The sequence below is a fragment of the Phymastichus coffea genome, unplaced genomic scaffold, assembly GCF_024137745.1.
Source record: "Phymastichus coffea isolate CEN01 unplaced genomic scaffold, Cenicafe_Pcof_1.1 PCOF00012, whole genome shotgun sequence".
Classification (NCBI taxonomy): domain Eukaryota; kingdom Metazoa; phylum Arthropoda; class Insecta; order Hymenoptera; family Eulophidae; genus Phymastichus; species Phymastichus coffea.
The window spans coordinates 3,797,963-3,870,051 of NW_026706823.1; the positions used below are offsets into that span (position 1 = coordinate 3,797,963).

Genomic DNA, 72,089 nt, shown 5'->3' on the forward strand with positions numbered 1-72,089 from the left:
CAATAACGTGACTGTGAATGATAAAGCATACAGCAAGGCATCTGGCTTAATGGAACTTTCCTTTCGTAAAGAACTCGTTTTAAAATTAATCAGCTGATTGGATATAAAAAATTGTATTAAATTTCTTGAAAATACCATTGGTCATCAGAAGAGACGTGAAGCAAATAGAGAACATAAATAAACACGTAATCAAATAAAAAAAATACATTAGTACAAATTTATCTTCGAGTGGTACTGCTACGAAGCGAAAATTGACTATTGAAAGAAGAAGATTATCGAAGCTTGTCACATATAGTAAGAAAGTCTTGTAGCTACCGACCAAATAGCTATAAAAGGAATATATTTTGATCATGTATTAGAATGATGGATATTAATATAATTAATTCAATCATTAAAGAATTACGTGAAGCTTGTCACATATAGTAAGAAAGTCTTAAATATCTATAAGTATTGAAATGAATGTTGATATGTTTGGATCAGTGTGCATGTGTATATTGTCAAAAAGCTTGTTGCAAGCTTTATCATCTAATATTAGTATTTTGATAGAGGTTGGAACATTCTCAAGTATCCAAAGTATAACGGTCCAACTCAATTCACAGCCAGTATTCACCGTCACCAGTAGCTATTAATTTGTTTATGTATAGAACGTGTGACATTACTCCCGCTAGTAAATATTAGCAAATTTTCAGCAAGCAAGTTTCAAGGTAACGGTTTAAATATGAATTTGCGAAAATTTTAAATTCGTGTGAATATGTAAGGGTGCGACTATAAATTTCAGCTAGTAAATGCAACAAAATGGCGAACAAAATTTACATCTATCAAAGTATAAGTACAAAATCAGAATTTGAATCGTTGATAACCGAATTTTCCCTAAAAGTTATCAACGAACTAGTTTAACAATATTTGCGATCGATCGCTTGTTAAGATAAGCCATATTTTTAAACAAAATGAGCAATAAATACTCTGATAATCAATAACTACACTAAGTAAAATTAATACGATGTCAACAATATATTTATTCATCAACTAAAGTTTGATTTAATTAATGATTGTTAACAGACTATAACGGATAAAAAATCTGATTTATTGTACTTTTAACTATGCAAATCGATTAGTAAATAAAATTCAAGCAACTTTTATTTATAAATTGATATATTTTAACAATTATTTCAAACAAAAAATAAAGAAAATTCAATGACTATATTCGCGTTCTAGAATGTTCGCATGCGATTTTTGATTTTCGTTGGTGATGTGTTTGCGCACCCCTATTTGTGTATAAACACGGCCGCAATTGCAGGAAGAAGGGACTCTCTCCTTTGCTTATACGCGATGCGGATAGTGAGATCTTGACCGAATAAATGACCAGACCGTTTCTTTTCTCTCATCTAAGCAACGCGAAGACATTTTATAGAGATTTATACTTTTCTATGAAATAGCTCCTATTTCTACTAGCCTTTCTACTCATATCAGTTGAATAAGATTCATGTCTAGCGCATCTGCTTGCAAATTCCCGAGACGCTGCACAGGTTGTACATTTGACAACGTTACCGGAATTCGAAGACGTTTGCGGAAGTCATATCGAGAGATTATTTCGGTTGAAAACAGAATATTTCTTTCGTTGAACACCAATCAATCCGGATGGAGAGTCGTCACAAACTGACGTCGAATCGTTACCGAGGGGAAGGACCCTCGTAGTGTCAACGTCGACTTGTGGACATACGTCCTACTATAGATAAGGATTATTTAGATTTTCAAAATACGAGCAATCATTATTTATCACTTTGTTTATCGGTATAAGCTGTAGTGAGTGTTTGAGAAATATCAACACGATACTGTCGAGACTCTTTACCGCTCGGTATTGTTTCCCTGCCAACGTACATCCTGCGACAATGGTCAATTATTTCTATTATTAATAACACAGTCCGACAAGATTTTTGCACAAGCAAACCATACATGGTTCCCCGAAGAATTTTTGACGCTGAAACCGAATCCGGCCTCAGAATTTCTCCAATACGTCAGGATTTTCAGATATCATAACCTAAAAGTGCGAAAATAGCGATTTTTGCCTATATTTGAGGTTATGTAGCACTACGACATTCTCTATACACAAAAAACTATAAACGACATCTTAAAGTAGCAGCATAGTCCTTTCAAATGCCGTTGAGTTTGCTCAAATAGCTTATTTTTTCTTTGAGATATTGTATTTTAAAGTTTTTCGATTTCATAAATACTGTACCTCTCAGAACATACTCGCACAGCTTTGAAAGTTTCGACGTCGAATTTTATGTCAAACGACTTCAATTAACTACTGTTCTGCAAGAAAATTAAGATATATACCATAGACAGGCTAACCTACCTTTAACCGAAATTATATCATTCCCAAAAATCCTTACAACCCTTAAAAATCACCGCTGCCAACCGTCAAACAGGCTAACCTACCTACGATAAATCTAGGTAGAGCGAGTTTAATCAACTGCTTTTCTATGAGGAACCTAAGATCTCAACCACAGATAGACTTATCTGTTTTCTCCTTGACGTACACTATCTCCAGATACCCTTATAACCCTCATAAACCGCCCTACCAACCCCCAAGCAGGCTAACCTACCTAACGCTGGTTAGAACGAGTTTAATCAATTGTTTTTCTATGAGGAATGTAAAATCTCAACCAGATAGGCTTACCTGTTGTCTCCTTGATGTACTCTATCCTCAGAAAACCCTACAACCCTCAGAAACCCCCTCTACCAACCCACAAGCAAACTAACCCACCTAACCCTTGGTAGAGCGAGTTTAATCAACTGCTTTTCTGTAAACAAATGAAATTCTCATTGACATTGTCTCTGATATACGAGGGTGGTCCGATAAGTACTTAGCCTCACCGCTCGATGGCGCCATTCTCGCAAAAGAAATATTCTATCACGTAGTACAACCTTCTCGATGGTTACTGTCAAGATTTCAGCCAGATCGGAGTTGTAGTTTATTTTTGAGAGCGTGTGAAAGCAAGTGAGTCCGTTGATTTTTGAAAAATAGAAAAAAAGCAGTATCGGTCGGTGATTTGATTCTTGTTTTTGGAAGGGAAATCGAGCAACGAAATCAAAAAGCGCTTGGATGCTGTGTACGGTAACTTTTATCCTTCGATGGCGACCGTCAAAAATTGGTTTAACGAGTTTCAACGTGGTCGCACGTCGATTTTTGAAGAGCCACGTCCAGGTGCTCCGAAAACGGCTACCACGGAGGATAACGTGACAAAAATTCACGATCTCGTATTGGCAGATCGACGATTGAAGGTGCGCGAGATAGCTAAGATCGTAGGCATCTCGAAAGACCGCGTGGGTCATATCCTGCATGAAATTTTGGGCATGAGAAAGCTGTCGGCGCGATGGGTGCCGCGTTTGCTCACTCCGGACAACAAGCGCAACCGTGAGACAACTTCAGAGCAATGTCTGACGCTGTTTAAGCGCAATCCGAAGGAGTTTCTGCGTCGTTTCGTGACAGTCGACGAAACATGGATCCACTGGTATACACCAGAGACCAAGGAACAGTCGAAACAGTGGACTTTACCCGGCGAAAGTGCTTCGAAGAAGGCGAAGACTGCCCCATCAGCCGGAAAGGTGATGACCACCGTTTTCTAGGATTCACAAGGTGTGATCTACATCGACTACCTGGAGAGGGGCAAAATGGTCACAGGGCTGTACTATGCCGAATTATTGGGCCGATTTGACGTCTAATTGCAGAAAAAACGGCCCCATTTGGCGAAGAAAAAAGTGCTCTTCCACCGTGACAACGCACCAGCTCACACCTCCGCCGTCGACATGGCCAAATTGGTCGAATTAGGCTACGAACTGCAGCCCCATCCACCGTATACTCCAGATTTAGCCCCGTGCGACTTCTTTTTGTTTCCAAACTTGAAAAAGTAGCTCTCCGGGCAGAAATTTGAGTCGAATGAGGAGGTAATCGCTGCCACGGAAGCCTACTTTTCAGACCTCGAGGAAACGTATTTTTCAGATGGGTTAAAGAAGTTGGAGCATCGCTGGGCCAAGTGTATCGAACTAAAAGGAGACTATGTTGAAAAATAAAACGCCACTTTTCCAAAATTTTCGTTTTTCTTTTGTAGGCTAAGTACTTATCGGACCACCCTCGTACCCCTCCTCAGGTAGGGGTGGTTTATAAGGGCTGTAAGGTTCGTGGGGATGACGTAATTTAGGTTGAAGTTGGGTTAGCCTGTCCATGGTATATATCTTAATTTTGTTGTAGAACAGTAATTGATTGAAGACGCTTGACACAAAATTCGACGTCGAAACGTTCAAAGCTATATGTTCTGAAAGGTACAATATTCATGAAATGAAAAACTTTGAAATTTAATATCTCAAAGAAAAAATAAGCAAACTGAGCAAACTCAACGGCATTTAAAAGGACTAGACTGCTTCTTTAATATGTCGTTTGTAGTTTTTTACGTGTAGATAATGTCGTGGTGCTACATAACCTCAAATATAGGTAAAAATCGCTATTTTCACACTTTTAGATTAAGATATCTCAAAATCCTGACGTGCTGGAGCAATTCTGAGGCCGGATTTGGTTTCAGCGCCAAAAATTCTTTTGGAAAACATGTATGGTTTGCTTGTGCATAAAATTAAGGTATTTTTGTAGGACTGTGTAATAGAAATAACTGGTCCATCTGGTAGCTTACACTTTAATATCAATTTAATTATCAATGATATAATTTTTTGCTCCCTGACTTTATTTTATATTTTTTTATTGCGATAATCTAAAAGCACAGGGTCTGAACTACTATAATTGCTTTGTGCGTATTTATTAACATAACATTGTAATAACGTTAAAAAAGCATTCGATTGCCGTATTCAAATCATCCTCTACAGCTCATCGTAGTACTTTGACTGGAGTTTTGAAAAGCGCGACCGTCCGCTATGAAAAAAAACCATGAACTTATCCTTTGCGTGAAACCTGAGATTACCCAACCAAGTGCTGTGTTATGTGCAACTAGCAAAGACTAAGAAAATGTTTCAAGGCCCGAGCAAAGTAATTGGCCATAAATGTCAACGTCTATCCGTACATCGACAAGGTCCGAAAGAAGCAAGTCGGGGTCTGCTGAAAGTAAGCTTGCGAATTGTTGAAGATCCAGCTTAACCAAAAACGCCGATGTTAAGCTTGGAGTTCAAATTTTGTCGCGATTACTTTGCGAATCAAGTTCCCAGCTGAGCGATTTCTCCGTTACAGCCTTCGACGTAAATAAAATAAGTTTCCACATGTTCCCTTTTAACTCCTAAAATTTGAATGAATGATTCCGAAATGAAAGTTGCTTCCAAACCTTGATCTAAAAGTAAACAGGTACGAGTCTATTTGCCGTACAAATCTATAGCAATCACTTGGATAGTGACAAGAAGCACAAAGCATTTGTTCGTCGGACGACGAATTTATATTAACAGAGTATTTGATGACATGTGCTTTTACTTGCAATAAAGCCGGATGCCTTATCAATCCTTCTATATAGGTTTCATTTCGTTATGGATTTCATGGATTATGAACATGTAATGAGGAATATTGAGGTTCGTTACAATAACGTCAACATGTGTACACTCATGTTGTGCAGATGTAAGTAATTGAAGTAAAGTGAGTTACAGCTGTCTATGGAAGCTCGTTTTTCATTCATGTTTTCCATTTTGAAATCCGGGTATTATCTAATAAGATGTTGTTTGGAGCTATGTGGACACGACCGCAGAGCTTTAATTGATTGTCCAGGTCACGTATGATGAATTCATTGGTTTCGGTAAAAATTTTGCACTTTTGGCGCCATTTGGAAATGTTTAATTGGTGAAACTAACTTTGACATCCCATGTCCTTTACATTCAAACAACGCTTCTATAGTCTAGACCAAGTCGAAGTTAATTCCAAGCCAGTAACTCTTTGAAAACTCCATTTAAGAAAAAAATTACACAGGCCAACAATTTTAAGAATAGATTTTCATGCGTTGATTCCGAATCTGAGATCAGAATTGCTCTATCACCCTTGGTTTTCCATATATCTTAACCTAAAACCGTCAAAAACATGCTTTCTTGCTACATTTGACCACTTGTAATATGACGAAGAATTTTTTCTGCGCAATTCTAACAGTTCCTAAAAAAGCAACTCTTGGGCTACAAAAAGCACTATTCAAAATTAATTTAATAATTTTTTCAACGGAGATATGGTCGTTGGAAAAATATTGGATCTGAACATTCTATTATAGGCTTATAATAACACGAAACTAAATATTCACTTCTCATGCCTATAAATGCACGCGCATAATAGCATCAGAAGTATGAGGGTCCTCGTATAGCACAGTGTTCAGTCTGCTGAAAACCCATAACCTCAAACTCGATATTTCCTAAGCCAGTAGGAATTCACATATCATTTCTTGAGTAATTCTCAAACGAGGACGTTTGACGGAATCACATCAAACCGACGCTTAGTTGGGCACTGCTTGTCGAGTTTCGAGAGCACGGTAATATTGAGTTTCGTGTTGTTATAAGCCTATAGTAGAATGTTTAAATCCAACATTTTTCAAACGACCACATCTCTGTTGAAAAAATTATAAAATTAATTTTGAATAGTGCTTTTTGTAACCCAAAAGTTGTTTATTTAGAAAGTGTGGACAGAATAGGGCAGAAAAAATCCTTTGTCATGTTACAGGTGGTAAAATATAGCCAAAAAAGCGTGTTTTTGACGCTTTTAGGTTAAGATATCTAAAAGAACCAAGGGTGATAGAGCAATTCTGAGCCCAGATTTGGAATCAGTATATGAAAATCTAATAAGTATACTATGTCTGGTTTCAGGTTCTTGACTTTTATAAAATTTTGTTAACCTGTGTTATCTTCGATAATAATGTTTTTGGTTTAAAACAACATTTTTCAGCACAAAAGTGAAGTTTTTTGATAATTTGAAGTGTACCACCACAAAGAGCATACTTAAAACTATGAGAATACATCAAAGTGCGATTTTTTTCGCTTTGAGCACTGAAAGAGAAGTATACAAAATATATCTAGCTGGATGTTAATAAATTAATGCGTTTATCAGAATATTTATAAAATATTGTTAAACCCGTGACATTTGAGCTAACTATTTTTGTATGTTGTAATTGAGAATTCGCTCTGCTATCATTTAAAATTATAAGAAAATCGGCGAATAGCTTCCTCTCAAATGTTATTTGTCATTAGTTTTCACAAAACAGACACTGCAAGTGATACACAACTGAAAAAAATTATACAAAACAGATAAAAATTTCCAAATTTTCCAGCGATTTATAAAGGGCTATATTTTCGTGAAAAATGATCATATTAAGATGAAAAAAAGCATTTCGAAGTTCATAGTTTCTAATTTTAGGATTTTTCAGTTAAAATTTTTTTTCAGTCTGATATTAATTTGAAAAAAGTACAAAAACTGGTTTGTTAGGTTATTTTAGAAATTCTGCCTCGATTTGGTAACCGTTTCAAAAAGTACCAATATTTGTAGGTTGTTTTAACTTAATATATATCTAACATCCTTGCCAATCTTCAAAGTGATCGGTCAAGCCGTTTCTTTGGACTGAATTGTCGAATTTTTAAAAAGAAGGAACACGTTTTTATTTGTTAATGTGAATAAATGATGATAATGGCTAAAAAAACTTTTTTTTGTCGACAATTGGACATCGAAAAATTATCAAAGTTTAAAAAAAAGAAAGAAAAGAAAAATTTTGTTTTGTCATTCAACAAGTACCGGCATTTGTATCACCCAAAGTATAGCACGTGGAATAGCATGGTCGAATTTATGTTTTTTGTGCATACGTACGTCTGTCTGTCCATACATTTATCTGTTTATATGTCTTTGATGCATTGAATCTAAATTCGGCGTCAGAATTCGTTCACAATCTCTAGTTCTCTAGATATCCTAACCTAAAAGTGCAAAAAAACTGTTTATTTGCTAACATTGAGGTTACATCACACCTTGAATAAATTTTTTTCCAAAATTTGAAATACCACTTTAAAGTATAATTCTTACCCTTTAAAATCCTTTTCTCAGACCTGAAAAATCTTTTTGTTTCACCGAAATATCGTTGTTTCAAGTTTTGTATTTTAGTGATTTCGAGAAAATTGAGTTGTGAGGGTCAAGGCTTTCTGCCGTGCAGGTTACAAGATCTGTGGGTTACGGAAATTGTGCTGTAAGGGTCGGGAGTTATTGATTCGCAGATCATAGAGTACGTGAATGAAGAGAATTGGGTTGTAAAGATTATTATTGTTGTGCAAATTACAGGGCTTGTGGGTGAAAGTAATCGGGTTATAAGGGTTCAGTGTTAATGCTAATGGATAATATATGGATCACTTGCATCCAAGTTCAGTTTTTTCAGCCTCAAAAAGGGTTGAATAAGAATTCCTGGAATTTGAAGTTACTTTCGAAATTGGTAAAATACAAAACTTCAAATAACGATATCACGGTAGAAACAAAAATTTTCGAGGTCTGGGAAAAGAATTTCAAAGGGTAAAAGTTACAATTTAAGGTGGTATTTCTGGTTTGCAGAAAAAAAATTTATTCAAGGTGTGATATAACCTCAAAGTTAGCTAAAAATAGTGTTTTTGCAATTTTAGGTTAGGATATCACGAGAACCAGAGATAATGGACAGATTCTGACACCGGATTTGGAATCACCGCATCAAATTCCTTCGGATACATCTCGTCACGTGTCTGGGTTTTTTTGGCTGTCGGCCTCTGTATTACTTAAGGAGTTGAAAACAATATATAATAAAATAATTGTAAGAATACATCAATGAAGTCAATTTTATATATTTATTTATTTTTTATAATCGAATTTGAAAGTGTGGTGAAATCAACATATATTTTGAAATTTTCAATCTTTCATTTCACCTTCTTCATCTTCTTCTTCAACACCACGTATATACATAACATTATTACATCTTATCAAAATTTCTCCAAGACTTCCAGTACAATCGCCGTCAATGTACTCTTCTGCATTTGCTAATTGAATATTCATATAACCGTCAACAGACACTAAGTATCCTTTATAAGTATGTCCCCATTTCAGTTTTACCATAACTGGTTTTCCTGTCAGACCATTTAAAAATGGTTTAGGGTTTATTGGCATAGTGGCCGCCATTATACTATCTCGATCTGAAATGAAAATTCATAACATATCAATAGCATAGCTTGTGTATAGATAATAAACAGATATTTTTTAACAATTATAATAAATATGTAACACTTTCGAATTCATAGAGTATTTGATAACCATTCTTCATTTATTTCATGTACCATGTAATAATAAAATTTATATGGTTATTATCTGAGATAAGAATTATCAAGTTTTGAACTTAGAAAAATCCATCGTATTGAGAATGATATGGTAATTCACATATTATAGAAATCTTTTTAGAATAAAATTTAGAATTATTTTTGAAGTACTAGTCAGCGTTTGATTACTGAGGTGTGCAGACGTCCCAACATTATGCACTACCTAAAAATCTAAAGTATTAGCGAATAAATGAAGTAACAGATAAATTAAAAATTTAATTTAATAAACTCCAAAAAAGAAAGCAACGGCTGAAATGGCTACTTAGTCAGGAGATGACAAGAACACTCCTAATAAAAACAACGAAAACTGAAAAATCGTAAGCGGCAAAAGATAAACAATCAGCTCAGAAAACAAAACTTAAAACAAAAATCAACAAGCCTAATTATCGGACTACCCTAAAAGTAACACAAGTAATAAGTATAAAATACTTCAAGAAAATAAAGAAAATAAAGGAAGTCATAGTGAAAAAGAAAACAGTGAATCAAATAAGTTGAAAAGAAAATCCTTTTCGACCTTTGTTTACAATCCAGAGAATATTAAATTGTTAGAAAATCTACTGAATATTCGATCAAAAAATTCCAACGGGAATTTCACTTTGAAAGTGATAAAACTACACATAATTAAAATTTAGCCAAAAGTATTTGTCAATTATTACTGCATTCAAAGAAAGAAAACACAATTTTATACTTACTAGCGTAAAGAAGAAAAAGATTTCAAAGTTATATTAAGAAGCATTTTTTGCTAGTTGCTATCAATGAATTAAGAACAGCCATAAAAGAACATGGACATAAAGTAATAAGATTCATAATATAAGGCATCACATCTCAAAAATACCATTGCCGCTTTTCACAGATGAAATTGAACATGGTTATAAAATCCAGGAAATGTATAAAGTAAACCGACTATTAAACACAGTAATCAAATTCGAGCCACCGAACGTTAAAAGAGAAATTTGAATTTGAATTTAGATAAATTTAAATACTGTTTTGATTTAATCTTTTTTCTCTTAGTCCAGGAAATAGTTTTTGCTGTAATCGCTGACGAATTGGACATCCTTTATAATTTGCGGTGTGATTTTCTTTGGAATTTGCACATGTTACGTCTTTCTTTTTTATTAATTATTCTTTAGTTTGGTGTAGTTCAGCACATTTCATATACACAGCACTTTTGAAACAATAGTTTTTTGTACGCCCGTATTCTTGGCAGTTTTTACATTGAGAAATCTCTCTTTTAACGTTAGGTGTCTTAAATTTGATTATCATGTTTAATAGTCCGTTTACTTTATAAATAATCATGTTCAACTTCAACTGTTAAAAGGGGCAATGATAGTTTTCTGATGTGATGCCTTATATTATGAATACTTATTTCCTTATATGCATGTTCTTCTGTGGCTGTTTTTAATTCACCTATATCGACTGACGGGTGAATACTTCTTAATATAATTTTGAAATCTTTTTCTTCTTTGCACTGGTAAGTGTAAAATTGCGTGCTTTTTCTTTCAATGCAGTAATCCAATAACCACCATACTATGGCTGCTAAAACATTATTTAGTTTTTTCTTTATAATATTAAATACAATATTTGTTTAGTTTTAAATACTATGATTTGATTCGGAGCTTAAAATAAATATTATTTTATTCATTTAACATTATTTTGATAGACTCATCTTAACGGCCGTAAAACGAAAATAGAAATTTTCTCAGGAAAATTTACGCAACTCCAGGCACTCTACAAGTGACGTAATTACATGATTGCAGTCTTGTAATTACCATAATCTTGGTGCGAATAATCACGTTGACGAATTTATCATTTAACAATCTGGTTTTTGGACGCTGCTTTTCGCATGGATTAAAGCATATGTGATGCTATATTATTTACATGGTCTATGAAATAATTATAATTGGATTATTGATTTTGTCAATTAATCGTGCATCCTCATATATTATTGACGATCAATCGATAGGACTCGATCTATAAAATGAATACGAGTCTATCGGCTTGGGGAGCTCATGTCGCGCATCAAGGTTGAGCACCACTTCCATATAGCCGCGGCGCGCGCTGGCTAGCCCCCCTAGCCGCTCCATGCTTGCCCTGGCTTTTAAAGCCGCGCGCTGATTGGTTGATCTTTTAAGTTAATTATCTAATTACCTAATTTTCAAAAAAAAACTAATAATGGCGCCTTGAATAACTTTTCAAGACAAATCCAACAGTATCCATACTTACATGTTTTTGAATCACCCTGTATATATATACACATATGTACATATATATGCATTGTGACGGTAAACGTCAAATTAGCGCTAATTGCCTAACCTAGTAGCTGCCTGCGGGGGCAGCACTTACAGGGAGACGAAATATGTAACGACGGAATACGGCACGCGAGTAGACGGAACGCGCGCGATCGAAAACGAACCAGTGAAGAATCAGCTCCCGATACGGAAGCCACGGAAATCGAGACCGACAAGCTAATTACCTGTGCGCACGAGAAAGATCGAGAGGCTGTCGTTACAGAGCTACACGGAGCGCAGACCTGAGCCAGAAAAAGCAGGATCGTCACCTGCGGAATCCAGAGTGTGTGTGTGTGTGTGAGGTTTCGCCATCGAGGGCGAAACCGTGTGCGCGCGAACTCGCGATCCGCGGCATAGAACAGACAGACTTTCCCGTAGTGAGAGTGCGAATTGTTCCCTTTGTCTTCATACGTCTGCAAAATAAAGCTTAATCTCGCGACCGCGATTGCATGCGTGATAACTAATTTTCCGTATTCGAAGCGAAGCGTGCATGTAATAACTCTGCTAACAAAGAGCGGCGAGCGATCCGACACTTTATGTTGTCGTCGTACGAGCGCCATGGTAAACATAAACACGCGGGCCAATGCTAGTGTAACATTAAGAGAGGACAATAAAGAGTTTTCGTCCGTGATATTAACCAGTACCTTCGACATGCTTATTCCGTATTGATTCCACTCCTGTAGATTTGTTGGTTGACTGACACCCGTTCCCTCTTGCTCTCCGACTTTCTTATTTGACATAGGTGATTACGAGCGTATTTACGCGATCGTCCGAATAAAAATAATTAAACGGTAGCAACCCCGTTACAGCATATATACACTGCCGCTCACATAAATTTGGCCACCCCATCAAAAATCTGTCAAACGTTGAAGTTTTGTACCTCTATAAGGAATCATCCGATCTAAAAAATTCAGAGTACGTTTTGAAGCTTGTACCAAGCCCTTCAATATGTAATGAAAATATTTCAAAAAATAATGTTGAATTAATTTTTTATAAACAAATGAAAAAAAAAATTATCAATTTTTTTCATCCATTTTCAAATTGGCATAACTTTGTTAAAAATAATCGGATTAAAAAAAAACAAAATGGAGGTTAAAGCTATAGTACTCCTCTTTAAAAAGCGCTATGCAGAATGCAAAAAACTATGAGTCAAACTAAAAAAATCATAACAGCAAAAATTATGTGTTTTTACTCAACGAATACAAATTCAACGGAAAATATTCAAATTTAAAAAAAAAATTTTTTTTTTTACCATGAAAAAAAGATTTATATTTACAATTATTTATTAAACTTTTAGTGAAATATTATATAATGAGTGATAGAACTTGTATACATAGTATTGATTAAAATAAATAATGGATATTTTTTACAATCGGTATACAATATACTTTATAATGGTATCGTACCTATGATAATAGTAGTTCGTATACAATGAATGCACGCATATATATACCTTGATATAAAAGTAAAGACTATAAGTTTTACGGGATTTCTGCGCCGCAATACACTGCTATGTATATGCGAAACAGTGTCTTGTGTTTACAAAAATTTTTCGTGACCATGGTTCAAGGAGAGTTACAAGTTTAATCGATGATTTACTTAGTTGTCTACGTATCTAGATCGATCGATAACCATGGCCAAGCACTTGACAGGGCAAGTTCGTTTGCAAATAATTATTTTGTATAAAACTGAATACAGTAGACGAAAAATAGCAAATGAACTGCAAATTGCTAAAGGCAGTGTAGATTACAACATAAAGAAGTTTTTGACTGAACAAAACATCGTTACAAAACCAAAGAACAAGAAAAGAAAAACTACAGCAAAAGAAGATGACTACAGAGCGCTTTTGAGTATTCGAAACAGACGTCTCACAGCTCCAGAAATCACGGCTCAAGTTAATGAACATCTTGACACACCAATAAGTGTATCTACTGTTAAAAGAAGACTTGTTGAAAAAGGTTTACACGGCCGAATTGCAAAGAAAAAACAATTATTAAAAAAAGTAAACAAAAAGAAGAGATTGGAATGGGCTAAAAAATATCGGCTTTGGAATTTAAGTGACTGGAAACGTGTGTTATGGAGTGACGAATCTAAATTTGAAGTTTTTGGTTCTAAACGTCGGACGTATGTTCGAAGGCAAAACAACGAAAAATATTTGGAAAGTTGTCTAATTCCATCGGTGAAGCACAGCGGTGGGTTAGTTATGGTATGGGGATGCTTCGGAAATTCAAAAGTCAGTGATTTAAAAAAAGTAGATGGAATTTTGGTAAAGGAGAAGTACAAAAAAATTTTACAATATAATGTGGTTCCGTCTGGTACACGACTCATCGGTCCATCCTTTATTTTTCAACAAGATAATGATCCGAAGCATACAGCGAAAATATGTAAAAATTACTTAGCAAATCTTGAGAAAAAAAATACATTACAAGTTATGGAATGGCCACCACAGTCACCGGATCTGGGAATCAAGCATGATATTACAAAAATATTGCGGTAAAAAGAAAGAAAAAAAGGTAGCTGATATATCCGCTTCTGTGACTGAAAGGGTTAATTGTTTAGACTTTTTACATTTAGAATATATACCTTTTTTTAACTTCTAATAATCAAAAATTGCAACGTTTGCAGGTATCGCTTAAATATTATTTTTGAACTGTCAATTTTTTACGTCTTGTAGTTCTCCAAGAATTCCATAAAAATCAACAATATGTAATATTACAATTAGATCTTGTAATATTACTATTAGATCTTTAGCTCACCCTGCTAAGAAGAATTATCTTTCCCTTTCTTCTGATATCATATGGTTTTCAATGAACACTCGTGTGTTCCCGCCAGGTATTTTTTATTTGTCATGACTTTATTCTTGTCTTCAAAATTTAAATTCGTGAATAAATTTGCCATTGTTTTCCAAGCGTATTTTAATTTTACGTCGACTTTCAAGTTTGTTTATAAAAAATTATCAACCCTTTCCTTGAAATCAATTTTCTGTCAGGCATCTCTTCTCTACCTACATTTTGTCATGATATTGTCTTTTTAATCTCTCATGTTCATTTACTAATCTTCTTATGTCGTTTACCTCTCTCGCCGAAAAACAGCTGACTCTGGTTGATTTGCTCCACGCTGAGGCTGCGCTCGTCAAACTCCAGTTCGACCTTGTAGCACCATCTCTGACTCTTTTACCTAAACTACTGTCTTCATCTGACTGTTCCGTCATTGTCACTTTTCTTAATTTTTCTTTCTTTTCTATTTCTTTTACTCCACTTCTCTATACCTTAATAAATGCAATAAAGGCTTCTAGTTTTTTAAATGTTTTATTCTCTTGACAAACTCTCAAAATTAGTAGAGCCATGCAATCATGCGTCTGTATTCATATGTCATCTACCAAAGTTCGGAATTGTGTTAAGGTAAATCGTGTTGTGTTGAGGTCTACGAAAGTATCGGGCCTACGTTTATATTTTCGTGTTAGCGTTATTCTTTATCATCTGGTGGGTGGCATCCTTCAAAGTAATTCTCACTTGATTGAATAACACAGTTCCATCGATGTTTCCACTTTTCAAAACAGTCCTGGAACTCACTTTTAGGGATAGCCTTAAGTACACTCGTCGCATTGTTTTCAACCGTTGTTTTGTCATCGAATTGGTGTCTTTTGAGTGGTTTTTTAGTTTTGAAAACAGCCAAAAGTCACAAGGGGCTATGTCGGGACTGTATGGAGGTTGGCGATATTGTGTTTGCTCAAAAACTGCTGCACAAGATTGGATGAATGCGCTGGCGCATTATCGTGATGGAGAAGCCAGTCACCACTTTCCCAAAAGTGCGGCCGTTTTCTTCTTACTGCATCACGCAAACATTTCAAAATTTGAACGTAGTATTCTTTATCGATTGTCTGACCTGTTGGTGCATATTCGTGATGTACAACACCTTCACAATCGAAAAAAACAATCAACCTTGACTTAACATTGCTCCGACTTTGACCTACTTTTTTTGGTCTTGGCGATTCAGAATGCTTCCACTGTGAAGATGTTTGTTATGTTTCAGGATCATTACCATAAACTCATGATTCATCACCTGTAATAACTTTTCTAAGCACATTATCATCATTATTGACCATTTCCAGATTGTCCAGAGCGATTCCTAAGCGAATGTTCTTCTGCTCTGCTGTGAGTAATTTTGAGATGAATTTCGCACACACGCGTTTCATTCCTAAATTTTCGGTTAAAATTTCTGAAATGATAGTTTTTGGTATCCCAAGGTCTTCTTCTAGTTCTCGCATAGTCATACGACGATCTTGTTCGATTGCAAGTCGCACCCGCTCAATATTATCTGCGGTTTTTGTCGTTGAAGGTCGGCCGGAACGAGAATCATTATTGACAGAAGTGCGACCATCCTTGAACCGTTTATACCATTCTTTTATTCGTGTTTTGATACACTCGTTTCCTAAGGCCTTTTGCCTCATTTTAATAGTTTCCGAACTCATTTTTCCGAGTTGAAAGCAAAATTTGATGCAAATTCGTTGATCTTGTTTTTCAGTCATTTTTGACAATATCAAAATTCGACGAACGCGGAAAAGGCACTGTAAGCAAAGACACGCTGCGCATGAATTATACGTCCGGCAGATGTTATTAAGTAACCAAGAAATTCGTGAGGCTTTACTGTTGACATTTCTTTCCGGTAGAGATCGCTCGAACACTATGGCGCGAAGATATAAACGTAGGCCCGATACTTTCCGAACAGATCTCGTATGTACCTGAAAGGCTGGAACGGCCGAAAACGGTTTTTTTCCCTGCTAATGGCAAGGGCGGATGATATAACTTGTTTTATTATCTCTAGATATGTGGAGCCGACGAACCTTCAAAACTGAGCCGTTAATCATGGGAACAAAATTCAGAAAATGTAAAAAACCATTAAAAATTAAAGGTAACGAGTCGGACCTGAAGCAGATTGAATGCGCAAGCCATAATCTAGGTACGGCGGTGCCATTGGCTGCACCACCAGAAGAAGCAAAAGCTTCCACCAGCCAATGAAACAGTCTAATGGAGATGAGAAAAGGTAGTACAGGATGGATGAACTACAACGTCTTAAGGAAACAATAAAAAAACTCATAAAGATACTAAAAGACAAACAGTAGAGAACGGTGAATAATACCATGCATGAACTTGCGCAAAATATAAAAAATACATTCAAAAGTCTTAAAAAGGTGTAATGGAGAATCACGGCTCGGCCGTTGCTCTCCGTCGAGCTCTCGCCAATGCCCGTGGGCCTTGCCAAGCTGAGAGTGTGCGCTGGTTGAGCACACGCTGGTGTCTGCGCTGGGTCTTGCGCTGATTTTCTTTTAATTGTATTTAATTACATCCAATACTGTCTCCTATCTATTATCTAGTCATTTAATTATATTTAATTTATATTAATTTATATCCAATACTGTGCTGTGACTTTAGACTTTAATTAGGGAAATATAATTTCTTATTTTTATTTTATTTATATTTTTACATTAATTATTACATATATATTGTGATTATTATTTCCATGATGCCGTTACGTCTTGGGCATTAACTACCCGTTAAACCTATCATTTAAGATATACCAATGTAAAATCTAGTGGGCAAGGCTTATTTATGTTTCACAATTATATTTTAGCAATGGGGTAGAAATACGAACAAAGAGGAAACAGAGAGATAAATAAATGAGTGTTAAATACTGAGATCTTATCGTTGAGATGTCTCGTAGATTAGGTTAAGGAATACAGAAATAGGCTAGTTTAGAGTTTTTGTAACTAAGTAATGTTTAATGAAGATTTAACAAAATTTTTAGGCACGTTTACAGCTGTGTTTACCAAATACGTATATAAATACACCAAATTTACGTATGGGTGTAATACCGAAATCTGAGATGCTGTCTTTGTCTTGAACTCTTACGAACCGCCCGCTACGGCGCTTGCTATATACGAGGTGTGTTCAAAAAGTAACGAGAATTTTTAAATTTCGCGGGTTTGGAGAGTCCGCTTGTATAAAATTTTTTTTTATTATGTTGGTACACATGCCCCTGAAGTACGATAAAATTTTCAGCAATATTCATTGCTTACTTTTTAAGTGGCAGCCGCTAACGTTAGACGTGTTTTTCGAGCTCGGCGATTTTCGTTTGTGAAAAAAAATGGATCAAAGAATTTGTATTAAATTTTGCGTAAAAAATGAAATAAAGTGTAGTAAAGTTTGTCAAATGTTAACAAAGGCATATAGTGAGTCTGCTATGAGTAAAGCAAGGATTTATGAGTGGTATAAGCGTTTCCAAGATGGCCACGAAAACGTTGAAGATGACGAACGACCCGGACGCCCAAGCACATCAACAACCGATGAAAACGTGAAAAAAGTGAAAGAAATGGTTATGAACGATCGCCGAATCACAATCAGAGAAGTCGCTGATGATGTTGGCATATCAGTTGGCTCATGCCATCAAATTTTTTCGAATGTTTTGGGTATGAAACGTGTGGCAGCAAAATTCGTTCCAAAATTGTTGAATTTCGAACAAAAACAGCGGCGAATGGAAGTTGCTCAGGAGTCGCTAAATGAAGTCAATAACGATGCAGAACTACTGAAACATGTTATGACAGGTGACGAAACATGGGTTTACGGATATGATGTCGAAACTAAGGCTCAATCGTCCCAGTGGAGGCATTCTGGATCGCCAAGACCGAAAAAGGCTCGACAAGTGCGGTCGAATGTGAAGGTTATGCTCACTGTGTTCTTCGATTTTAATGGCATAGTGCATTATGAATTCTTGCCACAAGGTCAAACAATCAATAAGCAGTACTACCTACAAGTTCAACGTCGTTTGCGTGAAGCAATCCGAAAAAAACGCCCGGATTTGTGGCAAAACAATTCATGGCTTTTGCACCACGATAATGCGCCTGCTCACACTTCATTGCTTGTTCGTGAATTTTTGGCCAAAAACGAAACTGTAACGATGCCTCAGCCTCCATATTCGCCAGATATGGCTCCATGTGACTTTTTTCTATTTCCAAAAATAAAGAGAACATTAAAAGGCCGTCGTTTTACAAGCATAGATGACATTAAAAGCGAATCGCTGAAAGAGCTAAAAGCTATTACAAAGATCGAGTTTCAAAAGTGTTTCGAGGATTGGAAAAAGCGTTGGTATAAGTGTATTGTATCCGAAGGGGACTACTTTGAAGGCGACAACATTAATGTAGATGAATAAATAAATATTTTTTTCATAAAACGAAAATTCTCGTTATTTTTTGAACACACCTCGTATATTCTTATAGCTCCCAAGTTTCAGTAATTTTTTCATATTTGCAGTTTTAAGTAGGCCTTGCTTGCTACAATTGCATGCAAAATTATCCGGCCAATCATAGATTTTATAATAAACTGTGGTTGAAATAGTATAAATTGATAACTTTCATATACCATTATAAAGTACATTTATTGTGCTACATTACTACATAGTTAGATAATTAAATATAACAATCAATAACACAGGCCAACAAGGTTTCAGAACCAGAGACCAGACATAGTACACCCGAAGGATTTTGGTGCGCTGAATCCAAATCCGAGCTCAGAATTGCGCCAGCACCTCAGGATTTTGAGATATCCTAACCTAAATGTGCGAAAATCATGTTTTTTTGGCTATATTCGGTACCTTATAACATTGTGAATAAATTTTTTCATGCAAAATTGACAACGGCATCTGAAAGAGCAACTTTTGGCCGACAAAATGTATTACCGATTTTTTTTATGTCTTTTTCCATCAGAGATACCGTCAATTGAAATGTGCCATTTATTAATTGATTTATACTAGAGTATGAAAAATCTTGATTTTTTTTGCAATCTTTAGTAGTAGGAAAAACTTACACTGGCATATAAAGGTCTACCATTGTACTAATTTACGGCGAATCTAGCTGAATTTATTAGATGCACTCTAAAATGGCAGCTATAAATTTAGGGCAGGCTAAGGCAGATGGTTATGACCTAAATGCACTGAAAATCCTATAACTCTAGAACCAGCGACAGATTAACTTAAGTGCGCTATAACCTGCAAGCTCAAAACCATGACAGGATTGCCTAAGTGCGCTATAACATACACTCAACTTAAAACCACGACAAGTTAACCTAAGCGCTCTATGACCTGCGAGAGGTTAAGCTAAGTGCGTTATAATACGCGGCTGGTTGACTCAAGTGCGCTATAACCTGCAAGCTCAAAATCACGGCAAGTTAACCTAAATTCGCTATAACCTGCTACAGGTTAATTTAAGCGCGCTATAATCCACAACAGGTATATTGAGTACGATATAACTTGCAAACCAGAATCCACGACAGTATAACCTATATGCACAGTAACCTTCGAGCTCTAGCCCACTACAGGTGAACTTACGTTCGCTATGATCTGCGAGCGCTAAACTCATAACAGGTTAAAATAATGCAGTGAACAGTGAGGGTCAAGCACAGGACAAATTAATTTAAGTGGACTGTAATCCATAGCATTTCAATCTAAGCTCCAATGTAGTTAGAGAGGTTACACTAAGAAGCTGACAGTCTTTAGAATGTATATTCTTAAACCTATAACCGCCAATTCTGTGATGTTATACTTTCTTTTTGTGAAAACGTTAGCTCTTCATTTCAAACGATCGTTGAAGATATTTACGTTTGTGACTAGTAGGGTTATTATCATCCCTTTTCAATGACCAGCAGTTGTCGGCCATTATTTTTTCATCCCACCTTCCTTGGTAGTGTTGTTCCTTTTGTTTAAAGTCTTGGTGAAATCGTTCACCCATCTCCTCACTATATGCTCCAAGATTTTCTGCGAAATAGTCCAAATTAGAATTTTTCGGAAATTCTGTAACATGTTGGACACAATAGTTTCAAACTGCGGATCTCGATTATTGCCTAAAAATTTTTCTGTAACATATTTGAAGCTCAACCAAGCATTCTTTTCAACGAGAGTTATGGTTTCGATAAATGTATCATCTTTCATGAGTTTTCGTATATCAGGCCCAACGAAAATGCCTTCCTTAATTTTCGCATCACTCAATTTCGGAAATGTGGCTTTCAAATGATTGAAACATTTACCTTCTTTATTCAAGGCTTTCACAAACTGTTTCATTAAACCTAATTTGATGTGAAGTGGTGGCAGTAATACTCTTTCTCTATCAACAAGACCTACGTAGGCGACATTATGAGTACCTAATTTCCATTCTGATCTTGTGGGACATTTTTTTGTTACCCAATGCTTATCTCTTGCAAGGCTATCCCAAAGGCAGAGGAAACACGGAAATTTGGTATTTCCCGACTGCAAGACAACTATAAGATTTATCATCTTAAGGGGGGAGCCTGCTTTAGAGGCTTCAAAAAATCGATTTTTTTTGCATAAATGTCTTTCTAAACTATCCAAGAATGTGTCCCTAAAATTTTAGAAGCATCCTCGAAATATTTTCGGAGATATAAAAGAAATAGTGAGTAAGCGTCGAGCAGGTATACGAGCGGCCGGGTCGCTCGGAGCGCGCGCGCTCCGCCCCTTGATCTATTGTACGTATTATAATACAAAGGAATCACGATCTTTCGAGACACTATAGATCCTTCGTAGGTCTTGGTGGAGCTATGGAAGGGATAAAAGTGTATATTATAAGTAGTATACATGAGCTGGCAGAGTCGGCTTGAGCCAAGCTGTATTAGCATTCGAGTTTAGTTTTGTTTAGGTACGTGAACATCTTGAAATCATGCAGAGCTATCTGAAAGGTAGTAAATATTCAACTGAACGCACTGGTAAGCCACGGAAGCGCAAATTCCATGGCAATCAGTTCGTAAATATTTCGACATCTGACTATGAAGAAGCTAATACGAGCCGTAGTGAAAATAAATTGGCTTCAGCAACTACGGACGATGTCATAATTCATCCGTCACATTGCTATCGAATAATTGAGTTTGTCTCTGTATTTTTAGCAATTTCCGAAATAGTTATTTGCAATTCGTGTAAGCAGCGAATAACTTTTGCCGAAAGCGGCCATCGAGGTCTCGGATTCAAAATCATTTTAGCGTGCAAATGCGGTAAACGAGAAATTCAATCTGGACCATTGATCAACACATCAACACTGGCTACGAAATCAATAGAAGAATTGTGCTCGTCATGAAGCTTTTGGGTGTCGCACGAGAAGGCATTAACATTTTTTGTGGTCTTATGGACATATCACTAGACTTAGCTAAATCGACGTATGATCAAATCGTGCAGCACCTGTATTCAGCGTCGAAAAAAATGTTCGACAGCGCCTGCAAAAAAGCCGTCGCAGAGGAAAAAGAACTTAACGTTAAAAATGCAAAACCAGCTGACCATTTGAAAGTTTCGGGCGATAGATTTTGGAAAAAAAGTGGCTTTACTTCATTATACGGTGTAACTACACTTATCGAGTACTACAGTGGCAAAGTGATCGATCTCATCGTTAAAAGTGGATATTGTCATACTTGTGCTCTCAAGAAGAATACATTGGGCGACAAAGAGTTTGAAGAATGGTATCAAAACCATAAGGAAAATTGTTCTTCGAATCACGCCGGCTCGTCCGGAAAAATGGAAGTTGATTCGATAATGACAATGTTCTTGAGATTCATCAAGAAATTCGGAGTAAAGTACAGTAATTACATTGGTGACGGCGACTCCAAAACATTTCTTGGCATTCTGAACAGTAATCCATACGGCCCGGAGCTCACAGTGACAAAAAACGAGTGCGTGGGACATGTCCAAAAGCGCATGGGTACTCGTCTCCGAAACAAAAAAAACAAGAAAAGCTCGGTGGAAAGAAGCGGCTCACCGAGACTTTAATAAAAAAATTAACCATTTACTACGGTCTAGCCATTCGAAGAAACTTGAATTCTGTGGAAGACATGAAAAACGCTATAATGGCGACACTCGATCACTATTGCTCGACGGATGAATTACCTCGCCACGACCATTGCCCAGAAGGCGCCGACAGTTGGTGTGAGTGGCGCAAAGCCGAGGCAGCAAATAAACTGGCTGATTTTCAACATTCGCCACGTGTCATCGACGAAGAGGTTGAGAAGCACATTCGTCCTGTGTACGAGGAGTTATCTAACGACGATCTGCTAACGAGATGCTTGGGTGGACACACACAAAATGCGAACGAGTCGTTCAATTCCACTGTGTGGCGCATGATACCTAAACACCTTCATTCAGGCATTAAAATTGTCAAGATTGCTACCTACATCGCTGGAGGAATGTTCAATGAAGGCTACAGTGCTGTATTACAAACAATGCAGATATTAGACTTGAAAATTGGACAGCAATGCATGAATTTCTCTCGGCAAGCCGACCAGAAGCGCATCGCCCGAGAAAACAGACGGAATCTACTCGCGAGCAAAGAGGCCAGAACAGCTCGTAGACTCGAAAATCTCGGCGAAAATCAGTTTTACGAAGAGTCTGAAGAACAAATGTATGGACCAGGAATCGCCGATTAGCAAAGTTACGTGGTAAGTTCAATAAAATTACGTTTTTTTATATACGAAAACTTTGACGCGCGATTTCTCGGTTTTGCATTTTTACGATTTTTCCTAATTGGCGGGAAAGATAGGGAAAAAACTAAACGTCCTATCGAAACGAGATAAAGTGGGTTTTATTTGGAATTGAATTTTATTCAAGCTTAACCTAAAAAAACTTAAGAAAGTTAAGATTAACTAACTTTTTAAACAATCTAAAGTGAATTTTTTTTTCAATAAAAATAAATTTTTTGTTCATTTAGCGATAAATTGTTCAATTTTCACTTTTTTTTTTAATTTTCTTGGTTTACCTAGAAACTACACTATTGGAGAATGGAAATTTTATCTGATTTTTTGTTTCAGATGAAAATTGCGATCTGCATTTTTCCCGCCGCACGACAACTACAGAGTGAAGGCGCCTCGGCCGAATGCTTCTACGAGCCACAATATGATCTGTATTTTAATAAAAAATTTAAGAAGACTCTTGAAACAAGTTATAATAAACCCTGAATGTTTCATTCCAATCGGATATTTCATTCCTCCTCCAAAAAATTCTCGAAAAAATCGTTTTGTTGACGCCTCTAAAGCAGGCTCCCCCCTTAAAGTCACCACAAACAAGCCAATTGTGAGTCTTGTAATTTATTTTTTCCAGTAGAAATTGAAAACTATTGTATGATTCTTTTAGTGCAGTTGAGTGACCTACAGGAAGTACCGCATACTTATTTCCGTTGTATAGTAACACAGCTTTGAGACTTTGTGTGAAAGAATCAATGAAGAGACGCCAATTTTCTGGCTTGTACAAATCTTGGATATACAAGTTAACCAATTCGACGTTATTACAGTACACCATCACATCCTCCATTGTAAAGTACTTTATAAACGCCTCTTCTCGGTTTCTGTAAATTGACACTTTTGTTCCAGGTAATAATAGCTTCCTTTCTTGGAGTCTTGAAGCATAGAGTTCAGCTTTATCCTTTGGAAGATTGAGATCTCGAATAAAATCATCTAACGAACTTTGGTCAAAAAGCTTAGGTCTCTCGTCATCAGAACTATCTTCAAAAGAGACATCTTCAGTTGTATCAATATCTATCGGTTCAACTTTTGCCGAACCAACTTCTTTTCCGGGTTTACTTACTTTTGCTACTTTGGCTGGTATTACACTCGCTACCGCAAGGTAGATGATTTTATTTCAATTTTGTTTATTGAAACCCGTTATATTACATAAGCAGAAGTAACAATCAGTTTCATGGTCCTTGGGCTCACGCCAGATGGTCGGTTCAATAACAGTCATATTGCTGCTATTATCATCCCACTTCAACATAGCAAGTCTGCAAGAATTACAAATTGAAGATGGTAGCCATGTCTTATCTAAATTGTCGATCGGAACCTTATAACATTTCATATATAGAGTTTTGATTGAATCATTAATCGATCGTCGATAAGAAGTTATTTCAAACTTCCCACAAACATAATAAAATGTATCAATTTTTCTTGCACAAGGGTTTCTGGAACTCATTTTTCTTATAATAAATAACAAAGAGGATAAAAAATGTTCTTATGATAAATATTCTTATAATAAATAAAGTAGAAGAAAATAAGATAATAGCATTTACAGGAAATTTAACCGTTAGTCCGCCCCTCAAACGTGATCTCTAACACGGAAAGATTAGCATGTCACGAAATCAGTTATCTCAGCTTTCACCTATCTTAGCTTCAGCATACAATCATACATTTCAAGTTACGTAATATTCTACATCACCTATTTACAGAATTTCAAAAACAAATGAAAGATTTCACGGTTTTTGATTCCGCTTATCGTATCGGATATCAGATTTACAAAATGTGTTTCATTTAAGCCACTTGTTTAAACAAATTTCTGAAAATTGAATATTTTTGCAAGTTGCACCTCATTTCCATGGTTTTAGGGGTCACTGATTACGAGTTTAATGTCAGATTTATGAATTTAGATTTATTTAAACAATTTATTTAAATAAATGTTGCAAGACTCAATGTTTTTGCAAGTTACACGTACTTTTGCTGATTTTTGAGGTCTCTGGTTATGAATCTGATATCAGATTTGCAAAATGTATTTTATTTAAAAAATTTCTTTAAACAAATTCCTGTATAATAGAATATTTTTGCAAGCTGCACCACATTTCCATGGTTTTGGGGGTTACTAGTCACAAGTTTGATGTCAGATTTGTACATTTAAATTTATTTAAACAAATTATTTAAATTTTTAATTCTAATATTTGTCTGTCCGTCACAGGCCGACAAACTTCAGAATCAAAAACTATACATAACGCACCCGAAGAATTTCTATGCGCTAAATCCAAATCCCAGCTTAGAATTGCGCCAGCACGTCAGTATTCCGAGATATTTATAGAAGGCTATAATCTGCGTGGCCATAACCCTAAATCCGTTAACCCAAAAACCCCCGACCTCTTAACCTTTAACTGCCCCCTTAACCTAAAATCCGTTAACCCTGTAGCCCTGAAACCTGTGATGTTATAACCCTCGATGCCGTTACGCAAATCCCTTAATGCCTGAGCCCAGTAATTTGCGCCACAAGGAATCTAGGGCTATTGTATCGCAGGTTACAGGATTCCGAGTGAAGAAATTCGGGGTTAAGTTGGCCGGTTTTATTGCCGCGCTTGTTATAACCTTCATGGGTTAAAATATTTGGGGTTAAGGGGACGGGGATTATTGCATCGAAGGTCACAGGGCTCGGAGGTTAAGGGATTTAGGGTTAAGTGGGCAAGGTTTATTGCCCAGCAGGTTACAATGCTCCAAGATCAGGGATTTGAGTTATAATAGTCGAAATTCATTGCGTTGCCGTATAAACCAATTGATAAGTAGTACATTTCAATTGACGATAAAAGAAGACATAAACTAAAGATTGTTAGTGCTTTTGTACGATAAGAATTACTTTTTAAATGCCGTTGTCAATTTTGCACGAAAAAAATTATTCGCAATGTTATAATGTACCGTATATAGCCAAAAAAACTTGATTTTCGCACTTTCAGGTTAGGATATCTCGAAATTCTGACGTACTAGCGCAATTCTGAGCTCGGATTTGGATTCAGCGCACCAAAATCCTTCGGGTGTACTATGTCTGGTCACTCGTTCTGGTGTGCCGCAGTATAAACAAATTCATAGGTGTTAAATTTCAAACGACGATATCTACATTACCAAAAGACATAAAAACAAAAATCGGTAGTGCATTTTGTAGGCCAAGAGTTGCTCTTTCAGATGCCGTTGTCAGTTATGCATGAAAAAATTTATTCACAATGTTATAAGGTACCAAATATAGCCAGAAAAAACATGATTTTCGCACATTTAGGTTAGGATATCTCAAAATCCTGACGTGCTGGCGCAATTCTGAGCTCGGGTTTGGATTCAGCACACCAAAATCCTTCGGGTGTACTATGTCTGGTCTCTAGTTCTGAACCTTTGTCAAATTTTGTTGGCCTGTGTAATTCTTTATAACAAAAAAAATTTTTTTGATACTCCATAATAATCCGGCCAAAATTTATAATAGTATTTACTAATCGGGAATAATGTGTTTCGCTCCGTGTGATATATAAACATTGAGTGCGCTATTTATTCTGTATTATCCGATCAGTTATTATTCGCCAAGATGCCGAAACGGACGTCATTGGACAAACGTGAATTGGTTTTAAAACTACACAATAAAGATAGAGATATAGGAAAATCAACAGTTGATGATATACTCAAAAACTTAAGACTACTGGTGCTGTAGAAGATAGGAAAACGGCTGAGCGTATTGATAAAGTGATAAAAAGAAAGGCTATCTCAGATGTGAAGAAAAATGCTGCTATTATTGCACGTGAATTACGTGAAGAAAATGTAGCTGACATTAGTCAAAGTACCATGTCTCAAAGACGAAACAAAGTAGGATATTTTGGACGTGTTGGTGTTAAGAAACCATTGATCAGTAAGAAAAATAAGAAGGCCAGACTAGAATTTGCTACAGAACATCGGAGCTGGACTGTTGAGGACTGGAAAAAAGTGCTGTTTTCGGATGAAACTAAAATCAAAATATTTGGAAACGATGGGAGAAAATATGATTGACGACGTAAAGGTACCAGAAATGATTCACGATATCAAACACAAACTGTGATACACGGTAATGGAAACATCATGCTATGGGGAGCTTTCTCTTAGAAAGGCGTTGGTCTAATTTTCAAAATTGACGACATTATGGACTCTACCAAGTATAGGGACATTATATTAGATGTAATGCTGCCTTATGCACGTCAAAATATGCCAAGAGCATGGATCTTTCAGCAGAATAATGATCCAAAACATCGATCACAGCTCCTTCAACAACCTTTTTGCCGACATGTACAGAATTTGAGATTCTTTAACCTGTTAACCAAGCGGGACGTATAAATACGTCAAAAGTAAACAATATCGGGTACGGGTAGGACTTATTAATACGTCCTCGATATTTATATTGCACCCTGGAACGGGCGGAACGTATATTTTACTACTACTATGGTAATACGTCATTCATACACGTCTTAGTGGAAAAGGACGCGCCCGTTATATGTTGCGTAATTAGAAAGGGATTTCCCCGGTTAACAGGTTAAGAGCTCGAGTTTGAAACTTTATAATGAAAGTTAAAAGCCGTCGTAAGACGTAACACTTTAGGGCCCAAGATATTGCGATTAATATATATTTATCGCAATCTCCGGTTGTGAGAAAAGCGGATATGTAAAAGGTCTTTGTTGTTCCTAGTGTTCAAGCTCTTAAATATTACAATTCAGCGAGTGTTTAGTTTGTTTTATTTGGATTTTGTTTCGCTTTGTAGACATATTTTCAGTACATAAGACGCGTGTAAGGCCAGTTTTATGCAGTTTGCTTCTATCCTCTGTAAGTGTATAAAAAAACGATATTAGCGTGAGTATTATGTATATAGTTATGTATATATTATGTATATATGTGTATGAATTTAATTTATAGTTTGAGAATTAGCAGCACTTTCGTGCTGTGTAAAAAGTTAAAAGAAATGGCTTGCCTGCTCCTGCTGGACTTAAAATGGGGATGCGAAGTTATCAGCGAATATGCGTAAGTACGTAGTTTAGAGGGTTTGGTGTTGTTGGATTATTGGGTATTTAATTTTTTTGCCTTTTCTTGCTATTTTCAGGATTGGGTTACTGTGCGGATCTTGAGGCGGTGTGATTACCTGTGTCAAGAATCGGTTTATATGGGAGAGTATGGGCCTGCCAAGGATACTTGGGATCTTAGGAGGCTGTTCTTTTACGAGAAAATTGCCCCGAAAAGGCGTAGAGACCAACCATAGATTGTGTGTAAGATGTATTCTCTAATAATGGTGTCAATTGCTAGTTTTTCTATGTGCAAGATGCGAGAGGGGACAGCTAATTTTTCTGGGTTCTTTCTCGGTAAAAAAAGCCGGCGCTGACTTTCACAGGCCGAAGTTCGCTCTGGTTCGGGAGGTTGATACAAATAATTGAACACTTTAATTCACTTATATTACATATGGCGATCCCATTTATTGACGCCTTTTCACAAATATCACTGCAAGATCTACTTCACCGCAAGGAGCGCGCTCGCTCAGACTTTCTGTGACCAGAGTTCGCGGGATAACGCGAGCGAGATCGCTCAGCGTGAGTGATAAATTTCTCACAATACGCTAATGTTTGTAATCGAGCGAGAGCTGGCGCGAGAGAGATAAACTGGCTTTAGACCCACCGGATGCCGACGGTCCGTCGGTAGAGAGACGACGCCGGCGAAAGTATAGACCCGCCGGAAACGGTGCCCTGGCGACGATGGCGGTTGCTGCAGGAGGGGCCGCAGCACGGCCTTTGACTCGTGGACAGCAAATGGTCGCTGCTTGTCCTGGCTCAGCTTTGAACACCTTGTTCTCCTGGCACAGTGTCAGTCGCACCCCTGGCAGTAGTTCCTCTCCTGCCGAAATCTTGTCTCCACTAGTCTCTCCTTGGCGGCCCTAATTACTCAAGAGCTCGCGCCTAACTGCCCCTCCTCTCTCTTAATTTTCTAAGCCTCGCGCCGCCGCGCTCCCACTTCTCTCACCGTCAAAAATCAGTCAAAATCGCTCTCTCTCTCTCTCTCGCTCTTCTCGCTCTCACTCGCACACACGGCGACACCTCGCCGATCGTCACGCTCCTCTCTCCAGATCCTGCAACGACACAAGTATGTAGTCGCTATATAGCGTACACTTGGTCGCTGCGCTCGCGCGAGGAGAGTGCCACACACAGGGCTAGCGAACATCGCTATAACCCTGTCACAAAGATTATAAGTATCGTGATGACTGCTGATGAAATTGATCCACATGTGATGAGTTTATCGATGAGCAGATTCCATGTGCTTTCCGCTAATTTTTTTAAGGAGTTTTCTGCGATGATGTTTCCCAATGTTTGTTCTCCGGCCATTTCTCATGTTATGACATTTAGGAGTGATGTTTTTCTCATTGGGAACATTACCTGGTTTTGTAGTTGGTATAATTCCTTTTGAGAGTATATGCCATTTGTTGCGAGAGATTCAATTGATTTGAATAACCATCCATTTTTGTAATTCGTTTGAATATGTGTGGAGATGTTATTTTAGATGGTGTCGATGTGAATTTTTCATTCGTTCCCGATCTTGTAATATGTTAGTATTATTGAGTTGCAGTTTACTTGGGTGCCCTATTTTTTCAGAATGTGCGTTCTGGGTGTCAGAAACCAGGTTTCATTTGCCGAGAGGCCAGGAAATTCGCTGTAGCACTCTTTGAGGTGTAATATCTTGACTATTGTTGGTATGTATGTTATTATGTGTACTACTTCCCCTGCAGCTGTGGCCATGTATCCTGTTTTCTTCATTATGTTACGTGCAAATTTATATGGGGAATGGGTTGCAATGGATAGGGAATTTTGGATTGTTTTCTTTTCGATTTCGCATTTACTTGTTATAAGGTCTAGGTATAAACTATTACGTTGTTTCCTGATATGTTTTTGTACGTATATGAATTTCGAATTGATATATGTAAAGATCTAAGTTTACGCTATCTCGATTGCTGACGATGTCGTTTTCGAACTTGTAAGTACTTAAGTAATTATTTTTTTGTGGCAATAAATAGTTTTAGGTGTACTGTTCTAATAAATTCTCTGTCGCATTTTATTAGTTTAGTTTATTTATTTACAACTTATATGTTACATTTGGTTTACATTTCTTATATTACTATTTGTATCTCGTATCCAGTTTGTATAGTTGATTATGTATGTGTTTTGTGTCTGTGTGTGTGTGTGTGTGAGTGCGCGCGTGCGTGTGTGTGTATGTGTTGTGTAAATATGTGCCTTTGTAGGTGTGTCTGCAACTCTTGTGTCCATGTCTTCTGCGCCTGCCTGTTCCTCTTTTCTTCTCATTTTTCTTCTGATTAATCTTCTCTTCCTCTTTCTCTCTCCAAGATCTGCCTTTTCCGCTCTTCTGTTTTCTTTTCAGCTTTTCCGTTATTACTTTCTTTTGCCTTTTCACCTTTGCCTTTCCTTTGCTTTTGCTCTCCTTCTTGCTAATCATTTCATCTATCTTTCTCCTTATTAAGGCTTTGACACCTTTTTCTTGTTTCCTATTGCTCCCTCTGCCTTTCCTTTCCTCAACCTCACTTATTTTTCCTTAGTATCTTATGATTTGCCTTCTAGTTTACCTTTTTCTTTCTCTTCTTCGATTCTTCTTCTTTTCCATTTTGCTCCATCCTCCAAAACCTGCTTCCTCTCGCTTGTGTAGTTGCTTTTACTTGTGTCTTATGTGTGTGTGCATGTGTATGTTTATGTTTGCGCGTATGTTTGTGTTTTGTGTGTATGCGTGTGTATGTATGTGTGTGCAGATGTGTCTGCGAGTCTTGCTTCTCTGTCTTCTGTTTCCGTCTCTCCTTAGGGTCTTGTAGCTTCGTCTTCTTCCTTTTCTTCTTCTTTCTTCTATTCATTTCTTCTTGTTTTCCATTTTATCTCCATCATCCACGCTATCTTTTCTTTACTTCCTATTATTATTTTTTCCAATTCTTCCCCTTCCTTTCTGCTTTTTTTCACATTTTTCTACCATGTGCTTCCAATTTTCTTCCTCATTCATACACATTCTGCATCTCTTATTTTCTTCTTTTTCCCAATACCTGCTTCCGCTCGTTTCATTACCTAAACTAAACCTTTCCCTTATTTGTAGGCCTTTTATTCTTCCCTCTCCTTGAATTTCCTTTAACCTATACCTTTTCATTTCTTCTTTCAGCTCTTGCCACTCGTTTATGTATCTTGATTTTTCTAGCTTTTCTTCTAATTCTTTGTCATCTTTTTTCTTCAGCTCATCTCTTATGTCTTCCCAAAAATCTTCCCTCATTTCATCTCCCTCTTCTCTCTCTCTGTATATTTTACTTTTTTCCAGCCTTTCATCTCTCTCCTCCTTCTTACCCTTTTTATCTTTTTCATTTCTTTCCCTTTTCTTTAATTCTCTCCATGTTTCTTTTTTTATTGAGCCATCTCTTTCTTCTCTTATTTTGTTTTCATACTTCATTGCTCTTTCTAATGCTGTTTCTTTCATTTCTTGTCTTCCTGTTTCCCATCGTATTAGGTAACTTGGCGTGTTTCTATCTAATCCTAATACCCACTTTATGTATTTTAGTTGTAGTCTCTCTATTTCCTCATATCTCTTCCATCCCCAGATTTCTGCTCCATACATAATCACGCTTTTCGCCAGAGCATCGAACAGGTTCATCCTTAGCTCCCAGTTTTTTCTAAATAGCTTTTCTCCTAGCCCCCATAACTTTACGAGTCCCATATTTATTTTCCCTTCTATCTTCTTTATCTGCTTTTTATTTCCGTTATTTCTGCTTATCACATATCCTAAGTAGTTGTACTCTTTCACCATCTCTATCTTCTCATCTTCCCATTCGAATTCTTCTTCCTTCCCCCTTCCTCCTCCTCTTCTGTATTTCATCATCTTTGATTTTCCTACATTTAACTCTAATCCCCTTTCTTCCAGGTATCTTTTTAATTTTTTCAGCATTGCTTTCATTCCACTTTCACTCTTTGCCATCATCACTATATCATCTGCGTATCCTAATGTCCATATTTTCTTCCTTCCTATCACTACCCCTCCTTCCTGCACCTGCTTGATCTTCACTTCCAGGTCGGCGAAGGCAAGATTAAATAGCGTGGTGCTCAAAGGGCACCCTTGCCTTACGCCTTTGTAAGTCTCAAAGTCCCCAATTATTTCTCCTCCAACTTTTACCTTACTCCCTGTTTTCTTCTATTCTTTTCCTAATTTTTCTATTTATCCCTTTCTCTTTCATTGTTTCCCATATTTTCTTCCTCTTTATTTTATTAAAAGCGGCCTTCATGTCTGCAAAGAATACGAACAGTTTTCCTCCTTTTTCCCTTATATCCTTCCCTATTATTTTTTTAATATAAATATCGCGTCTATTGTTCCTCTTTTCTTCCTAAATCCCATCTGCGTATCACTTAGCGTTTCTTTAGCTTCTAATTCTCTTTCCAGCTTTTTTCTCAGTATTTCCGCATATATTTTATATCCCGTATCCATCAGCGTTATTCCTCTATAGTTTCCTACTTCTTCTTTCCTCCCTTTCTTATATATTGGTACTATTATTCCCTTCCTCCATTCTTCCGGATATCCTTCTCCGTTCCATATTCCTTTTCAGCATTTTGTCATATCTTTTATCAAGCCTTCCGTGCCTTCCACCCATGCTTCATTTGCTATACCATCTTCTCCTGTCGCCTTTTTCTTTTTCATTTTTCTTATTACCTCTTTTACTTCTCTTTCTTTAATTTCTTCACCTTCCTCTCCTTCGCTGTTTTAGGTTTCTTCCCCTTTACTTTCTTCCTGTTCTTTCTCTCCTAATTGTTCCTCGAAGTGCTTTATCCATTCTTCTTTTCCTATATTTTCATCTAATCCAATTCTTTTTTTCCTATTGCCATTCACTTTATCCCAGAATTTTCTTCTCGTCTTATCTGTTCTTATTTCTTCTGCAACTCTTTTCCCTTCATCTTCTTTTGTTTTTCTTATTTCCTCTGTGTATTCTCTCTTTGCTTCTAAGTATTTGCCTCTGTCTCCGTCCCCTTTTCTTACCTTATTTATCTCTGCCATAACCCTATCCCTTTTTGCCTTACATTCTTTTCTCCACCAGCTTTTTTTTGATCCTTTTTTTTTCCTTATCTTCTTTTTTACAACTGCGTTTTTCACTCTATTTTTTATATCTTTCCATTTATCTGTTCCCTCTATTGCGTCTATCCATCTCTGATACTCCCTTATACCTTCTTCACTCCAGTCGTCTATCATTCTTTCTTCCTCTTCTTTTCTTTCTTCCGCTATTTTGTCTCCCAATTCCACCTCTATGGGTAGGTGGTCCGACTTTACCCTCTCCTTTATTTAAACCTTTTTTATCGCCTCATCACCTTCCTCGTTACCTACTACATAGTCTATCGTTGACATTCCTCTCGCTCCTATATATGTTATTTTTCCCTCTTCATCTCCTTCTTTTCTCCGATTCGTTATCACTAAGCCCATTTCTCCTAGCCATTTTATCATTTCTTCTCCCTCTGCGTTTAACACTTTATCCTTGGCCTTAATTTCTTCTAGGTTTTCTTCTGTCTCCCATTCCCTTCCTTCATTTCCTGTTCTTGCGTTGAAGTCTCCTCCTATAATTATTGTTTTTCCTCTGTTCTCCTCTAACTCTTCACTTAGGTATTCATAGTTTACCATCTTCTCATGTTGCATATACACCGATGCTATCATGTATTCCCTCACTCCGATCTTTATTTCTCCTACTATTACCTCACTTGTCCTTTCTTTCTTCCATTCAACCTTATTCATCCCTTTCCTCTCTCTTACCGCCATTATTCCTCCCCCTATTTCTCCCCCTCCCCTTCTTCCTTCCCTTCTTGAGTCCCTCCACTCAATGCTGTACCCTTTCAGTTGTTTCTCCACACCAGTTCTAGCCCCTTGCCTCTTCACCCAGATTTCCGTTAGCCCTATTATGTCGAATTCCCTAACATATTCCCAGTCGTCTTCCTCCATGCTCCTCACCCCCGCCACGTTCCAGAATAGTATTTTTACTGCCTTTCTCCCCTCTCTCTCCCTTCTTTCCTCTGTCGCTCTTTTATCCCTATTGTTTTCGAAACCCTTTCACCCCCTATCCTACCATTTTTCCCTCTGTCTCGCTCCACCACCATTCTTCTTCCTCTGATTTCACCCCGTTATGCCACATTTTTACCTCTTTACATTTACTTCTTATTTCTTTCGCTTTCCTTCTTACTTCCTCTCTTATCCTTCTCTGCTTCCACGTCCAGTATCTTTATATCTTTTTCTGTGCCAGATTCTTTTTCTTCTTCATAATTCCTTCTTTTTGTTCCCATGACGCGCATCTAATTTGCCACATGTTTTTTCTTCTTTCTCTCCGATCATCTCTCTCCGCTGTTCCTCCTATTCTTCTCAGATTCACTATCTCTTCTTTCATTTCTAGTACCTCCCTTAACCAGACCTCTGCCTCTCCCTTCTTTTCCTATCTTAACTCACCCTCTAAGTCTGTCACTATTATATTGTTTATCCTACTTTCTCTATCCATTTTTTCTCTCATATGCTCTAATTCTTCCTTATTGCCTACTTCTGTTCCTCTTTGCTTCTTGTTTCCTCCGTCTATGCTTTTTTTTAGTTTCACGCACTCCTCTTCCAACTATTCCATCCTCTCTCCCCATTTTTCCTGCAGTTTCTTTTTCTACGTTCTGCTTTTTCCCTTTCTTCTTTCGTCTCTTTCTTTTTTTCTTCTCTCTCTCTCTCTCTCTTGTTCTTTCCTAACTTTTTCTATTTCCTTCTCCCACCTTTCTTCTCTTCTTTTCCCCTCTGCCTCCATTCATTCCATTTTTCCCATTATTTCTTTAAACATTTCTGTCCATTCTTTCCTTTCCTCCTCCCATACCTCTATTAATTCCCTTATGTCTGTCCGTATCTTTTCCATTATTTCTTCTGTACCACTACTTTTTCCCACTTCTCTTATCGTGTTGTCCAATCCTTCTCCCCCCTCCCTATCCATCTCGCTTCCCTCACTCTCACTCTTGCATCTCTTTGCCTCTCTCATTTCTCCTCTATTATTCTCCCTCAGCCCCTCCCCGCTCTCTCTCCCCCTCACCACCTTTACTCTTTTCTTCTTTTCCTCCTCTGGGCCTTTCTTATCCAACCTTCCACCTTTATCTCTTAATTTTTCTGTTGTCACAAATCTATCCATCCTATCCCGTACGCCTTAATTCGACTCTCTATAACTACCCGTGATCCCACCTTTATTCCCTGTCTTACCTTTTCTGTCTCTACCTTTACTTCTTACCGCCCCTCCTCTCTGTCTGCCTTTCCCGCTTTCTGGTTTTCTCTCTTAACCTCAGCTTTTATTTTTTTTTTTTCTTTATTCTTTTCTCTCTGCTTTTTCCTGCTCTTCTTCAGGCCTCTCTCTCTTCTCCACTCCTCCTCCACCTCCACGCTCTTTTCACCTCTATTTCACTCCTCAAACACTTTTCCTCTTTGACTTTCTCACCAAAACTCGCGCTCACATCCAAGACACGTCCACACTCCCCTCTAGTGAAATCTAACCTCCTGTCGCATTTTATTATTTTGTCTTTAGCTGCAAACGTGATTTCGCTAGTATTTAACGTATAGATTATTTTATGGTTCTTATTCACATGTCATTTCTTGATTAATCCTCAAACCAGAACATTTGACGGAGTCACATGTAGCCGACGCCTAGTCGGGCACTGCTCGTCGAGTTTCGAGAGCACGGTAAATATTATGTCTGGTTTCAGGTTCTTGACTTTTGTAAAACTTTGATGGCCTGTGTTATCAAGGGCCCAGTTGCGAGTATTTCCAAATAGCGGAAAGTAAGTATAAATTAGAATAATGTCAACATAAGTTGAAAACAGTAATTGTTTTAGTGATTTTATAGTGTAATATACTAATTATGTGCAATGTAGCATCTATTACGTGAGAATTATCAATTTATAGAGATAAATAAAGGTGGTAATTGTTATTTTTTCGCCACGATGTATCAAATTAAAAAATATTATGATTCTAAGTCAAATACAAGCAGAGATATAATATTTTTTGATCGTTTGTTCACTTTTAAGACTAATACTCATTTTCTCGTGTCAATCCGTTTCGACCAACTCGCTTCCACCATAACCGCGCTTGGCCACTGGAACCTATGTTTTTAATTGCGACCGTTGACTTCTGCTCGCCTTTTATATGAGAAGCTTGTTTAATTTCCCATCAATAATTGACATAATAATAATATTTGTCATCCGTGCAAAAAAATTTTGATTTGCTCGTAATATTATGTCTGCTACGTAATTTGGACTCTGAAGTGTGTCAGATTGCAAAATGTATTTGATAAAATCCAATAATTTTTTTTTTCAGCTTTCCGTTTCACGGCTAACTTTCAATTGCTGTAATAAATGTAATGAAAATTTATCTTTCGTTTCGTGGAAGGCTTAATAACAATAGTAAAAATCACGTTTTTTTTGTTTAAATGCTCCTGACTATATTAATGAATGTTTTTTAAAGATTAAGGTAGGATATTGTGGATAACACCTTCTATTTCGCTTAAAAAAATTAAGAAATATTTTGAAAGCCGTCATTTTGTGTGAATCAATGACGAAAGTTTTTAAATATTTTTAATTAAGAATAAATTTATGCAAAACCTATTAAACATAGAGAAATGAGATTAAACATAATTATTTATAATAAATTGAATTTATACTGTAGGGAATATGATAAAGATTGACGGAAATCAACATTGCCTTAAAACTATACGAAAAAGACTTGTTTTTTTTTCGAGTACCCTTTTTTTAGGTAGCATAAACAGTGGTAATTTTACAATTTTAACATAGAACAACTTGAATTTTAGTAGCATATTTCATAAAGAACAAGTTATATTCAGTAACTTTTTTTCGTAAAACTAGTAGTTTTTGAGATATAACTCACCTTATGAAAAAAAGATAAAAAAATCGTCATTTTCGTCATTTTTTTTTCACTAATTTTTTAATAACTAAAGAAGCTAACACTTTTAAGCCGGAGCATCGATAGTTCTTATTATTGACCATTTCCCGGACCCAATGCAATTTTTTTCTCGCCTCTACTTTTTACATCCAGTTTCAGGTCAAATTTGGGCTAATTTCTACTGGACTATATCCACGGCTCAACATTGGGATCCATAGTACTAATGCATTTGATTTCGTGTTTTTATTTCTAATTGTTACATATGATCCTAAGATTTCGCCATCAGCCGTCATAGCAATTATAGCAACTACTTCATTATCTCTCTGAAAGTTATACCTTCTCTTGTCTTGCCCTGGTTTTAAAAAAAGTAATTGTAATTCTGGTTGAAGTTATTTAGTCTTATTAAATTATGCTTGTTGATATTTAATTTCTTTTCTCATCATAAGATTGCGTGAAAACATTATTTTCCCAAATTATTGTATTTAGTATTTATTATGATAAGATCTTGATCTAAATTTGAAAATGTATATATTTTGTAATAAAACAGTCCAATTCTCAGCAAAATCTCCTTGCATAACTAATTGTGACTGACTATTTTTTACAGCAATTTTGACTTCTTTAATAGCAATGTGTTGAATCTCTTTTACCATTTTATGAGTAGCTACCGTGATAACATTTTTCTTTAATTTTTCAACAGTCTTCTATTGTTATTGTTTTTTCGAGTAAATTAGATTTCTTCCAACATCATAAGTGAAATCAGTACATAGATCTTTCTCATTCAAAGAAAGAATATTCAAGTCAATAGATGTTCGTTTCGGATACTTGTCGCATTCATTTAGTACACATCCAATCTTTTGTTTAGAGCAATATGAAGAAGAAAATATCTTTGTTTCCAAGTTTGAAATATTTTTTTCACTATTGTGAAAATAATTTATAAGCGCTCTGAGCATGAAATTTCACTTTTCACAGTGAACACAAAGACATATATCAGTGGGTGAATGCGGCTCAACCCATTTCGGCTTTGAAAAATAGATTTTTGATAGACCTATTTTAGATGTCATGCGTGGATTCTCTTCATAAAATAGTTCCCGCAATTCTTTTAATATTTTAGTCAGTAAACGTTTTATTTTCTTAATTTTCACACCGCTTTCTTTTTTTTTTGTTGACACTTTGACGAGATCAATTATAACCATCATCTGAATAATAATTACACAGCCACACAAAAAAAAAGTGGCAAAACCCACAGACCAGACCATGCAGACTTTATGTTTTTGGGGTCGCTGAGTCCGAATTCGGGGTCAGTTTTGCCCCACCACGTCACAGTCAAGGGCAAATGAAGGTCAAATTGGCAAAAATGGAGAAAATCAATTTTCTCCAGTCTATATATACGTTTTTGGGGTCGCTGAATTCAAATCTGGGGTGACTTTTGTCCCATCCCCGCGAGGTCAAGGGCAAATAAAGGTCAAATTTGCAAAAATGGAGAAAATCAATTTTCTCCAGTCTATATATACGTTTTTGGGGTCGCTGAATTCAAATCTGGGGTTACTTTTGTCACACCACCTTGGTAGTGTAGTATTCATCAAAAACAAACGGAAAGTCATGCCATCTAATTTTTTCTGCTATACCTTACGCGTTTCTCATCGAATGAACGGTGCAAAGGTTGTCTTTTACGTTTTTTTGCCGTTTTACAATCTCTTTTCAACATCCAACAGTAGTCAGCCAACATGCATGTATCCCATCTTCCTTGATAACGCTTTTCCATCACTTTCACATCTTGATGGAAACGTTCACCTTGTTCTTCACTATAATCACCACAGTTTTCAGGGAAACTATCCAAATGATTGTGTAGAAAATGTAATTTGTAATTCATGAGACAACCCATCACCCTAAAGCTCTCCACCATTTGAGATACAATTTCTTTGTAATTGGGGCTTCTACGATTACCCAAAAAGTTTGCGGTAACGTCCTTGAAGCTAAGCCATGCAGTTTGTTCGATGCTGGTCATGGAACTAATAAACTTATCATCAGCCATCATTTTTCTAATCTCTGGACCATCAAAGATACCTTCTTTTAATTTCGCATCCGATTTACTTGGAAATTTGCTTTCCAAGTACTTGAAGCTCTGAGCATCTTTATCTAAAGCCTTGACGAATTGTTTCATGATACCAAGTTTTATGTGCAATGGTGGAATGAGAACTTTTTTAGGGTCAACCAATGGGGTAGCTTTAACGTTGTGTTCTCCAACAGTTAGAGATTTTCTCTCAGGCCATTTTGATCAGTATAGTGCTTTGCTCGATCTCGACTATCCCATAAGCACAAGAAACATGGCGTCTTCGTAAAACCAGACTGCTGTCCTAACAATATTCCTGAAACTTTCAAATCACCACAAATACGCCATTGATCCTTGTCATATTTAATTTTTTGCAGTATAATTTTGAGATTACCGTATGTTTCCTTCATTGTGGTGGAGTGCGCTATAGGAACTGAGGCATAATAGTTGCTATTGTGCAGTAAATACAGCTTTCAAACTTCTGTTTGATGAATCTATGAACAATCTCCATTCTTCGTCTTTATACACATTAGGTTTAATTTCATTCATTAAACCTTTTACATCTTTACAATATACTATTTTATCACCATTACGATTCATATCTTCAAAGTATGGTTCGAAACTTTTGCTTCTTTTTCTGTAAAAAGATACTCTAGTAGAACTTGCCAACTGATTCATGCCTTTCAAAGCTGAAGCTAAATGTTCTGCTCCATCTTTAGGTAAGTTAAGCTCTCTAACTAGGTCGTTCAGTTTATCTTGAGACCATAACTTTACGCTTTTGTCTTTCTGGCCCGCTGGAAGGAAAATATCATCATCTTCATCATCATCATCAGTTTTTCAATCAATATCACTTTCATAGGATTCATCTTCCAAATCATCACCTACATCATTGGTAGCATTGCCATTATTGTCATCACTTATGTCGTCACAATCTTCGTCATTATGATCTCCATCATTCGTATCCGATTCAATGAATAACTTCTCAAGCACATAAAGCTCTTCATTGGTACTCGATTTTTCAACAGCTTTTTTTACAGAAGTGACTTTAGCGTAATTCACTTTTGTTTTTGATTTACTATTCAATCCTGAAACTTCAGTATTGCAGAAGTAGCAATCTTCGCTTCCATCTGGTTGATACCATTCCATTGGGCTAATAAATATGACATCATCACGTTTTTGTCTTTTCCCATTTACAAAGCATTTTACGACATCGTTCGCAGATGCCACCTGGAGTCCACTCTTTTATAATATCATCCGTCTCTAATTGAAAACATGATTTGTGAATTTTTCTGAGGCGTTCATTAAAATCACGACGAAATTTTTTAGGAGTATATACTCCACAGACGAAACAAAAAAGATCACGATTTTTTTTGCAATTATGACGAGAAGTAGAAGGTAAATGTTCCATGATTGACAGTATAACCCCACACGTTAGGGATCCTGGTCCGACCGCAGGTGAGTCCGCTGTCCCGGAGGTGATAACTCTTATACCTCTCCAGGGCTAAGTATAAGAGCTTTCCGACTTTGACGAGGACAGTGTCAACTCGTCGTCAGACACACTACAGCTTCATCCTCACACCCTAACGCCCCCCTGCAAGGCAGTGCGCTTCCACTGGCATCGTTGCCTCGACAAACTAATGAGCGGATCATCCCACACATCCCTATTTAGGGCAGTGTCACCGTCACAGTTTTTGTCGAGGCAGCAGGTTAAGGCAACTTTGAAGGAAAAATTCATATTTGAATTCTTCTCATTGATGGATGTTAGTTTCCCTGAAAACTGTGGTGATTATAGTGAAGAACAAGGTGAACGTTTCCATCAAGATGTGAAAGTGATGGAAAAGCGTTATCAAGGAAGATGGGATACATGCATGTTGGCTGACTACTGTTGGATGTTGAAAAGAGATTGTAAAACGGCAAAAAAACGTAAAAGACAACCTTTGCACCGTTCATTCGATGAGAAACGCGTAAGGTATAGCAGAAAAAATTAGATGGCATGACTTTCTGTTTGTTTTTGATGAATACTACACTACCAAGGTGGTGTGACAAAAGTAACCCCAGATTTGAATTCAGCGACCCCAAAAACGTATATATAGACTGGAGAAAATTGATTTTCTCCATTTTTGCAAATTTGACCTTTATTTGCCCTTGACCTCGCGGGGGTGGGACAAAAGTCATCCCAGATTTGAATTCAGCGACCTCAAAAACGTATATATAAACTGGAGAAAATTGATTTTCTCCATTTTTGCAAATTTGACCTTCATTTGCCCTTGACTGTGACGTGGTGGGGCAAAACTGACCCCGGATTCGGACTCAGCGACCCCAAAAACATAAAGTCTGCATGGTCTGGTCTGTGGGTTTTGCCACTTTTTTTTTTGTGTGGCTGTGTAATTCACGACTTTTTATACAACTTCAATCCACAGAACGAGCACAATATTTTTGGAGTTGGGTTGGGTTCGGGTTCCTTATATATGTTTCCATTATTCACTAATAACCTAGCTTGATCAATTGTTTAATCTGTACGATTAATTAATTGCAATAAAGGAGAGAGGCAAGGGTAAGTTAATTGAAGCAGGTGGATGTGAGAAGTTGTAAATAATGATTATTTTGATAAAAGAAAGATACAGAGAGATGACACTTTAGCCGGCATAAAAAACCCCAGTCGTGAGTGGGGGAAAAGCCATTTAAAACTGCCACTCGTATAATGGATTTATACATACAAGAAAAGCTACTATTTATTGCGCTAATTACATATGGCTCGCGTAGCTTTTAAACAACTAAACGCTAAACTTACATGAATGGCCATTCACTAGATTAAACACTGACCGAGCGATGCCGCATACATGACTCGTGCAAGAAGGAAGACGTCTCCTGGAGAAGCGTAGTGCCAACGTCTTGGTCACGGGCACGGCCCGCACTACGCGACTCCTAGTTTTCGAGGTGGGCCGGGTGCCGCTGATCGGGCTGCCCTGAGTTCGGAGACGTCTCAGAGAGTACCGCACGTACTCTCAACTAGGCCGATGGTTGCCGTAGCCCCTTTTGATGCGGTCGCTGGCGGAAGGGAGAGAAAGATACACACAGGTACCCGCATACAGTCGCTCAAAGCAACGCAATAATAGCACTTATACACTAAGGCGCGCGGTATACAACACTATAGAATAATGAAGCGCACTCAACGATAGGAACTAACTCAACGCAACGATGTGCACTCGATGCAGAATGAAGAAGAAATAGTACTCCCGCCACCAGCCCATTGAGCCGAACAAGAACTCGCACGATATGGCCTCATCAGGACCAGCCAATCAGGAATACTCAAGAAGGAGAGTGAAACAAGACGCCCTTCCTTATCTTGGCCTTGGGAGTGGGGGTGAACTGCAACCGGGTAATTCCACTATGCGTCAGTGTGGCCATCGTTCGCCAGCGTGTAATCGGACACCCGAGTGTGACTGCGCTCAGCACGTGAGCCACAGACCGTCGACGATTTGGGTCTTTCACTTGTCCAGACGAGTCAAGACGCAAAAGAAAGCGAGACTGCGTTTATACACTCGCAGTCACACCATGAAATATAGCAACCTCACGAAGAATCGAACGTCCGCTCCCGCGTCGTTAGGAGCGCAGAATGCCGCGAACATCAATCATGTAAGAGGTTACGTTCGGTAATTATGATAATATATACGCTTTGGATACATCAATCGATATGGTTAACTGTACTTTGTCAGAGTATTTTGAATAATTTTCTAGACTAACTGATGAATTATCAAGCTCTTTGACACAAACTTCACAATCTTCTCTTTCATTCGATTTTAGTAACTCTGCGACGTTAAACAGTTTTACCATTTTATTCAAAACTTGCGAGCCAAATGCGTCAGTCAATTTCTTTTGATTTCAGACAGCATAGGATTCACGCATTTTGACATTTATATCTTGAAGTAATTTCACTGGTGGAATGTTCAAATTTTAATTAGTTGTGGTTTTATTGATTTTAGTAATCGTAGACTCACTGTCTTCCTATATTTCTCATTATTCATGAATATTGTTAACTGTGGACTGCTTGATCTCGATAAGTTATTTATTTCTATATATTCGAAGATGAAAAATGTCAATAAATAAGTAATAGTTCATAACGAGTAATGGTAGATTTGTAATGCAGCCATACACGGGTTCCCCGATGTCACTGACGCCGCTGATGCCCGATTGCACAGCGTTAACACCGAATGGGCCACCCTACCACTACAGCGAGCCGATACCGCCGGTGCCCACGAGTTCTTATATCTTATAACAGCCTGGATAACCGGGTCTTCTTGAGACATTCGAGGATATTTTTTCTGTAAACTGTCGGCTAAGCTTCCTAAGGCTCGAAGCGGGTGTTATTAAAATGGTAAACAACTTTTTTGTGCCTTTGCTTAGGATCTTTGCATTTGTTTCTTGATATTTTACTGAATATATCTATAACTCTTTACAGTTATTTTTTTTGATCATAACGAAAAACGTAAATATTTAATTTACCTAAAAATTAGTGAGGGCTCATTTTGCAAATTTTCTTTCGTCATTCCAATTTCAACATAAAACCAGCATGATACGAAGAGTAGGATAGATAGATTTTGCTGTAAACACCAAAAATAATGTCAAAGTTAAAAAAATGAAAAAATCGATAAAAATATCAATAAAGAAAAATTGATAGTACGGGCATACATTAAAAAATGGCTTTTTTCAAATACAAAAATATATTACAATTTCAGAAAAAAAGATGCACTTTTCGAGAAAATCACGATTGAAAAAAATCGCTTTTTTTGTTTTTCTTTAATAAAGTAGCGTTTTGGCAAATTATGCAAATTTAATAATTATGGTGACGGTTTCATAAATTAGACCAAAAACCTCATAGTTTGACACCCGAATGGAAAATTACAGTAGTTTAATTTCGGAATCGATTTTGCGTTTTTGAAAAATTACGTTTGCTTCCAATCTTCGAAAAAAAAAATTTTCGGTCAAAATCCCGACACATGACTCCTTAAATACACCCAAAAACACATTTTCATTATAAAAAAGGCAAAATTAAAACTCAAAAGTGTCAGCCTTTATGAATTCAGATGGAATGGGCCATTTGCATTTTTGTTGTTGATTTTAAACTTTTGACTGGTAGTATATATTACATTATTTTTATAATAAACAATTTTTTTTTTGCAACAAAAAACATTTTTTCAAGATCCGGTTTTTGAAACAAGGAGGTTGTAAAATCTGAACATATTGCCATAATTCGACAAAAATCGATATGGAATGAGTGAGTCCCTTTTAAATTAAACCAAATTCTCTTTATAAATTATGCAACGATACGCCGTTAATGTTTGCAGCTTCATTAGGCACCAAATGTATTATACAATATATTAAATAGAAATAATATCAATTTTATAAATATAGCAAAAAATACATACAATACAACATTTTTGTCAAAATTCACATCCTTTCATCAGTGAAAGCAGTTACCTTGTTAACATTTTTTTTTAATTAATATAAAAAATTATACTGTATAATCAATTGTCACCATGAGCATAGTTCGAAGGTGTACTCAATCGTACGCTAAAAAATAAGCCTCATTATAGTAGAGAGGAAACTATCAGTTCATATAGCAACGACATTGAACGGGATAAAAGTAGGAGTTAGGATACTATCAAGACAGAAAGTTATACTAATTTACTAGAGTGATCTTATAATGCCAAAATACGATTATATTGAAAACTCAAAAGTTTTATATCTTCTTGTCTATTGATCGTATGTCTTGTTAATTTTATATGTAGCATTTCGGAAACCCGTCTTTTATTAAGATATTGTCTATTAATAATCTTAGTAGTTACAAAATCAAAACTATGACTTGGATTCTCAAAAATATGTTTAAGCACCGACATTAACATATTTTCATTTAAATTTTTACTGCCTGTAATTTTTTCAATTGTTTATTTTATGTTCGTTCATTCTAGCTATCAACAATCGTTTAATTTCTCCAATGTAAATAGAGTTGCAGTCGTTATAATTAAATGTGTATACTACTCCAATCTTCTGCAATTTACAGTTTTGATCTTTACCCAATATAACCACATTATGTAATTTATCATTTATTAACGAAACACAAAAAATATTATATTTATTTAATACTCATTTACAATAATAATAAAATTCTTCAATAAACGGAATAAAAATAGTTGCAATAACACTGTTGGATTTTAAATTATGTAATTTTTCTTAACTTTGATTTTTAAGTCTGTGAAATCTATCTCTTTTTGCAATTCATTTTTCAAGGAATTTGGTGGATAATTATTCTTTGTTAGAATATTAATTATTTTACTAAAATTTGTTGTGTAAAACACTTCATGTAAGAGTGGAGTAGCTTTATAAATTAGTTATAATATTTCGTTTTTTTTTGTATTATATGGTTTGAATTTATATTCATATCAACAATGTAAGAGCGAAGGAAACCAAATCGAAAAAGAATTATTGATATTTGTTATTAATAAAGCGAGTGCGTAACAGGGAATCCATATCCTGTGTAAAGGAAAAGTTGAAAATATATATTTATACACCATACAAATATTGTTGACAAGACCGACAACTATAGTTGATTATGATTATTTAAATAACAATTAATGTTAAATTATTGATTTGGAAAAATAACATTGCAATGTCTTTTTATTACTGTCCTTAAAACTTATATTGCGCGTCCGGAAAGTATGTCTCTGAAGGATTGTTTGAAAGTTTGTCTTATTTATGCTCCATCAGTGCTAATCAGCGACGGAGGCTTGCAATGTATTTGAGAACAAAGCACATGAAACTTTTTTCAGTAGTACTTGTTTCAATCAGTCAATCAGCAAGGACTGGGAATCAAACCCTGGCCAACCGGGTGCGAGTCCGTCGCCCTACCGACCGAGCCATTGCAGGCCTCTTCGTCTTACCTTAATGTGTAATTTATTCACGTATATTGTTAATAGTTAAAATACTATTTTTGATTCCAGTACAACCCTCGAAAATCAGAAAATACAACTAATTACGAGTGATTTCAAAAAAATTGAGTGAAAATTGCGGCTTATAAAAAATCAAAAATATCCTACACTACGCCATCAATTAAAATCGTTCGAGGAACGAGTCGGGCGGTGGTGAATGAAATTCAAGCAAAAACATTTTGATGTTAAACTATGCGCACTTCTTTAACTCTATAGGTAATAAATATATTAACTTTGAACAAAATCGATAAATTCGGTGTTATCTTAAAATCTTTGTCTATGATCTAAAACTTTTTATATGATATCTCTATATTGGTAAATTTATTATATTAATAAAAATAATGTAACTCAATTTCAGCTAATATGATGCAATATTTTAATGAAAATAAATTTCACAATTTTAGTGTAAGACACCAAGGCTAATGCATACTTAGTTTACCTCTGCAGCGTTCCACATAGACATTGTTCTTGAAGTTACAATAACAATAACGTATCAACAGTCATCAAAACTGTCATTTTTCAACTGTTCAGTAATAACATTCTTAAGATTTTTGTATATTTATTAGCTTAATTTCAAAATTTTTTTCAAATAAATTACTATACGAAACAAGTTGAAATTTCTTCTGAGTACTTCAAATAATATAATGTATCAATTAATAATTTTTATCATTATTCATGATGTTTAAACAAAGTTAAACTGTATAAAAAACATATTTAATAGATTTATATAAGATACCTAGACCACATTAAACCTTACATTATTAATAAAGCTATTTATTGCTAAATATACCAACTGTTGTGTTAAATTATATTAAATATATATTATACAATAAATTATATTATATAAGTTAAATTATATTATACCAAATAACCACATGTACATATATATGTTGTAATACTACAGTATTTCATATACTATATTTCAGTAAATCAGATTAAAAATAAATTTACTTGTCTAGATAGGCTATCACTTTTTTATGTATAAAAAATATAAGACCTATAAGATATATTTTGTTGTACTTTTGACAATAAACAATAAATAAATATAGGAACAAGAACTAAAACAATCGATAGTATCTATCTACTTAAAAAAATTATTAATATTGAAAGTATAGAAACTAAAATGATCGTTCAAAAATCAAGGGAACAAAGAATATTGACTATTTATAGCTAATAATCTATACAATATTATTATTTTTGTTATATCTTGAATCCTGAATGACATGAAACTAAAGCAGAATATTTGCCAGAGTTTATAGTAACACCAACATAATTATTTATAAAATATCTTTAAAATTTGACTAAAAAATTACTTTTGTGCTTAAGAAAAAATTATTATTGATGTCTTATATTATTGTACTTAAGTGTACCTGCAATTATATATGTTAAATGTAAGTAATGACATACAAACTCCACGGAGTAAGAGAAAAGAGACCCAACTACATATACGATATAAAATATCTTTAAAATTTGACTACAAAATTACTTTTGTGCTTAAGAAAAAATTATTATTGATGTCTTATATTATTGTACTTAAGTGTACCTGCAATTATATATGTTAAATGTAAGTAATGAAATACAAAATTAAACTTTGTATTTAGGTTTTGTTTAAAAGTTCCTAATAATACAATTTTAGAGAAACTATCAAAGCAAAATATTATTTACTACATGAATGTTTATATCTTTCTAAATAGAAATAATTCATATAACTTCGTATAGAATTTCTATATTATATTTAGGTAAAAATATTAAAAGAAAAATGAAGTTTTTTCATCTTCGATTCATGATAATAGATTTTAACTCTAGTAAAATATATTTAATATTATGGACACTTTAGAAAATTTGTTTATACTTCATAATCATGTTTGAATCAAAGTACTTTCATAATTTTAAGATCATCAAAAAATTTCCAAAAATTCTCTGTCACAAAAAATCATACATACTAAAATTGGTACATTTTTGCGATAATTTATGAACATCAATTTATAGTCATTTATTATCAGTCTGAATTCAGTATTCAACTACTCAAAATCATTGCATTTTTCAACAAAAAAACAGAACAATTATTTTATATAAAACAAAACATAACAGTTATTTGAAGCAAAAATGCCTCACAAACTTGTAACAACCCTTGAAGAAGTTGTTACAAGTATACATTTTATATTTCTCAGGAACCCAAAGTTAAACCTAAAAATTAACTTATAGTAAAGTGAGAGTTAAGCATTAAAACAGTTTATAGAAATACTATAAAAAAAATAAAATTTCATGTAATAAAACTTCTTGTTTCAAATTATTTGAATAAAAAATTATTGACAACTAAAAAATAAATTAAGATTTTTTAAATTAATTAAATAATATTACTCACATAATGGTTTGCAAAATAAAAATATAAGCGTGTAAGAAAAAGATCTCATAAATGAGAAAAAATATATGTGATACCTATACATAATATATACATAGTTAGAATTTAATGCATATACTTACATGTAAATGCCGGAAGAAAAAAAATAAAACTCTAGAATTGAATTAAATTATCTTTCAAATTTTATGGAAATTTAAAAAAATTGTTAGATTTTAAATAGTAATATTATAATTACTTATTTATTTATTTATATACAAAAAATCTATATTTATGTTAGCATGGAGACTATATAGGGTGTTCATAGAACGATTCTGACACTTAAAAATGATCGAAACGACCCTGGCAGAAAAATGATTGATTTAAAAAAAAAAATAGAACATTAGCTTCGTCTTAATTTGTACCACTCGAAAATTGCTTTTTTGGAATTTATACCCCCCCAAAATGTTAAAAAACAGCGAAAAAAACGATATTTCGGAAAACTCATACTCCTGGCAGAATAATGATAGATATCTTAAAAGAAAAAAATACCACTAGTTTCATTTTAATTTATACCATCAGAAAAATGCTTTTGTGGAATTTGTACCCTCTCTAAAAATAGAGAAAAAAAAGATTTTCGTAGGGTAGATTAGCAATTCAAATTAACGTATTACTGCGCATGAGCAGCAGAAAATCTATCTTCCAGTAGAAAAATATGCGATTTAAAAAAATATATATATGAATGCCTTCTTCTTAATTTGTACCGTCTAAAATATACATGTAAGAGTTGGTTATGCTGGAGCTCTTGGCGGGAACGTCGTTTGAATCCTGTCTGCTGCCAGCTCCTCGTGCTGGACCCAAGGTCCTCTATGCGCCTTGCGTCCAATGATTCTCGCCGTCGAGCGAAGATTGATGAAAGGTCGAGAAGTAGGGAAAGAATGCGCCGTATCTTGTGAAATCACTTTATTTACACCTTAGCTTACACTACTTAAGACACTAGATTTACAGCACTTGACGAGCGCGACATTTGTTGCGAACGGCCACAGCTGTGGGCACAGAAGAGCGCGGAGGCAAGGCAATAGCTCGAGGCACAATGCCTTGCCGGTGAGCGCACTGAAGGAGAAGACGAAGAACAGCTGTTCACGTCTAGGGCGCTGAGCGGTAACTGACTGTGATGCTCCCAGTCCGCTCGCGGAACGAGCGCTTGCTTGCGCGGATGGCGGCGAGACTGGGGAGTGCTGCCTTCTGGCGGCACAAGGCGTCCGGTCGGTGAGGACGCTACATACATAAAACTAATTTGTATCCTTGTAGAATTTGAATAATACAATGTTGTTTGTGCGATTGTAATACTTATAAATTTTACAGGAAAATCTTTTATTTCTTAAGAAAAAAATATATTTCTAGCTTTACCTTAAATTTTACCAACTGAAAATAGTTTTATTGTAATTTTTACACTCTAAAATTTAATTAGACATGTTAATATACAAAGTCCTAAGTTAATGTGTGTTCTTAAACTCCTACATCCAAAAACAGCTGATTACTTGGATGATAAAGTAGGAAGCTCTGCTAGGAAAAATATTGATTTCTTAAAACAAAATACACCACCAGCCTTGCCTTAATCAGTATTTGGAATTTGAACTCCTCGAAAATATTGAGAAAAAAATTAATTCGTAATCTAATTCGATGATTCTAATTTCGTGTCCTCCGCGTTGCGGAAAATCTCTTTTCTCGGCGGAAAAATCGTGAAATTTTAATTTATAAAATTATGAATGTCTTCTTCTTAATTTGTACCATCTACGAAATCCAAAATATATAATTTATACCCCTGTAAAATTTGAATTATATAGCGTTTTTCATGCTAAATGCTAAAACGCATGCGCAAAAAGCATGCGCGTTAACCAATCTTTTTAGGAAGAACATACAATAAAATTAGATTGTTGTTTTTATCGTACATATTATTAATTTTAAAATAGTAAGAGGAGTTCAATTAAAATGAGCAAGGGATCAGTTTTTTTGTCTTATTTCTTTGCAAAAATATTAAATATTGCTATATATATCGCAGTTTCAAAAAACCAAAAAATATACATAGTTTTTAATTTTTTTAGGAGAACTAAAAGGGTTCACTTAAAATAATGGTCATTTTAGAAGGGTTCAATTACAAATATTTCGAATGGTATTTTTTTTTCACTGTCCACTACACTTTGTTGGCTGGGGTAAGAAGGGTCATATTATTTCTTGCACGATCAGAAATGACAGCGATTAAACTCCACGGAGTAAGAGAAAAGAGACCCAACTACATATACGAGAACAAAGATCACCAGACTCACTCGTCGGAATAGCTGACACTAGCTAGCTTCAGACCCCTTTAGCGAGTACCATTCGTACTGCGTAGCAGGTTGATTTTATCTACCGTTCTCTGTCAACTGACATGTAACAACGTATATGAAATTATGCTTCTAAATGTGCTTAATTATGATTACGATATGATTTGAGTTGAAATAAATAATGAGCCAGCTTATCAAGAGACTCAAATCCGAAACATTATAATCATAAACTTAATCGCAAGCCCCTTCCGGCAACTTAAATATAACTTTCGACATCTATACAGGATAGGCGGCAAGATACGACATACGACAGGATAGGCGGATTAATGAATTACAAACAGATCGCGTGAGAATAGTAAACGAGGTATTTATTCGCAATAACACGGGTGTTATAATAAACAAGAAAAGAAATATGTATACATATGTGAAGCTGAGAGAGAGAGAGAGAGAGAGAGAGAGAGAGGAAGAAGTTAAATTAAGAGAGAGATAAGGTGCGCGACGGTACTTACAGATTGCTACCCCGTGAAAGTCGGTTCGCAGCAGGCGTTCAATTAACAAAGGAAAAGGCCTCGAAGAGGCAGGCGCCGGTGGCAGAAGGCCGTCACACACACCAAAAACACTCTCGCTCTCTTCCACTATCCGTCGACTCTCCGAGCCCTTCACTCCTGGATCTCGTTGTCAATCTCATCGCCGAAAGCCTGAGTGTCAAAAACAAAGAGATCGAATCGCTAGCCGGACACGTGCGTTCACGTCGAAACCTTCAAGCCGAATCTCTCGCACCGAGAAACCGAGTGCCCTCCTCGCAGTCCGCGATAATCGAACCCGTTTTCCTCTCTCTCTCTCTCTCTCCCTCTCTCACCTACCTTACTTTAACCGGCTGTAACTTACAAGGGGAGCCACCCCAACCCGACCTCACCGATTTAAATAATTTTGAGATATGTTGTAGTACGTGAAAAAAAATTAGATAAGTGTTTTTTTTATCGGCCCATAAGGGCTTTTAAGGGGTGAAATCCACCCTGAAAATCAACACCTAAAATCAGTTTTTTTAATATTTCTCAGCATCAAATGAATATTTTTCAGTAAACTCAACGTTAACAAATTTCTTCTAAAAGGGCACTTTTAAGGACATAATATTTATACCGAAGGATTGCAACTCCCTTTTTAATAGGGGTAAATACACTATTTTTGTACTGTTTTACGACATGTAATATAGTAAATCAGCTTGAGTGATTTAAAAATCGCACTGATAATGAGAAAATACCAAAATTAAATCGACGTGTTTCCGGGTTTAAAAAAAAATATGATTATAAACAAAGAGCCATAGAATTTTAGAGGAGCGGAAAAAACAAAAACTTAAAACTGGATACTGTACAACATAGATTCAAAAAAGTTTCATCTATAAGTCAACTTAAACGTTGGGCGAAAATAATTAATAAAAATGGAACTAACCGAGAAAAAATTGGGCAAATTTGCCAATACACGTTTGATAATTTAAAAGCTTCTATTGCAGCTGGTACGATAGTGCATGATCGAGATATACGGAAATGGGCATTGCAAGCTCAAAAAATTGTTGGCCATGAAGATATGAGATTTAAGGCTTCTCAAAATTGGTTACTAAAATGGAAAAAAGCTCATAGAATAGTATCTAAAAAAATAAATAAATTTATCACCAAAAAACATTAGAAAGTAAAGAAGAACTACAAACTAATGCTGATGCTTTTGTAGCTGATGTTAAATCATGTATACCAGAAATCGGCATTGCAAACTTTTATAATTCAGATCAGAGTGGTTTCCAATTAGAAATGCACTCGGGAAGAACATTAACAGTTGAAGGAGAAAAGCAGGTGCAATGTCTGGTAGAGTGGGTTTCATCGACAACGCACAGTTATACAATTCAGCCAACTATATCAGCAACCGGGAAACTTTTATCACCACTTTTTATAGTATTAAAAGAAAAAAGTGGTCATTTCGGTCCTATAGTGGAATCTTCATTATTTAGACCAGAAAATGTGCTAGTGGAACCATCGAAATCTGAAAAATTAACGACAAGTTAGAATATTTTTGTTTATTATAATGCAATGACATAAAAAAAATTTTTACATTTTTTTATTTTAGATCATTTTAAAATTTGGTTGAAAGAAGATTTTTACCCAAATGTTGGACCTCAATCTGTACTTTTACTCGACTCTTGGAGTGGACATTGCGATAAAGCTGTAAGGGAACCCTATAAAAAAAATCTAGTTGGAATTCCACAATGGATTTCCAGCTGGAAATGCGGCTGGATTCCCATGTAGATTTTCATGGATTCTATATGGATACTTGTAGATTTCCAGGATAGATTTCCTGATAGATATTATGGATAATCCAGGTAGATTTTCTAAAATTCCAGGTAGATTTTTTATGATATTCCAGGTGGATTTTTAAAGAAATCCAGATGCATATTTTCAAAATTCCATGTGGATTTCTAAAGAAATCCAGATGTACGTTTTTGAAATTCCAGATGGATTTTTTAAGAAATTCCAGGTGGATTTTTTAAGAAATCCCAGATGGATTTTTTACGTAATTCAGATGCAAATTTCTAAAATTCCAGATGGATATTCGTAAAATTCCAGGTGGATTCCTTAAGAAATCCAGATGCATATTCGTAAAATTCCAGGTTGATTTCTTAAGAAATCCAGATGCATATTCGTAGAATTCTAGGTGGATTACTTAAGAAATCCAGATGTATATTCGTAAAATTCCAGGTGGATTTCTTAAGAAATCCAGATGCATATTCGTAGAATTCCAGGTGAATTTCTTAAGAAATCCATATGCATATCCGTAGAATTCCAGGTGGATTTTTTAAAGAAATTCAGATGCACATTTTCCGAATTCTAGATGGAATTTGAAAAAATCCAGATGCATGTATATAAAATCCCAGGTGGAATTTTTGGAATATGCAGGTAGTTTTCATGAATAATTCTAAGTGGATTCCTTATAAATTCTAGATGAATTGTATATTTCGTTAAAATGAATTTGAGATGGGTACTTTTGGCAAATGCAGTATGTATAAATTAAGTATTATGTATAATTCATGTACAATTCGCATATAAAATACATTTCATTTTGTATAAAGTTGACAATAATAAATCCTTAAGGCTATTGCAATATAAAATCATTTCCAATACGTATTCGGCACACTTGAAATATAATTGTTACAACCTACATTCAAATAAACACATGCTTTATGAATGTCTTTAGTGTTTGTTATTTCAATATCAGAATTTATTTCTATAACTTGCTTTGTGCAACGCAATTCATCATTTATCAGATGACCATCATCGATTACTTTAACCTTCTTGTACGTAATATATTCTTTTCCGTTCTCCATATTCACGAGAAATTGTTGAATCTCTACGTAGTCTCCATTTTTCAAAGTTACAAATGAATTATCCGATCTATACAGTACCTTTTCACATGTCTTAAATAGACATCCGTCCTTGACAATTTTTTTATACGCTCTTACTTTATCTGTTGGAAGATCGAATTTTCTTATAACATCTTCATTAGTTTCCGACCTACCGAAATATCTGTATGTAAATTTCACACTTTTTTCTGTGACAATGTTGTCTAAACATCTGATGTAATCTATACACTGTGAATTTTCTTTCATTTCCACGTGTTTTTGTAATTGTCTTGTGCTTTCTTCATAAGACAAATAGCGACATACTTGGCTCAAAACACCAGTGGCTGCATAAATAGTTTTTTTTATTTTTTCATTACCTGCTTCAAATACGTAGCCGCTATGTGCATACAACGGGCCCCAGTCTGCAACACTCTGTGCTAAGTGCAGCAGTTGATGAATATTGTACGTCATCGCATCTGCTGTATACAACAATTCAACACCGGAAACGAACTTTTTCAAAAGGATGCCATCCTCTTCGTAATTCCGGTACAGTTATTTTAGTTTGCAGAAGAATATAATATGCTTCTACCAATAACGTCCAGTGATTGAAATATTGTTTAAATTGTGGTATTTCTTCAGATATTAAGATTAATATTGGCACACTATAAAAGAGAATCCAATTTGACCACTCAATTGCTTTCCAATACGCACGGTCATTAATGGAACGTGACAATCGTGTTAATTAAGTAGGTACTTTTATGTTTTTCATATATTGATCAACGGTAACTTTAATATTCTTTGGAAGCGACTAGGGCTCATTTGATGAACCAAACCAGTAGTTACAAAATTGTTTACCTATGCCTAGATCGATGCAGTGCATGGGGCATGGGACAAATCTATCAATTATATCGAAATTATTCAAAAGCAACAAAGGTGTCACGTTCTTTATACCCAAAATCGGAACAGTAGACTCTACTGAATTCTACATTATACGATATGTAGCTTCGGCCGTACGTCTTTCAGGATGTTCATCGAGTAAAGGATATTTTATAGAATAGCCAGTATTGTGACGAACTCTTACCCCTGGATGTAAGCACCAGTTACAACCATAATAACCGTTAAATTGAACAGTACCCTGCATCGGCGCACGTGCAACAGAATCAACGCAACAACACAATGCGTACAAATGTAATGTTCTCGATGTATTTTACAGTTGACATTGTATTCCATTTTTGGAAAGTTCGTTCATACGATCAACAAAAGCTTGCAAAAAATATGTCATGTTTGGCTTATTTCGCCCAAACCATAATGCACAAGTAATTGTTTTCTCAGACCGACTATCTTGCGGAATTTCATTGATGACAAATTGTATAGGCCATATTGAATATTTTGAACTTTTAAAAGTTGGGCTTCCATCACTATTGAAAGTAACAGTAAAATAAGATTCTTTACGATTTTCTGGTAATGAAGCAACAAACCGCTGATATCGTTGACCATCGTAAATATCACGAAAAGATACATTAGGTACTTTATTTCTTGGAGAAACAACATCAGCATAGTAATCCGCATTTGCTTCGATAATGTTTTGTATTTCGCTGACTACATCGATTATGATAAAATAATCTGTATATGAAGGATCTTTCAAGTTTACATATTCATCGCATTGAGCACAAAATATTATTCGCTGTCCCTTACCAAACATATCAAGGTAGGCTTTACATTCGGGGCATACTGCATGGTACTCTTTACCGCCTTCAGGATTAAATAACTTGTCAACTTGATAAGAATTTTCAGGAAAAATTTTCTGATTAAGAAACATGTTCTGCATTTTAAACATATCTACTATTGCTGCGTTTGGCATGTGATATTTTTTGGAAAACTTCATCATAGCTAAAAGCATTTCTAATTTACTAACCGCTATCTTTGCATCGAGACGTTCATTATATTCTTCATTTTTAATGATTTCTTCCAATTTTTGGAATCTATTCCTGAACTTGTCATTCTCATTATTTGATAGATTATTGAAATCTTCTTCCTCGTCGCTAGTTTCATTGGAATAGTCTTCATTATTTATTGCAATTGTGTCAAAACCCTATAAAAAATAAATAAACTAATGTTACTACCCTATGCAGACGATATTAGTATAAATAATGAACAAATAATAGCGATCTATTTATAATTATTAACTTAGGTAAATGATACTAACATATGTCCTACAACTCCTTTTGATTACCTGCCTTGTTCATGAATATCCACGTGGAAATCCATGTGGACATATATATTCGATTCACATGAATATCCAAGTAGAAATCCACGTAGAAATCTTAAGTAATTTTAACTTGCCCGAATGTGGCGTCAATAAGAATCCTTGAACGAATTATGCCAATAAATAATAATTCATTTTATTTTTACAAATTATTTTGGAGTGTAAATGTATATTTTAATTGTAAATATGTACTGCCTCAGAAATGATAACAAACAAAAAGCTAGCTTTTGTTCACTAAAAAATCCGATTAATTCAACATAAAAAGGCATTTTTCTTCACGCGGTACGTAACGTTTCTTTTGTATGCCCTCTCAGCAGGGAGTACAGGACCGCCTGTATTGTCTATAGACCATATTGAAAAAATCAAATTGGAAATCCAGGCTGGATTTCCACATAGATATCTAGTTGGATGGATTTCTAGGTGGAATCCAAGTAGATTTCTCAAAAAATTCCAGGTAGATTTGTGTCGTTTATTATAAATATATAAAAACGTTTCTCCTGTTAAATTATTGTTTAAAATATCTCCTACTTCAACGAATATCAATACTTAAAAAAAAAAAGAAAAAAAAATTTTCCCGTGGCGAAGTTTGAACTCACGACCTCATACGCTTTAGCCCAATAGTCTACCACCTGAGCTAGTTTATCATTGTGATTCATTCAGTAGTATATTTCATCCAGATAGCGTATTCTTTCATTACATACTAATCGTACAAATCATTTTTTTTATATTTTGCACAAAAAACACATGCACAAGATGAAATATTAAAAAATTTCATGAAAAGAGATTAAATATAAATGCAACAATAAGCTATGTACACGGAATATCATTCTGAAATCACAATGGTAAAGTAGCTCAGGTGGTAGACTGTCTAGTCCGGTTATATGGACTATTGACAGCGGGCATCTTTATAATAGCAATTTTTTTTGCGGATTTAGCTTACATAACATGTCAATATAATGGCAAAAAAGTCTTGGCTTCTCAGACGCACCGGAACATATTGCAATTTGCAATTTATTGAAAAATAAAAACTCTTTTAGTTTTTTGCTTATATTTTGGAAACTATTCATGCAATCCTAAAAATAACAGCGCCAATCGATTTTGCAGGAAATTCTACAAAAGGATAGGCTATTTGAAAAATTAAAATTTTTTTTTGCAGATTAAATTTTAATTAGATTTAGATTTTAATTTTTTGTCAATAAACTGTTTATAAACAAATGAAAAAGTTGTAATTTCGACCGCAAACCTTAAAAGACTGAATTAAAATTTGTAAAAAAAAACTCTGGAAGCTCAAAGGCAATGGCAAGATCTACTATTTCCCTCATTTTCATATTTTTATTGTCATTCGCGGTGGCGCTGTAGTGTGCAACGATTACCGAAAATCGTAAGACTCGCGCGAGGTTAACGAGCGGCTAAGCGAGAGGAGCCGCGTTCGGTTCGCGAGAGAGAGAGAGAGCGCGTAAGGGGCAATGACCGGGAGGGGAGGCTCCGACCGGCAGTATGACTGTGTTACTCAGTCTGTCAGCGTCGCGCTAACCTCCAACCTTCGTGAGTTTCTCGTTTGTTTCCTGTGACTTTGCGAACTTGAGTACGAGGGTGCAGTAGCAGCAGCAATTGCGGCAAAAGCAACAGCAGCAGTAGAAACAGCAACAACAGAGGTAGCAAGGACAGCAGCAACAACAACAGCAATAACAGCATTCGAGGCGGTGCAGCGACCAGCGTAGCGGCGTTCCAACGATTTGTCGTTCGGATACGGTTGGCCACCGTATCCTCGTCGTTCTTGCGGTAGATGCACCTTTTCCCCCTTTTTAATTGTTGTTAATTTGCGAGCGATCCCGCGCAGCGTGCGCGAGGAGTATTCATTTGTTGCGTGCGAGCAGGTAGTTCGCGGTAATCGCGGTTTTTTTCTCTCTCTCTCAATTTGCGTGTGTTGTCATTCACGCGTGCGTGCGTTAGACTCTCGGCAGATTCCCCGTGTCATTGATTTAATTGAATAAATCAATCATTATTTTCATTTAAACGAGTTTCCGTTATTGTGTTTTTTCCTTTGTCCGGAGGTCGCGTCAGTGTTTACGTTCGATTCGAATTCGCCGGTTGCGTAGCACGAACCGTGCGAATTCCGATAGACGCGAGTCGACTACTTAGGTTCCGGCGGCGGCCGCACGAGCGCTACTAGCAAGGGGCGACAGCGCCGCCAAGCGGTGAGTTGGGGGAACCCAACTCGGAACAGTGAAGAGACTCTGCGCAGGCGCACTCTGAGGCAAGGTAGGTTACTGTGCTTTGAGCACATAGATAACAAGGCTTCGTCTAGTTATAATAAGGGCAATTTTAGAGATTATCGACTGAACGACAGCCTGTTACAAGTGCAAAATGTAAAATCGCTTAGTTGCAAAATGCAATAATCACTTACGGTCAACTTTTTTTTATCGTGAAAAATGGCATTTTGTAAGATTTTTCGAGACCTACACGTTGAGAATGAAAATTTGTTCCCATCATACTTGACAGCCGAATTATGATTTTTTTTCTAACAGCGCATTACGGCCCGTCTATTGTATATTTTTTAACGTATCTTACGTTAATTTTAACGTTCTCGAACGTACCTTTCGAACGTTCAACTTACACGTAAATTTTTTTCGAAAAGTTTCAGGCATTATTTGTGCTTGAAAATATTTATTTCTTAACATGCGTTCGCGCAACTTATCGGGCGGACGGCCAACGGCTGCGTGAGTCGGGTAGTGGGGGAAGCCACGTGATGATGTAGCTGCTTCGCTGTGTCGTCCGATAATTTGCGCGAACGCATGTTAATAAATCAATATTTTCAAGCACAAATAATGCCTGAAACTTTTCGAAAAAAATTTACGTGTTAATTGAACATTCGATAAGAATTTCAACATAAGATACGTTAAAAAATATACAATAGAAGGGCGGTAATGCGCTGTTTGAAATAAAATCATAATTCGGCTGTCAAGTATGATAGGAACAAATTTTCATTTTCAACATGTAGGTCTCGAAAAATCCTAAAAAATGCCGTTTTTCGCGATGAAAAAAAGTTGACCGTAAGTGATTTTTGGCATTTTGCAACTAAGCGATTTTACATTTTGCATTACAGCGCCACCGCAAATGACAATAAAAATATGAAAATGAGAGAAATATCTTGCCATTGCTTTTGAGGTTCCATAGTTTTTTTTTTTTAATTCTAATTCAGTCTTTTAAAGTTCACGGTCGAAATTACCACTTTTTTATTTGTTTATAAGCAGATTATTGACTAACTAAAAACGCTATCGATACTGCGTTTACGGCATTTCGTTGAAGACAAATCTGCTTTCAATGCAGTATTGTCGAATAATAATTATCCTGAAACATATCAAAATGCTAAACTAATTTCACACTTTTCCATTTTTCCAATTGTTTATGCAAAAATGCCTAACCAATAAAGAAAATTTAAGATTTTTAATCAGCCTATCCTTTTGTAAAATTTCCCGCAGAATTGGCGTTTTTATTTGTAGGGTTTCATAAATAGTTTTCAAATTATAAGCAAAAAACTAAAAGAAATTTTTATTTGGCAATAAATTGCAAATTGCAATACGTTTCGGTGCGTCTGGGAAACCAAGACTTTTTTTGCCATTATATTGACACGTTAATAAATCTCAATCCGCAAAACATTACTATTACAAAGACTGTTCTCAAACCGTAAATTCTGCTCCGCATCTGACCGGACTAGTCGGGCTAAAGTGCAAGAGGTTGTAAGTTCAAACCCCGCTAAAGGAATTTCTTTTTTTTTTTTTTTTTTAACATTGATATTTTCCGGAGCAGGAGATATTTAAGACAATAATTCAACTGGAGAGAAGTTTTTGTACATTTATAATATAAGACTCAAGCCCACCTGGGTTTTTTGAGAAATCTATGTGAAATCCACATGAATCCACATAGATATCCATGCTAATATCCATGTGGAAATCAAGCCTGGATTTCTAGCTGGATTTTTTTAATAGGGGCAAAGTGCCTTACTCAAAACTTTGTTTTATATAAGAGGTAAGAATTAGAATATAAAAATACAATTTATCTTTTTAATTTACAGACTAACTAATAATAATAATGTAATGAATTGGAATCTTGAATATTACGCATACCATTCCAATTATAATTCTTTTTTTAAATAATTCGATTTCAAATCACATCTACCCCAACAAATAATTCAAATTTGGAATAACATATATTCATGCACTTTGACAAGTGTTCATTCAAATGTATATTTAATGAATAAAATACTTTTCTTATAATGGGTGGTAATAAATATATACTTGAACATTAACTCACAATATCCACAGCAATGCTTTCATTTTCATCAATCTCAAAGTCACCTAAAATTAAATGAAATAATAATGTTTACTAATAATTGTCGACAATCTTTGTATTGACTTGTGTTGAAAAACAATGTAAGCAGTACCATTATCTGGGTATCGTTGATCATTCTCATAACCACCTAATGAACGACTTGAAGGTATATCAAAGCAATCTGGACTCGACTCTTCCATCGAACGTGTTGCTAAAAATATAAATACAATTTTGTAAATATAAGCTTTTGTTTATATTGATGTATGAGAATTATATTTTTTTACCGTGTACATTTTCATCTTCTGTTTCATTGGAGTCTTCATTATGTGAAAACGTCTGACGTAATCTCCTGAAGATACTGTCAGTTCCACTTTCAGAATTAGAATTTAATAAATAATCACTTTCGGTTGTCAAAATTGAGTTAAATCTCTGCATATCAGATGCTATGCTTTCATTGTTGCTATTATTCATTTCATCTGTCATGCTTGCAATTGTAAATATGTGCCTACGAATGTTAAAATTATATTGATGCAGTTTTGTAATTTACCAAATATTTAATAACTTACAAGGGCAAGATTATAATTGAATGTGTGATCCAGAACTTCTATCGATTGATTTTTTTGTATTAAATATTCAGCATGATTTATTTATACATCAATAAAATGATGTATTATACAAATTCAATTATTTAATCATTTCGTAAGTTAGTTATTCAGTATTCACTCAAATAAATAACAATTTTACTACAGAAAAAAACTGCTGGGAAAGTTCGTAATAGATATATTTTCTGCTTCAGTGTCGGGTCGTTTTTGCAAGATTAACAAATATTGACAAGGATTAACAAATACTTTTTGAAATTCATAATAGCTGATAGTTAAAGAAATTGTTCTTTTAATGTTCATCATAAAAATGAGTAAATTTTTTTTGTCAATAATTATAATTATCCATAATTGCCTTAATTAATTATTACGACAGATGATTTGAAGTTTACCGGTAGAATGACGCATGGCATACACTGACATACACACATTCATTGTGGGTGAGCATGTATGTGAATGTGACCGGTATATTTCGATGTAACCACGCCAACCTCGTTTATCTTCAACTAGACAAAAGAAATCAGTCATTGTCTTTTTCAAATTTTCGGCCATTATCGCCTGGCATTATGACATTTTACGCTAAAATCAAATACATAGAAGATAGAACCCAACAAATAATTCCGGTAACAGATATTTTGGAATTCAAAGATAATCCAGATGAAGCCAGTAGCATTTTTGATAAAAATAATGTATATACAGTAATGTGGGCAGATGATAAAGGCGGAGATTCACTTCCACTGCCCATTCAAATATCTTCCATAAAATGTGAGTATGAATATGTAAATATTTTAAAAAATTTATGTAAAAAATCTGTTACCAGTATTTTTCAAATTGAATTTTTGAATTCATAATTATATGTATTTCTTATTTGCAGGGCTCAAAAATAATGAGGAATTAGAGCAATTCACTAAAAAAAGAGGAGTTTTCACAGTTCTTCACGATTCTGCGATTGAAAGTTATTTCAATTCTTAAAGTGACGATGAAAATGAAGAGCGAGCAGAAAAAAACAATGACAAGAAAAATGCTCCCAATGTACCTATTAAAAAATGTACAAAGAAAGACAGAACTACTAATACAAATGTAAGTCATAAGTCATTTATTGCTATTAAATATATTTATACATATATATATATATATGTTGATAGAACTTAGCTGATAAATGCTTCCATGAACTGGCATAGTTTCTAAAAAGTCAAATTTGCCGTTTTTTAATTAGTTTTATTATTCAGAATATCAATAACTCTATTAGACTGTTTTAAATGTTTGACAATCTCCAATGCGGTTTCTTTATTATTGTTTGAAACATTTAAGTTGTCTCCTTTATATACCAAAAACTTCACTACTTTATGATGAATGGTCTTTTTGGCAACTGTTTTGTAGTCATTTTAAGATACTCTGATTTTATGTGTTTTGTTTTATTTTGCTTTCGAATAGTATCCCGATAAAGAATTGCTATTTGTTGAAAGCTTAGGTTTTCTTTTGTGAAATTTCATCAGGAATTCAATTGAACAGTCACGATTAAAAAAAAATTATGTCGTATACTGTCAAATCCTTGATTATTTATCATTTCTGGGGATACGATAGACATGCTACATATATTTACAGAAATTTTTATGCATACTTTGATGAAAAAGGAACAACTTTTTCCTCCATGTTCCTATGAGCTAACGTATATGTAAAAGAAACTCTAAAAATTGAGATTTTGTCAAAATCTGAAAAAATCCAAAATGTTCTAGGGAGGATGAGAAATATTTTCATTCCAAACAAAAAATGATGTTATAATTGATATGCATGAAAATATCCATAATGCCCTGTTTTTCCTGATTAAAGATTCTGATGGATTTCGACATGGATATCCACTTGGCTTTGTGGTATCAAATCAATGTGGAAATCCATGTGTACTCGATGTGGATTTCAATGTGGAACTACTAAAATTGCACTATTAGAAATTATTTAAGTTTATTAAGGGGACCAGAGGGTGTTAAAGCTAAAATTCAGAAAATCAGTATTGAATATTGAAATCTTTGAAATTTTATAATAAAAGGCTAATTTGTGAGAGTTATTTGACCAGAAGTCACCGCAGACTTGAAGCAAAACTTTTTGGGTTTGAATGGATCTGGTGAAGGGCTTTTACTCTTCTTTTGTCTTATTACAGCCTAAGTAGAAGACATTTCTGATAAAAAATTTCTTACCTCTGAACAAATTGAATTTTATAATTATTTCTAAATTTTATCAATTTTTTAAATAGTGATAAGTAAACTAAAAGCTTCTACTTCCATTTTTTTGAAATCTGGTCCACTCATTCTATTCCAGAAATGTTGTGCAATATTTGGCTAAAATCCCAAACCGATACCTACAAAACTCTGCTCTGGATCATGTGGTTACAATGTTAATTTTCTGAAAAATGAACAACGGATTACATTGAGATTAAAGTTTTGTAACACAAATATTCATTTTACTTTTCTAAAACAAATTTATATCAATACATACCTCTTTTATTGTTAGTAAACTTTCAAAATCATGCTTTTAGAAATCTGATCGCGATATTCAGAAGGAACTTCTTGCAAAAAAACTGAAAAATTGATGGCAGCAAATACATTGTCGCTCGTCAACGAACAACCTTGTGATTCAAGTGAAAGCAGTCAGATATGTAACAAAATATCGACAATGACCGTTACCAAACAGATGGACAACAAGCTTAAAGCTGAAACAAGCATGCAAAAAAAATTGATGACATTAGACCATGAAAATTTCATTCTACGACACAAAAACAGAAAATTAGAAAATTATAATGAACTTTTACAACAAAGATTAGAGACATACAAAATCCTTAATGAACGTTTGCAAATTCGATTGTTAATTTTCGAGAAAAATAGTGACGAATTCACTGATGAAGTTGAAAAAGGCAATGACGATGATGTGGAGGTGAGTAAACTTAATTTGCTGTATTAATATGTTTTGTAACGGGGTGAAAATTTACGGGAAAGAGCCGCGAGCGACTACGAGTGTATGCTCGTTGGGCAGGACCCTCTCATACAATGTCACGAGTAAACGAAGGGGGAGGGAAATAGTTCTCCTTGCCGCGGTTCCTCGTTGACTGCTGCTTTGTGCTACCCTCGTTAATGCGATGCTCGTGGAATTGCCGAGGATCTGCTGTTTACAACGCAAAGTTGAAATAGGCTCGCGAAAAGTATCGAGCGCGGGTGATGATCGTGAATAATTAGCGCTTGCAGCACCGCACTTCCTATGTGGCATGTGAGGGTTTAATTTGGCGAGGAATTCGGATCTGGATCTGGGCTTTAAAATGTTGCCCCTCGCAAGATTTATACACGGGTAGACTTTAGTAGAAAAAACTGCATGAATCAATTGGCAAATATCGCATCACAGCGAGCTAAGCAGAATATCCATAGCATTATACGGAATACGCATAAGCTAGTACGCCTTTTGCATTACTAGGGCCTATGCGGTAAGCGCTCATGCTGATGCAAATTCTGGGCTAAGCCGAGCGGTTTAGTGGAATGGGGATGGGATAGTAGAAGGGGCCGAATGAGCAGACTGAATAATTTTTTTGACGCGTCAAACTCTCACACGCACGAACGATATTCAGATGATTATTATACCTAAATAGTTATGATTGATAAAATATTTTATAAATAATGAATTGTTATAAAAAATTTCTCAAATATCAAAGACGTAACTCATATATAGACGTAACTCATATCATATATACACACTATATATAACACAGACGCGCACGGCTTGAGTTCACGCTACGCGCATGCGCTCGGATTCTTAAATTTATGTGTGACTATAAATGCAAGAGTTAGCCCAGAATCTGCATTAGAGCCAAATCAGTTAACGCAAACCATAGGGTACTGCGACTATTGCATGAGTGGTACGACTTTTGTATAGAACGCTGTCCAAAATATGTACGGGGAAGTCTTATGCAGTTTTTCCTACTAAAGTCTACCCATGTAGTCAGGCACCGAAGCAGTTTTATTGTCGGTTATGTTTTATTGTCCGTTACAAATGTGGATGGTCTCTTGTTAACATGCACCGACATTATGCTAATTTTAATTCAGCATACACCGACGCTTATCGCACCTCACACCAACTTGACTCACCGGACAATTTAACGCAAACACTTGCCGTCGCGGTATGTAAGGACTTACCGTCGCTTACATACCATGCACACCGCTTTTACAAAGAAAATTTCTGCGAATGTTAAAGCAACGGAAAAAAAAATTCGAATTGACGGTCCCATATCCGGGACGTGCCCTCAATGTGCGGAATCCTAGAAAGGTTGTTAGGATTTTGGGATTAATTGGTTCAGATCGCTAGAATAAAACACACCCGTTACTATTCGAACTCGAGACTTACTTAATGAATGTGTTTTTCTTAACTCGACTAAAAATAGTTTATTCATATTCACATGGAAATCCATGTCAAATCCACGTGGATTTTCACGTGGATTTGCATGTTCTTTATTTTTCCGAGGTTAAAACTGTCCATGGATATACAGTTGGATTTCCACGTTTGTACACCAAAATCTATGTGGGTTTCCATGTGGATATCACGATTATTTCTTAGACGCATTACGTACTCTTACACGCCATCCCTTCAAGTTGTTGATTTAGCGATTTTATGGCAAATGATTGTGCTTAGTATCAAGAAGGATTCTTGTATAATATTCATGTTTTTTAAATCTATTTAGAATGGTCAATGCTTTGGTTACTGATTCTTTTAAGTAATAATATTTACGTAATATTTTTGAACGTGGTTGACGGGGATTTGTTGGTCTTGTTTAGAGCTAGAATTTGAGTCTACCCACGTTCATTTAGAGGTAGTAGGACGAGAAATATGTCATAGAGCTATTGTTAAAAAGAGGATTTTTGGCAATATTAAGAAAATCAAAAACGAGACTAGGCACCCTGGCGTACTTTTCAGGTATCACTTTTCAGTACTAGAGGAGTACTAGAAAAAATTTTCTAGGTAAAAAGAGCAAACCGTTTTTTTCATAAACTTGGAAAATTTTGATTTTCAAAAAAATCGCCATATTAGAAGAGCCATATTTCTGGTTCTAATCAACTAAATGCGACGTGCGAGTAAGCAAATAAAACCCCTTAAAAAACCTGGTATTGGTTCCTCCAAATAATCTAATTTCATCTATGTATTTATGTAACTTATCAGAAAGTTCTATATTATTTTTCATAATAAAATTATCATTATAACCTATAGAAAACGAACATAAACATATTCATTGTTTTTTTTAAGAATCAAATGCAACTCATGTTTCGGACTTCTACACCCACGAATTCAGTTGACAGAAGAATCGTTGATGATGACGACCAAGTATCAAATGAACTTTCACCTTTGCATTCTCCTACGAAGTCTTTTTCTCCTGAACTTTTCCATGACAACGATCAGATCTATAGTTTAGAAAACAATAGTAGACAAGAATCAAATACGAAGAGTAAGCGAATACGTAATATACTTAGTCATGTATACAAGTCGGGATACTTTGGTGTCTGAATTTTTTTTGTTTAGAAAGTTGTTGCAACAACATGAACGGTTTTTACTTAATTTAAAATGACTCTCCTTAACCCCGGAGCTCTGTAAAATATTTGTAAGTGACGGAATCCTACCGTAAGATATTTGTGGTTGAAGAGACGGAGGTTATATGGTCGCAGGTTGCCGGATTTTCGGGTTTAAACAAATTTGAGGGTAAGGATTTGGGATTGTTGAATCGCTGTTTGAAGACTCGAGGTCTAAAAATTTGGGCTTCAAGGGTCGGCGGATATAAGTCACGTAAGTCACATGTCCCAGGAGTTAAAATAACAGGGTTAAGGGGTTGAGATGTTTAGCATTTAAGGAACAGGAGTTGTATGGCCGCAGATCAAAATAATCGGTTGTGAGAAAAATTAGGGTATGTGAGTTTGGTTATATGGTCGCAGGTTATTGGGTTCGGGGGTTCAGAAAATTGAGGTGTGAGGATTTGGGTTTGTGTTGTCGCTGATTACAGGGCACAGGGGTTTTTATTTTGTTTTCTTTTGTTTTTTTTAGTGGGAAAAAACAGGTAAATCTTTTGTTAAGACCATAGAAGCCTCCTATGCATCCGAGTGGGATGTGCGATGTGCATGACAACCGGAGGCACGTCTGTAGATTGTATGTCAGGTTAGCACAAGCCCAAGCTATCGAGTGACTAAACCTTTCCTCCCCCGATCTAGGCTTCGCAAGCGAATGCCTCGATCAAGGTCAGGACCCACTTTCGCCTACCTCGCACCGTGGAACTACGTTAGCATTACATTACCGTTGCGAGATCTAAACTCGTCAAGTTCGTATATCGTCACCTCTGTCTCCCAATTGTCCATAATTTACTAAATCTTATCTCCGAACTCTGCCTACGTTTGCTCCTATTCTTAGTTACGCCGCGGTTCTAGACAATCTTCTGCCTTTTTTCGTTTGGGGATACCTTCTCCGAAGCTCCTACCCATCCACGCCCTCAGGTCGGGAATTACTCGTCTCGTCTAGGCTCCCTTACCATCCGCCGCCCAGCGCTCCTGCCACGCGACAAAAGTCCTGCCCTTTCTTGTCTAATAACCTCCAACCTATTCTCGTTTCTACATCTTTCGTATATCGTTTCACGCTCCCTAGCTAGGATATCCACGGGGATCACGCCCGCGACCACCAGAATAGCCTCCTTCGAGACCGTTCGGTAAACACTTGCTACCCGCAGGGCTCCTTGTCTTTGAACGTCCATTAATCTATTTCTATATTTCTTCACCTCCATTGCATCGGCCCAAATCTCTGCCCCATATAACAGAATGGATTTGGTAGTCGCCATCAGGAGTCTACCTTGTTCCCTGTCTCGGCCCGAACGTGTTCGCCATAAGCCTACTAAGATCGGTCACCTTGATCGCGGCCTTGTCCGTTTCCCCCTATATTATAGTCAACTTGGTGTCACACATGACTCCAAGCTGTTTTATTTCCTCTTTCGTCTGTATCTGAACTCCTGCTACCTTAATTGAAATTATGGTCTCTATCATCCGCGTTGTTAAAATTATCACCTCTGTCTTTTGTAACGCTAGTTCTAACCGTGCTCTCCCATCCAGTCCCCTATGATCACCATAAAGGTGTCCAGTGTCTGATGTGCTAAGCTTACATAATCTGCTATTATCACAATAGCCACGTTATCTGCATACGCTATTAGCGAAACTCCACCCGACAACAACAGTCATGGCAGACTGTTGTAAATTAGATTCCAGAGAAGCGGACCCAGATAGAACCCTGTGCCACTCCTGCTGTGATATCTTTTATGACCCGACCCTCAACCGTCTCGTACATGACCTTTCTGTATCTCGAATAATCTCTCAGCACCCTCACCAAGTAGTCGGGCACTTCGTGAGCCTGCAGATCTCTCAGAATGTCCGTCCACTTGACCGAGTTGAAGGCGTTCTTTATGTCCAATTTTGCAGTCAGTACGAATGTTCTATCTCCGCTCCGTTTTCGCCGCCTCGTCTCACGTACTGTGCTCGCGATTTCTCGTAATGCACCTATTGTGGAGTGACCCTTGCGAAATCCGTGCTAATTTTTGCATAGACCGCCCCCTCGTCAATTGCTGCCGTAAGTCTCGCCCTCAATAATAACTCATACAGTTTCCATGCCATGTCTAAACAACTGAAAGGTCGGTTCGCCGATGGCTCGTCTGGGTCACCCTTTCCCTTGTACGAGTACTAGTCGTGTCATTTTCCATCTCTTCTCAAACATTCCTCCCTTTAGACTACCGCTGTACACGAATATACGACTAATCATAGAGAGTTGTCGGTGTGGCAACACTGCATGTCCAATACAAGCTCATACGGGTGAACACGACTAGCCGACTATATGCTGAATATGCCGAGCACGTGTGGGGCGTTGCCAAACTTACGACTAGTACTATGCGAGTCAAACGCAGGATGGACAAATCTCTCAATTGTCTAGCTCCTTACCAAGGAAACTCCCTTAAAATAAATCTCGATATTGAACAATACAACATAGAATTGCTAGAAATAGAACGTGAATGTCGGAAATAGTTATGAAACCGATGGAAACACGATCCGTCTTGCAAAAGAAACTACCTTTATGGCTCATCGTCCGGGTTTGATACAAAAATTATAACATTGAAGAACCGAGCTATCCTATAGTATTCAGATTTGTATACATGACCGTAGTAGTGATAACGTTACATTTGTGCGATACAAAATTAACATGAAAAATTTGTTTTTTCTATATTTTGAAAAAATCTGATTTAGGAAAATTGTCTTTTGATGGGGAACACTCTGACTCATCAGAACCAAATTATAAAGTACAAATTATTGAGAATGAATCCACCAAAGACTCAGGCTGGGAAACTCCTGGTACCTCTGGTGTTGATGCAGCATCAACGTCTTCCAACCATGTGACAGCTCATTTGTCTATGAAAGACGCATCTATCTTGACTAAGAATCTATTTAAAACTAGCTCAAAATCAAAAACAGCCAAAGTTGCAAAACATACAGATTCTCAGAATAGTCAAGATACTGACAATATTAGTAGTTCAGACATGGTAGCTTCCCATTTTTTGAATTTTGGACACCGGGAAACAACAACAGACTGTGATGGCAATTCCGTGAGTTGATTATTTTATTGTATCATTCATTGTTCTATATTTATTATAAGGGATGCCATAACAAAATTTACACCTCAGTAGTTTTCGTTATACGCAAATAACTTATAGTTTACGATAAATATCGCAGTCATCCGCACTTCTTAAAATCATGCCAAACCGCGGATAACCATTATTTTTGTTAAAAACTGAATAATAAACGTGTATAACGAACACTACGATAGCGTGTTGACGAGGTGTTTCTACGCTGCATGATTTTGTAATTGTCAACGTTCATTCAATACTCATTTTCTTTTATAAATTATTAAGGTCATCCACCCTGAAGAACAATCTAAAGAATACTAAAAAATTGTAACATTCTATGAAAAGTCAACATTATTCGGGCATAATATGGTTTTTATGAATTTATAGGTTAGATTGCGTTATAGCATATCCTCTTAACTATAGAACAGATCTGTATAATTTCGTTTTTGACCAACTGAAGGTCATTTGTAAAATAATTTTTTACGTAAAATTGATATCCGAAGTTACAATCTATTTACGATGTTAGGTTTTTTTATATATCCTAACCTAAAGGTGAAAAAGTTTTTTTTACTGAAAACAACGATAACCATGTAAAAGATCAATTCCATTTATAAGATTTGAGATATACAGTATCGAAACAGATAACTTCCCGGACAGACACATTACACGATAAAATACTTGATTTCAATCAACGTTTATCTTACTTTTTTCAGATTACATACATATGGTTGAACAAAGATACAAAAATACTGTACGATGACTGGAAAAACATATTGAAAGCAGCAGATACAAGAAAATTCATAAAATATGTTTTAAGGACACTATATAAAGATGAGAACGGTAAATATGTGAAAAACATCAGTAGCAGGTGTGTTTCAACTGAAAGAGCATCATACTCACCGGGTGGCGTTAATAAAAGAAGGCCGTTAAATTGGATTGAACATACCACTATTGAAAGTATGTATTTTTATAATCAAAGAAGATAATTTTCATTATATTTTACACGTTTAATTTCAGAGTGCTTGAAGTATTACTGCAAGAAAAAAGATATGATGAAATCAGTTATAGATTCATATGTAAGTAAAAAGAATAGTATTTTAACCGAGGAAATCAATGCTTGTTTGAAATCGCAGAAGTTATTATTGGGAAAGAAAGATTGAATATTTATGCACGAAGAATAACTTTCAATGATTATTATTTTATTTATTGCTTAATTTATTAGATTTGATGTTCCAATTAACATTAATTACACATGCCGACAAATTTTCCACCCAGAAACGGGAACTTAAGAGCCCGAAAGATTTTGGTGCGCTGAATCAGAATTAGCCCTCAAAATTAACCCTATACGTCAGGTTTTCGAGAAAATCTAACCTAAAAGTGTCATCAACACTATTTTCTGCTATATTCAGGGTTATGTGGCATCACGTATAATTATTTTGTCAAAAACGCGTAAAACTATGGAGGAGCACCTTTAACCTTCATAATACATCTTTCAGATTTGAGATAGAATATCAAGAAAACCTGACGTATGGGGTTAATTCTGAGGGCGGATTCGGATTCAGCGCACCAAAATCCTTTGGGCTTATAAGTTCCCGTTCGTGGGTGAAGATTTGTCTTAAATTTTGTCGGTTTGTGTTATCATTCACTGTATTTATTACTTTTTTAATGCCTATATACAAAAATGACAAGAAATGGTTCATTTTCTAACTAGAGTTTACCTTTGATTTGATACCACATTTTATTTCATATTGCGTTAGCCTTCAGATTATTGTCAACTTGGTACGAAATAAAATCTATTTTTAGATGCAGATTGTACGTGAGTTATTCATAATACATAATATCATCCATATTACATTTACTAAAAGTAACTATCTGGAATCCGTTATGACGAAATATAATTCATCTAGAATTTATAAGGAATCCACTTAGAATTATTCATGAAAACTACCTGCATAATCCAAAAATTCCACCTGGGATTTTATATACTTGCATCTGGATTTTTTCAA

The 72,089-nt window shown here is 35.7% G+C and overlaps 2 protein-coding genes across 2 annotated transcripts; one reads left to right on the forward strand and one right to left on the reverse strand.

Moving 5' to 3' along the window:
- Positions 1-8,803: 8,803 nt before the first annotated feature.
- On the reverse strand, positions 8,804-48,613 carry LOC131672690 (small nuclear ribonucleoprotein F). Its single transcript, XM_058950079.1, has 2 exons — positions 48,537-48,613; positions 8,804-9,153 (listed from the first exon to the last, which is right to left on the reverse strand). Exons 1-2 carry the CDS (start codon positions 48,583-48,585, stop codon positions 8,873-8,875), a joined length of 330 nt encoding a protein of 109 aa, XP_058806062.1. The 5' UTR covers positions 48,586-48,613; the 3' UTR covers positions 8,804-8,872.
- LOC131672683 (uncharacterized) lies at positions 22,499-23,089 on the forward strand. The gene has a single exon (XM_058950066.1). The coding sequence runs from the start codon at positions 22,499-22,501 to the stop codon at positions 23,087-23,089; it is 591 nt and encodes a 196-aa protein (XP_058806049.1).
- Positions 48,614-72,089: the final 23,476 nt, after the last annotated feature.

What these genes read in the sequence shown, in the direction of transcription:
- LOC131672690 (XM_058950079.1), bottom strand. Translation starts at nt 48,585, where the DNA reads ATGAGATCTTTTTCTTACACGCTTATATTTTTATTTTGCAAACCATTA. An exon ending in TTTATTTTGCAAACCATTAT is followed by an intron (nt 9,154 to 48,536) that starts GTGAGTAATATT and finishes TTTTCATTTCAG; the next exon opens with ATCGAGATAGTATAATGGCG.
- LOC131672683 (XM_058950066.1), top strand. Translation starts at nt 22,499, where the DNA reads ATGAAAAACGCTATAATGGCGACACTCGATCACTATTGCTCGACGGAT.